At 39.3% G+C, this 72,089-nt stretch overlaps 2 protein-coding genes across 3 annotated transcripts; one reads left to right on the forward strand and one right to left on the reverse strand.

The window, feature by feature from the left end:
• Positions 1-25,371: 25,371 nt before the first annotated feature.
• dhx8 (DEAH (Asp-Glu-Ala-His) box polypeptide 8) lies at positions 25,372-34,073 on the forward strand. The gene is made up of 23 exons (XM_052570963.1): positions 25,372-25,544; positions 25,920-26,005; positions 26,113-26,185; positions 26,313-26,404; positions 26,494-26,600; positions 26,789-27,124; positions 27,231-27,375; positions 27,681-27,884; positions 27,972-28,059; positions 28,192-28,289; positions 28,406-28,553; positions 29,165-29,346; positions 29,431-29,625; positions 29,733-29,918; positions 30,567-30,777; positions 30,866-31,047; positions 31,127-31,267; positions 31,354-31,509; positions 31,607-31,744; positions 31,849-31,977; positions 32,111-32,307; positions 32,651-32,830; positions 32,921-34,073. The coding sequence occupies exons 1-23, from the start codon at positions 25,436-25,438 to the stop codon at positions 33,138-33,140; spliced, it is 3,603 nt and encodes a 1,200-aa protein (XP_052426923.1). The 5' UTR covers positions 25,372-25,435; the 3' UTR covers positions 33,141-34,073.
• A 1,105-nt stretch (positions 34,074-35,178) lies between these two features.
• On the reverse strand, positions 35,179-56,532 carry etv4 (ETS variant transcription factor 4). Of its 2 annotated transcripts, none has more exons than XM_052571565.1 (12): positions 56,298-56,532; positions 55,658-55,748; positions 55,418-55,465; positions 50,720-50,773; positions 42,529-42,658; positions 41,507-41,707; positions 40,991-41,277; positions 38,444-38,512; positions 37,831-37,878; positions 37,296-37,468; positions 36,278-36,379; positions 35,179-35,626 (listed from the first exon to the last, which is right to left on the reverse strand). In XM_052571565.1, exons 1-12 carry the CDS (start codon positions 56,352-56,354, stop codon positions 35,399-35,401), a joined length of 1,488 nt encoding a protein of 495 aa, XP_052427525.1. In that variant the 5' UTR covers positions 56,355-56,532; the 3' UTR covers positions 35,179-35,398. The 2 variants fall into 2 exon arrangements, with proteins under 2 accessions (XP_052427525.1, XP_052427526.1); XM_052571566.1 differs by lacking the exon at positions 56,298-56,532 and adding an exon at positions 56,097-56,251.
• Between the last annotated feature and the right edge of the window lie 15,557 nt (positions 56,533-72,089).

Below are 72,089 nucleotides of genomic sequence, written 5' to 3' on the forward strand. Positions count from 1 at the left end.
GCCTTTGCCCCACCATGGAGGAACAATGTTCATAAATGATGCACCGTAAGGAGATCAAACTCAGCTTTGACACGAGATGTGACGTTCAGGGTTCATTGATGGAGTGTAAGGTCACATGCTTACATCCTCCCAACACCATCCTACAGAGCCACCTACTGTAACAACAGAAATATAGAGAAACAGGATGGCCCCAGCCTATTTTACCTATTTTCCAGCCTTAAGGAAAGGGAGGGTTAGCTCTCTAGGAGTTTTCACATACAATAAAAGATGTTAGACTACCATGACAAATGGCAAAAGGTTAGACCCCGGTGTGTATTCTGTTGTGCTTGGTATTGATATTTCACACTTAAAACCTGTAAGGCCAGGTGCGCCAGACATGTGTGGGTTTGCTCTTGCTGTCATCGTGTGAGACAAGAAAGCAGTCACAGAAGCGCTGGGGAAAAGGGCAGGAAGAGAGCAAATGCTATCCTGAGCTATGACCTTTAGCCAAAGAAACAAATCCCCACAAAGCCAAGCCTAAGGCTTGCGTCTACAGAAAACTATTTACTAATTATTCCAAAATGTAAAATGTGGTGTGGTGGGTAGCCATTGTCCCAAGCCTCTGCCTCGCAGTGTGTGCATCAGCATGCATAGGTTAAAAATCTGACAACTTGACCTTTCGTAGAGATTACTTCAGTGAACTCATTAACATGACTGTGCTCCAGTGCACAAAGCATTCTGTGTAAACCAATGAACGTGTCATGTACGAGAAAAAAAAAAATGTCTACATATAGTGCAGGGGCACTGAAATCAGAAAAAAAAGGTCAACTATTTAATCAGCCAGTGTTGCTCCAAATTAATCGATTATATTATGACAGATTAAAAAAAGACCTTCATTTCAGTGCTTGGCATATTTGTAGACACAAGTTTACAAGAAACTAAAGCTAAGATTAAAAAAATAGACATATGATTTTTAAAATGCTGTTTTTTCAATGTGGAATTTTTTATTAAAATTTATTAAAGGGGGGGGGGGGGTGAAATGCTCGTTTTCACTCAATATCCTGTTAATCTTGAGTACCTATAGAGTAGTACTGCATCCTTCATAACTCCAAAAAGTCTTTAGTTTTATTATATTCATAAGAGAAAGATGGTCTGTACCGATTTTTCCCGGAAAAACACGACCGTCTGGAGGCGTGATGTGTGGGCGGAGCTAAAGAATCAGGAGTGCCAGTAGGCTTTAGCGTTGAGAGCATGTGGAAGCTGTGACATTATCGTGAGGGTAAAACCATCATCCAAAACAAACCATGGCTTACAGTCAGATTCAGTCATTTATTTATGATCCACAATCAGATCCCGAGGCTGAAACTGAACGAGAGCAGCAGCAGCAACGACTCGCTCCAAGCGGGGCTCGAACCCGGGTCTCCGGCATGTGAGGGGACGCACTAACAAGGAGGCAGAGATATTTTAAGCAGTTTTACTCACCGCCTGCGGTTCCAACACACGATCGTGACCCTTTTTCGTTGGGATTACATCATCCTTAAGAAATAAACGATACGCAAATCCGTCGTCAAACTGGGCTTTGTTTGTAAAACAAGCATCTTCGAAATGCAGGGAACAAACAAAACACTTGCAAAACTCCGTTGATGCTCTGTAAAAATAAACTCCATCCACTGGTCCCTTAATGCTGTTTCTCTTTTGGTAATCTGTGCAGGGTTGTCTTGCCCTGGCAACCAAAAACACACTTCTTTTGTGACTTTTCGCGACGCTCTCGCTCTGATCACTGAATCGCTCTGATCAGTGAAATGTCTCTGCTCAGCCTCGCTATATGGGAGCGCGCGCTCTTCTGGCAGACGTGCCCTAGGACCCATATAAGGAAATTCCGCTCCATCTAACGTCACACAGAGCCATACTCGAAAAAAACTTTCCGAAACTTGTGACAAACCGGAAGGAGCATTTTGGGAACAAAAATTCTCCTTCAAACATACAACTTAATTTTTGAAACTTTGTCCATGTTTAGCATGGGAATACAACTCTTTAACAGTGTAAAAAACTCAGTATGCATGAAATAGCATTTCACCCCCCCTTTAAAATCAAAAACATAAATTTCCACCACAATGAACACATTTGTCACTAATGAAGTTCCCTTTCGATACTTCACTCATACTGCGTATGGGGAAAAGCTCCTTTTTTCCTCGATACTGAAGCCTTTTTTCAATAACGCAGTGCAACTGCACTGCCATTGGTTTAATCTGTAAACTTTTTTAAACCAATGACAGCGCTGCGTAGCTGCGCGAGCCTGTGGCGATGCAGCGCGCCAAAGCCCGCCAGAATGGGCGGGGCGAATGGCTATATAAGCAGGCAATCGCCAGAGGAAATCAGATCTTACTCCTTCAGCGACGACTTCACTTCGTTGGATCTCTGCTGAACGCCTTCGCCTGGAACGAGCTCTCGCCGTCGAAGAGGCACCGCAGCGGACCAGCTGAGACCGCCGACCGCCTGCAGCGCCGGCGTACTCGCAGACAGCCGCTCTCAGCGCCGATCTCGGGCCGCCCGCTTCCCGCTTCCGGCCGCTTCTCAGCGATCTCCTGCCGCCATCCGGCGATCCTAAAAGAGCTTTTTCCAGCGGTTTTCACCGCTCTAAAAGAGCGTTTCTAACGCCGTTTTAACGGCGACGGCCATGCCGCGCCACAGCTGTGGCACATGCAGAGCCCCTCTGCATGAGGACGACGGCCATGGTGAGTGTGTTTTCTGCCTGGGTAAACCCCATGCTGAGGCTGCACTCACTGAGACTTCATGCTGCTTTTGTGAAAGCATGAGTCTCGCCTCTCTGCGCTCGCGGATTGCTTTCTTTAATGAAAGTAATCCCGCCCCTCGCGCCCTCCCGTCTTTTTCCTCCCGCGAGCCGGCCAGGAAAAGACGGCGGGGAAGAGGGGCCCAGCGCCCGGATTTGGGTGAGCTCACGCCGGCTCAGCGCCCGCGTGCCTCACCCTCTCCAATGAGAGAGCCGTCCCCTGTCCTCTTCTCACGCCCAGAGCAGCGTCCCTCGGCTGAAGCGAGCGACCTCGTCTCTTTTGGCGGATCGGAGGACGAGCCGCTTGACGACTCCATGTCACTCGCGGCTTCTGAAACGGAGGACTGGGCCGGCGATTCTGACCCCGCCCACCTGCCGTCACTGGAGCCCATCGACGCCAGAGCTGGGATGGATGCCGAGCTTCTCCGCATCCTCTCCAAGGCCGTTGAGGAACTCCATTTGGAGTGGGCCCCCCCTGAAGAGCCGACACGCAGCAGGCTGGACGAGTGGTACCTGCCAGGACGCCGCCAGGCCCCCCGCCAGCGACCTGCCCCATTCTTCCCTGAGGTTCATGACGAGCTGACAAAGTCGTGGCGCGCCCCCTACTCGGCCCGCCTACGCACTTCCTCTGCAGCTCTCAGCTCAGTAGATGGCTCTCAGGAGAAGGGCTATGAGCAATTGCCGCCCCTGGATGAGGCCGTGGCTGCTCACCTCTGTCCCCCCGCGGCTGTGGGGTGGAAAAATAAGAGAGCCCTTCCTTCCAAGCCATGCAGGACGACCTCTGCCATGGCTGGCAGGGCCTACACTTCTGCGGGCCAAGCCGCTTCATCTCTGCACACCATGGCCATATTGCAGGTGTTCCAGGCAAAGCTTCTCCGTTCCCTGGATGAGTCTAGCTGTAGTGAACCTGCTTTCCGTGACCTCCGCAGCGCCACTGATTTGGCTCTGCGCGCCACGAAAGCCACGGCCCAGGCCATCGGACGATCCATGGCCAACCTGGTTGTGCTGGAGCGCCACCTCTGGCTCAACCTAACAGAGATTAAGGAGAGCGACAAAGTGGCCTTTCTCGATGCCCCAGTCTCTCCATGCGGCCTCTTCGGACCAGCGGTAGAAGGGTTTACAGAACGCTTCACTGCAGCACAGAAGTCGTCCCAAGCCATGCGACACTTCCTGCCCAAGCGCTCCACCTCTGCCCCGAGTCGCCCCAGGACTGCGCCGACTCAGCACCAGAGCAAACCTGCCCCTTCTACCCCCCAGGCGGCACCCCCTAAGGAGCAGCACCCAGCTCGCCCCACTAGGCGCGCTAAACCGCCTAGACGTCAGGGCCCCCGGCAAAGGATTGTGCTGGACCCGACGCCCTCTAAATCCTCCTGATCGTTGGGGAAGAAAGAGGAAGGGGCAAAGTCCCGCTGCGGCCGGACCACCCCAGAAGCTCTCTCGCCTGTCTGCTGTGCGACCTGGGCCCACTGTTGTTGCGTCCACGCAAAGCGCCGTTGTTATGGCGAACACAATAAATATTTCACATTTTCAAAAAGAGAGCACTTTTCCTCTTCCACACTCGTCGGTGTTCAGGCCCCTGATCAGCGGTCTGCCATCCGACACTATCCAGCCCCTTGTCACGCGGGCCGAGGCCTGGCAGGCCATCCCCGGAGTGTCCAAGTGGGTGTTGGGGATAATAAAACACGGATACTCACTGCAGTTCGCCCGAAGACCCCCGCGTTTTCGCGGAGTGATTCCCACCTCGGTAGAGCCGGACGATGCTCAGGTCCTCCGCACCGAAGTGATGACGCTGTTAAGGAAGGGAGCCATAGAGATAGTTCCTCCCTCAGACAGCGGGTCGGGGTTCTACAGCCGTTATTTCCTTGTCCCCAAGAAAGATGGCGGTCTCAGACCCATCTTAGACCTCAGACATCTGAACCTTTCTCTCATGAAACGGAAGTTCAAGATGTTGACACTGAAGCAGATCCTCACGCAGATTTGCCCCGAGGACTGGTTCTTCTCGCTGGACCTGAAAGATGCTTACTTTCACATCCAGATAGCCCCCCATCACAGACGATTCTTGAGGTTCGCGTTCGAGGGTGTGGCTTACCAATATACAGTCCTTCCCTTTGGGCTGTCTCTAGCTCCCCGCACTTTCACGAAGTGCATGAACGAGGCGCTCTCCCCTCTGAGACAGATGGGAATTCGCATTCTGAACTATCTCGACGACTGGCTCATTCTAGCCCAGTCACGAACCGAGCTAGACCACAACAGATCCATGCTCCTGAGCCACTTACAGTGCCTAGGACTCAGGGTCAATTTCGCCAAGAGCTCACTGCTCCCCAGCCAACGTATTACGTTCCTGGGAGCAGTTTTCGACTCCGTCAATATGAGGGCGGTCATATCACCAGAGCGCGCTCTTGTACTTCAGCAGCTCGCGGCCTCTGTCAAGAACAAAGCCTGTTTCCCTCTGAAGTTCTTTCAGAGGATGCTAGGGCTGATGGCTTCCGCCTCCCCAGTTTTACAGCTCGGCCTCCTACGAATGCGGCCCTTGCAGTACTGGCTGAAACTCCGGGTCCCACCTCATGCTTGGCGGCACGGCCGCTTTCGCATCAGGGTCAACCAGGCCTGTCTAGCAGCCCTGGAGCCTTGGATGAACCCTGTTTGGTTCAGTCGTGGAGTACCCCTACAGGCGGTTTCCAGAAGGACGGTACTCTCAACAGATGCGTCCAACCTGGGTTGGGGTGCTCTGTGCGAGGGCAGACCAGCCTTCGGCTCGTGGTCGCACGAAGAAAGCCATCTTCATATCAACTGCCTCGAGATGCTGGCAGTGGAACGAGCCCTTCAATCCTTTCAGGCAATCTTGGAAGGGCGCCACATCCTAGTCCAGTCGGACAGCATGACAGTGGTGTCCTACATAAATCACCAAGGCGGCCTTTCGTCCAGCCGCCTCTGCGCACTGGCAAAGCGCCTCTTGGAATGGGCATTACCCAGGTTGCGATCGCTCAAGGCGACACACATACCTGGCAAGACGAATCTGGGAGCAGACATGCTTTCACGGAGCAATGTCCCCTCGGACGAGTGGATGCTCCATCCCCAGACAGTTCTCAAAATCTGGGAGATTTTCGGGAAGGCAGAGGTCGACCTCTTCGCCTCAGAAAGCAACTCTCATTGCCCAACTTATTTTTCAAAGGAAACAGATGCACTGGCCCACAACTGGCCCAGCCTCCTTCTTTATGCTTTCCCCCCGATTGCTCTGATCCCTCAGGTCATCAGACGAGTCAGGGAAGACAGACACAGAGTCCTCCTAGTGGCCCCACTCTGGAGGACCCAAGTTTGGTCCTCGGAGCTTTTCAGGCTTTCCATGAAAGCCCCATGGCCGATCCCCCTGAGGCGGGACCTCCTCTCTCAGGCGAACAGGACAATCTGGCATCCACAGCCAGAACTCTGGGCTCTGCATGTATGGTCCCTCGATGGGAGCCTCTGAGCCTCCCCGGGGACGTACTACACACCATTGCTCAGGCAAGAGCCCCGTCTACAAGACGCCTCTATGCCCAAAAATGGTCAGTCTTTGTTGACTGGTGCTTAGCACAAAACAAAGACCCTGTTGAGTGTGATGTATCTCCGATACTGTCATTTCTCCAGGAGCGTCTAGAAAAGGGTCTCACCCCTTCCACACTCAAAGTGTACGTAGCAGCCATTGCAGCATTTCATGCTCCTATTGCTGGCCAATCAGTGGGTCGACACAGCCTCATTGTGCATTTCCTGAGAGGTGCTAGGCGGTTGAAGCCCCCACGCCCTCTTACCGTTCCCACTTGGGACCTTCACACGGTCCTTGGAGCACTCAAAGGACCTCCCTTTGAACCGCTGCGGTCAGCTGACCTTCGGCCCCTAACGCTCAAAACCGCTCTGCTACTTGCTCTAGCATCGGTCAAGCGTGTTGGCGATTTGCAGGCCCTCTCGGTGAGCCCTGCATGCCTTGAGTTTGGGCCCAATGACTCTAAGGTCATTTTAAAACCCAGGCATGGCTACGTACCTAAAGTGCTCTCGACGCCATTCAGAGCACAGGTAATTTCCCTCTCAGCTCTGCCTCCGTTGTCAGGTGAGCGGGAGCTGGATTTACTCTGCCCAGTGAGGGCTTTGAGAATTTACATTGAGCGGTCTCAGCCGTTCAGGCAATCTGACCAGCTTTTTGTCTGCTTTGGTGACCGCACCAAAGGGTCTTCGGTCTCAAAGCAACGCCTCTCGCGTTGGATAGTTGAAGCTATCGCTCTATGTTACTCCTCTATGGGCCTTGAGTGCCCCACAGGAGTTAGAGCCCACTCTACTAGAGGGATGGCCTCTTCATGGGCCTGGTCTAGTGGTGTCTCTATCAAGGACATCTGTGAGGCGGCCGGCTGGTCCTCGCCGTCCACTTTTGTCAGGTTCTATAACTTGGATATCCCGACCTTGCATGCTCGGGTTCTTTCGGTTTGATACGACAGCCTCTAGCAGACTCTGTCATCATACCACCTCCAGGGAGCTAGCTCCCTCTCAGCAGTGTAGCGTCAAGGGTTCGATGGCTCCGGCCCTCTCACTTATCCTCTGGACCCCAGGGTGTTCAAGTTAAGTCTTGTCGTTCCCTACCGTGGCACGGCGCGGTTGAATTCGTTCCCCATACGCAGTATGAGTGAAGTATCGAAAGGGAACGTACTCGGTTACGAACGTAACCTCGGTTCCCTGAGATACGGAACGAGTACTGCGTTATATGCCGTGCCACGAGGCTGCGGGTTCAGTGTCGTCGCTTCAGTCGTATGACCTGATTTCCTCTGGCGATTGCCTGCTTATATAGCCATTCGCCCCGCCCATTCTGGCGGGCTTTGGCGCGCTGCATCGCCACAGGCTCGCGCAGCTACGCAGCGCTGTCATTGGTTTAAAAAAGTTTACAGATTAAACCAATGGCAGTGCAGTTGCACTGCGTTATTGAAAAAAGGCTTCAGTATCGAGGAAAAAAGGAGCTTTTCCCCATACGCAGTACTCGTTCCGTATCTCAGGGAACCGAGGTTACGTTCGTAACCGAGTACGTTACCAATGAGAAAACATAAAAAAATATTAAATAAATAAATAATTATGTTTGAAAAAAAAAATACATTAAAAGTCACATGTGGGCAGAAAATTACAAAGTAGTGAAAATATTCATGATTTCACTAAATAAACTAGTAAGACTGTTTAATTTGTGTTCTAATGTGTTGTTTCTGAATGAATAAAAGGGTTTATTAAATTTCACATGAATGTTTTTTAAACACTTTTAATTGTTATTTAATTTATATTGTATATAAATATTACATTTTTATATGTCCTTGTTTTGCAGCCATACATTTTATTTTATTTTTTAATTAATTTTAGTTAGTTTTAGTTAATTTAGTAAATCAAGTTAAACTAATTAAAATGAGAACTGTTTCTGTTCAGGTTATTTTCTTTCAAATAACTTTTTTATGGTTTTAGTTTCAGCTAATAACCCTGCCTCATATTGTATTTCATAGTTGAAATAGAATGACTGAAAGACCCAATTAGAGTGACCTTAATAGTCCTTACAATGCTCTTCCATAGAAAGTAAAGTACACTTACTTTATGGGGCAGAAATGGGGAGTTGACACAGGAAATCAAACTTCCAGTGTCCACAGCATCAGGCTGGCCACAGATAACAATCTACAAGAAAAATAAGAGACTGTTACAAAGAACACAGAACAACAAACTTGTGAGCAAAAAAAAAGCTGGACAAATGTGAAAAGAATGAAACAGAAGAAGAAAGGGTCAGGACTGCATGTATAGTTCTGTAATGAGGTGGGCAGGTGTGATGTGGAGCGGGCTGCCCTTAGCAGGACCTCCAGCTTGTTATTCCTCCTACTCTGATGACTTCTCTGCCGCTAGTGAGCTCTGATGGCCATGACACATGTTCACAGCTCATCCAATTGTCCTGGAGCGGAAGGAAACTTTGGAAAAATGGCCTGACAGGGAAAACTTTTATCCAGCAGCATCATTCTAGTTGATATGTGACAGATCCAAACGCTAACGGTCCTCATTGTGAGGACTGATGAGCTGGCTATCAATCCTACTGTATGTACCTTTACACCAGAAGCAGCCAGGATAACTGATTTCCCAAAAAAGGTGACTTACAGGTAACTTTTCAAAGTTTGGACTCAGTAAGAATTTAACAAAACTTACTTTTCCACAATATATTATGCAGCACAGCTGTTTTCAACATTAATAGTGATAAGAAATGTTACTCAAGTAAAAAAATTATTAAAAAAAAGAAAAATACAAAAAAATGGTTTGCCATCACAGAAATAAAATACATCATAAAATATTCACAAAAAAAAAAAAAAACTATAACTTTGAACTATAGTGCATGTATACAGTATAGACACAGCTTGTCATATCGCCCCTACAATTATTCAACATCTGTTTATTACAGTATTAAACATGAATGGAAATATCAATGAATACAAAAAGCATCCAATGACCAGATGAATCCAAAATGTGATGCAAGGTACTTATTTACAGTTATATGACATAAGAACATTTGGCAAGTCTGAGACAATCATTCAGTGTGGCAAACACACTCAATCTACTCAGCCTTTCCTCAAGGTTGATGCAGTCAGAAGTGACAGTCTCCACTAGAGAGAAGTTCACTTCCAGGTTTCCAGAGCATGAAGTGAGGAGGTTCTTCAGTGGGACTTTATTACATCCAGTCATGGTTTGTCACCAGCATATGTTGTGTTTCACATGATGATTTGTTGTTTTCCCTGACAGATTTCTTAACCAGCAAGACTTTTGTTTTGACACCTCTATGATCAATAGGGCCTTTAACTGAATTTTCCAGAAGGCTTAGCGCGGCCCAAACATGTCTAGGGAAGTCCAGGATGGCTTTCCAGATGCTGAGATCATTAAACATGCGTGCACAATTGAGATCTTCCTGTCAGGCTATATTACTATGGTACAGTAGCAGCAAAACATTGGACTGGAAGGACATGCTGAGGGTGATGCGGTCAGCTGCATATAACACCGCAGGTGTGTCGGTCAACCTGCAGGACATCTACACCAGATGGAACAGGAAAATCATTGAGAAGTGAGTCTCTTGGTCCATCAGTGGTCCATCCTCATCTCAGTTCTTACCAGAGTCGGCCTAATTTTCATATAAAGCAAAAAAGCAATTTTCACTAATTATTTATTACAAATCTGGATAGTAAGAAATAAATTAATAAATAATTTGTAAACAATGTCTACAAACAATAAATACTACTAATAATGAGTTAATACATATTTATATAATAATAATAATAATAATAATAATAATAATTCAAATTCACAACAATATACTAAATATTTAAAACAATAAATTTATTAATTAGAACAATATTAAATAACTATGATTAATGGTGAAATAGAAAATAAATAATGAATTTTAAACAAATACAATTAATAAAAAAAATACTTAAATCATAAGAATTGAAAATATTCTTAGAAAATAAATCTTAGAAAGGGTTTATAAAACAATCAGGAGCATATAGTATAAAACTGTCAAGATTTGTCTAAGACTAGTCTCAGCCTCAGACATCACGCACATGGACCGTTGGCTAAACGTCTGATGCATATGGGACACAAAAGTGGAAACACTTCAGGAGTGTCGAAGTCGTCATCAGATTGGTTGAATTCTACAGGATTTCCGCAAGACGTGTGTCGCGTTCTTTAACGTTCCACCTGGAAACAAAGATACTGTGGCGCCAAACCCCCTCAAGAGAAAATAAAGCCGTTGTGTTTACAACAGTGACACGAGCGCTTACCAGGTTCAACTAAATGCTGGATTTTCAAAAGTATGTGAAATATTAAAAGTTTGCGGCATAGAATCTGTAAAATATGTTCAAGGGTTTTACACACCGGTCTGTTATTGTGGTGACATTTCCACTTATACACTTCCATCTGGCTATGTGAGACTTGGACCAAAGGGAGAACCTGGCTTTGAGAGACTTTAGATTGAAATCTCAAATCTCAACCTTAGGGACTTGAGAGGGAACTAATTATTTACTACATTTCTGGACAAAAATAAAAATAAATGAATAAATAATTTGTAAACAATATTTAATAATAAGAACAATTAGTAGTAGTATATTATGTTAATATTTTAATAATTATTTTAATAGTAATATATAATTAATAATAAATATACTCATATCAATATAAATAAATAAATAGGATAAAAACAAACAAACACATACTTAATTTACAGTATTAGTAAGTTTTACTTAAATCATAAATATTGAAAATATTTTAAATATAAATCTTAGAAAGATAGACTTCAGATTGGAATCTGACTCTACCTTAGGGACTTGTGAACATGTCTGTCCTATTGTAGTATTCACAGTCAAGGAGGTTTGAAAAAAATTACATTTTATTGCCATTGCATCAGTTGGACATGATGCGACAAGTGAAACCGGACATTAAAGCTTCATACGCAGTAGCTCTGGACCACAACGCAGTTATCTGTTTGAGGGTATAATGCTGGGCCATGACACTGCGGACCATATCTGACAGGGCAAATGGCACCTTGATCAGTCTATCAGAGATGGCAGTCAGTAATTGCTGCGAGCGCTGTGTTCAGTCCTGCTGGCCCTGTGAGGTGGGAGAGTTTCACCAAGTTCATTGTCGAGAGAGAGTTCGCACTGGTTTCGGCACTGTCCTGATCTGGAAAAAAAAAGAAAAATCACAATTATATTGTCAGTAAAATGACCAGTCCAGCATAGCAGCCATGTTTTCAGACAGTGATGTAAACAGTCTGGCTTCTGGAAAAAATGGCATCATAACATTGATGGTTCAAATATGAATTTAACAGAAGTCCATTTATCAGGTTAAGCTGAGCTATAAGTGCCTGATATCACAAGTGAAGTGGCTCTAGAGCTGTGAGTTGATTCACTTTATCTGCCTTTTGTTTGCATGTGTGCAAAGTGGGTGTTGGGAGTGGGTTCCCGTGCCTCGTGTCACAATGTAATGAGCTGATTGCATCTGGGAGCTGAGAGGGACGGAAGCGATGACTGCAGAATAGCAGCAATGCTGTCCCAACCAAATTAATGCAGATGATATCAGGCAGCTTCACACATGGCCATTTACTGCATGCAAGTCATGTCAGAATGATTGTATTTACAAGCTGATTGCACATGAACAGCATCACAAATCTGGATTCTGAATTATGGTGTAAGAAAATAAGTAGTGATCATGAATTGTAATAATGAGTGTTGGTGGTAAAATTGGTTTGTATAGCTTGTGTGTAGAGTTTCGTGATAAAGCTTGCCAGAAAATACGACTAATTTATCTGGTTTATTAGAATTCAGACTATTGCGACCAAACTATATTTCCCAGTGTTCTTTTTCTGCAAATCTAATGTGCATCCTTTGTGCTTTATGTTGTTGCATTTACTCTGTAGCTTCCAAAAAAAAACATACGTTAGAAAGTTTAGGGTCAACAAGATTTTTGTTTTGAAAGAAGTTCATAGTTTTATTCAGCGAGGATCAGAGCGGGGTAGATTACTTACAAATTGTAATCCATTACTTAAAATTTTGTTGTTTTACTGTGGTTTTTTTTTTCAAATAAATGCAGCCTTGATAAGCAGCGTTTAGGACCTTATTCAAAACATAAAATATCTTACAGAAACCAAACTTTTGAATGGGTAACGCAGCTTCTTAAAATGTCTCCTGTCTTTGTGTGGAAGTGAAAAAGCTAAATAAATTATGAGGTCAATACGGAAAACAGGCTTTATGAAATAGAAAATACCAAATGTAAATCTTTGAAGAACTAAAGCCCAAAATAAAGAAACCCAATAGCTTAATTTTCAAAAAAAACTAGTGACTACACTGCCTGCGTTTTTTATGAAATGGCAAAGCTGTCTCGTTTTGGTTTTGTCTAGTTTGGGCAAGGCGTAAAATGTAGAGTGGCAGATGCTTTAGGAGGTAATCTGTCTTCCACCGACAGAGAGAGGTGAGGGGACTCGGTTCTGACACGTGACGGCACCGCATAGAGCCAACTCTGCACGCTTGGCTCACTATATAATAGCCCAGTCACTCAGAAAAGATGAAAAATCTGACTTGTGTCTATTTTAATTTATCAGGTGCAACAACAAAAACATAACAGTTACTGTAGCTTTCTCTGCCCTTATCCATATCTCATTGGTGTCAGTGCCATTTTCACAGTGCCATCAGTCACGGACCAGGCACGCTGGTGTAACTATTCGCTCAGATCAGCTCGTACTTCCAATTCTTTTGGAAAAAATACAGAGCCAAGCCAATCGGGGCATTAAGCCCCGGCACTTATACACTTCAAAAGTATGTGTGCGGATCTTTTTCTTTTTTGTATTGTCGTGGGAGACAAAAAAAAAGAATGAAAAATCACTCTCTCATACCACTTCCACAGCAATGTCACACGGAAGGTGATGAATGGTGCACAGCGTGAAATAAAAGGGATGCGGTGGGACTTCAAGAAAATATCAATTGCTTTTACAAAGCAGGCTTTGATGTACTGAATCAGTCTTCTATATTGGTCAAGTTCTACCCAGAAACATGGAGATATCGGAATTCATCAGAAGACGGACCAGAAAAGAAATGGCGAGAAAAGGGCAGTGTGTTTTAGTGAGATAGAAAAGAGAAAAGGACATTACGGGATAATAAAAGACAGTGATGAGGTTACGTAAGGAACGAATGGAGTGGTTTCAGCAGGGTATGTCTGGCTGAAACAGTTCCCCAGGCGAGGGTCCATGAGAGTGCAGTGTGGTGGTGCTATCAGCAGTGGAGTGATGCAGAATGTAGACTGACAGCTACAAATCGTCATCATCCTTTCCGTGACTCATAACCACCCACACATTCCCAAAGCAAGAAGCCTACATCCACAGGCTTTCCACACCCTAAATACAGGGTAATATTACACATGATGTCACATTTCTGCTCCTCACCCTGTTTGAGAGCTTACAGCAGCGTCGGATCTGAGGGGTCGCTACTGAAGTAACCTCTGCCCTGCGAATCCCAGAAGAGCTGATCCTGCCTCAGCTGGAGTCCTTCGGCCCACTGCAGCCAGCGGACCCTTTGCGTAGCCTCAAACGGGTCTGGCTGCTGGACCTGTTTGAGGCTACGCAAAGGGTCCGCTGGCTGCAGTGGGCCGAAGGACTCCCACAAAGGCGTAGTTATCCAGGAAGTCTGCAATAGGAGATGCACTGGAGAAAACATTATAGAGATCATTAGTAGTGAAGGTCAAGATCTTCTGTTCTTACACAAATACAAATGACATTTCTTGTAAATGCAGGGTTGACCTGCGTAAAAATATCAACCAGGTTAACCTACGCTAGGTTGATCGACATAACTCTATTGACTACAACTGTGGCTTGCTGCCAATTTACCACAGGAAAAAAATGCATTTACAGTGATACAAGTATCAATGAAAGCCTTGTAAACAAGAAAGGAAGAGGGTTCACAGTAGAAGCTTTATAATCAAGTTCAAATAGATTAAAAATAGAAATTATCCCTTGGAAATTAGCAATTAACAATTTAAGGTTTTAGTTATTTATAATAACCCTACCCTAACATTTATGACTGTAAACTAGATGAAAGTAATTGCTTTTACCTTTTTAAAACATGTATTCTATCAAACCATGTGCTTAGAACAGAATTTTATTACAAATTACATATAAATCACAATAAGATCAATAAGATGCATAGATAGGGTGGATTTCCATTTCATAATAAATTAATCAATTACAGAACAAGCAGGGATTATTGACAGCATGCCACAAATGCAATCCATAAAGAGATACCTTTGACCTGAAATACTACATTACACCTACACAGACTCAGGATGTACAATGAAATTAAAAAGTTAAAAGATTCATCTCAGTGAGCTACAGTGATATTTCAATCATGACATTCTATGGTTGGATCTAAGCTTCAAGTCCTTTGAAAACCAAAGGAAGTATTTTTCCCCCTGAAGTTCTCCTAAATTTACTTATAAGAAAGTGGGGGCAGAGCAGTCTCTGTTTACTGAAAGTGAATCTTCTTCCTCACTGAAGCGCCATGTGAACACAAAACAATGAAAAAAAAAAAACATTACACACACTCACAGGGTAAAGTTACAGCATGAATTACATGCTATTTCACTCCATCACAATTGCTCATGTCCACAAGGTACTTTTTTCTTATTTCAGAGAGCTTTGTGTCGATTTGCTGCCAGAATTGGCTGTTGCAATCCATGACATGAAATCAGTGAGAAATGTAAGACGCAGTGGTTTTTTCTGTTGCACGACTTCTGTTATAAAATTATTATTTTTTTATTAATAAATAAATAAAAACTTCCTTACAATGAAAGTGAAAGTTCCACTTACTTTTTATGGAAAATGGGGAATTTGGAATTACATAATTGAAGAAAAAGAAAAAGAAAAAAATTATTTATGGGTGATCTGTCTCTTTAACCAGTAAGTGTGAGAAAAGGCAGAGTTTCAGAAGATTAAACAGTCAGTAAATATGACATGCTCTACCAAAATCAAAGTGGTTATGAGTTGTTTAGATGGACGCCACCTTAAGATGCAAAAGCTAAACTCTGTGCATTGACTAAAATGCATACAAAGACGTTTGGCATGATCTTTGTGTTATTAAAGCCATGTGAAATTCCTTCTGAGGTGATGTCACCATATAAGATTGCAAAAGTCTTTGAAGTTTAAAATAAATTTGATTCAGATCACATCAAGACACTTCGACCCTTGTCCTCAGACCCTTGAACAGAGGTAGCCAGCTGAGTGTGCGGAAGCAGATAGTGACAGGTCTGAAGATAGTACAGTGTCGAGAGCAGGACGGATGAGCAGGGTCTAAAGCTGGGAACCTAACCTCCATAGTTCTTAGTTCAAACAACTGACATTCCAAGAGATAAAAAATGTCATGAGGTGCCTGTGAGGAGAGCGCCGTCAACATCTGACCCCTGTCAGATCTAATGCACTATTCAAATGTCATGTACAATAAGTGCTAGGCGAATGTGGATGAAAACCTGGTGACTAGTTTCTAAACATTTGTGCTTCAAAGGTCTTTGATTGAGCCCAAGGAGGTCTATAATAGTTGGAGAAGTCTGTTGTGTCAGTGACAGTATCTCAAATGGAAATGTGAGCACAAAATAGTAAAATATTTATTATGATATAAATACGTGTGGTTTTTAGATGGATATGGCATCTAGCAGCAGTAGCTTAACGGTCCATGCTAACTAGACCTTTATTGGACCATGAGGTAAGTTTCTTCTCAGGTATTCTCGACCCACAGCTCGGTTTATGGGTTCGGAGAAAAATATGACTCCTCTGTTTGAGTTTCTTCTCAGTAAGACAACAAAACAAATCAGCCTGCCAGTCAGTTTTTAATGAACAGCTCTCCCTGGATTTTTCCATTCCCTCCTTGTTGGTTCTCTGTATTCTCACCTGGTGATACAGTCTCTTCAAAGTGCAGCAAAGCCACATCCTAACTTCCAAACAAACCTGTGGAGACCGAAGCTATAAAAAAGAGCCCAACCTCTATCTATCTCAGGAGCCATAAAGCTTTTGTTTCTAAAGTGATAGATCTACTCACAATGTAGTATGATTTTTATACAGCTGAACAAGATTTGGACCATTTGCCACATTCCTTGGAATAACAGCACAGCCACTGGATGGTTCATGAATAATTCACCTGGCACTGCATTTTAACCTGGCCCGGATACTATAGCATATTTCTTCTATTACAATAAAAGGCCCTTAATTCCGTTTGAGAGCTACAACAGTCAGGTAACCTGTCTCATTCTTATCAAACATTCATGCCAGATTTCTCTCTAAATGTTTGCACTGCATGGCACAGGGCTCTTTAAAGGATTAGTTCACCCCAAAATGAACATTCTGTCATCATTTACTCACCTTCATGTCGTTCCAAACCCACATGACTTTCTTTCTTCCGCAGAAGACAAAAGCAAAGGCTGTTTTTTTCCACGCACTTTTCCAAGCAATTACAAGGAACAGGGTCTAAAGCTTTCGAACTCTAAAAAGCACCATAAAAGTATTATAAAAGTGGTCCATATGACTCACGCACACTATATTCCAAGTCATACAATAGCTTTGAGTGAGAAACAATGGCAATATTAAGCCATTAAACTCACCTAGGATTATTGTCAGCATTATAGAAGCTGCTGATGTCTGATTTTATGAATGAAACCTTTTGTTTTGAATCGATTCATTTGGTTCACATAAACAGTTGATAAAACATTAAATATGAATACTGTAAATTTTAGACTATTTCTATTTTAATCTGTTATACAGGTACTTAAACGCTTCAACCCGATTCACTTGAACTGCACGGAAGTACAGTTTTTTTTTTAATTACTGTCAAAATCTGAAAGGGCTTGAAGGTGAGCAAATAATGAAATGTTCATTTTCTTAGAACTATCCCTGTGGATGGATGTGGAACATTAAAAATGAGGTACAAAGCAAGATAGCAGTTCCTCTTTTGAATGGATGAAATCAGGTGGCCAGAAACACAACCAATTCCCTAGTAATTGATCTTCTTGCTGGGATGCTTGGTAAATTATTCCCTGTGAGGGAAATCCTCCAAATTAAAAACAAACTGATGCAGATTTTTACAGCTCCCTTATGCAAACAAACCGGAGCAGAACCACAAGAGAAGAAACCTCTCATCCTACGCTAAATTCAAATTATAAAGGCCAATCAGATGATTACAGAGGGAGTGCTCCTGATTAAACATTATGTGATGTGACAACATGACAAAGCTATTTCTTCATTATCCCATTGCGGAACACTCAATGAAAAACGTCTGAAAACAGCCAGCTGAAATGTGGGTTAACTCATGAAAATGATCAGTGTGACCTGAGAAGCACACTCAGCATTGTGGGATGACTGATGTGCTGACACAATGAGAGGTACAAATGAGAGGTTACCCCAAGAATGAGGCTAGTGAATTTGTGTGTGTGTGTCTGTGGGCGAATTCATACGTGAAAAGCTTTGTATTGTGCTGATTCTCAGGCATTTCTACATTGGCAGGATTTGTGCCAAGGTAATTAAGACCTGGATGCAAGACAGAATGTGCGCTAGTTTTCTTGGCCTACTGTAAAGGCATATACACCCTCATCATAATCAGTGTTATTTTAGTAGCATTTATAAACTATTATAGAATTTATTAAGATGTGAATTCGTTTTCAGTTTTGATTTGAATGTAAGTTAGTTATGGGCTTGTCATTATTATTTGTGATCCTGGACCACAAAACCAGTCTTAATGATTTCAAAATTAAGATTGATACACTATCTGAAAACTAATAAATAAGCTTTCCACTGATGTATGGTTTATTAGGATCTGACAATATTTGGCAGAGATACAACTATTCGAAAATCTAGAATCTGAGAGTGCAAAAGAAAATCTAAATACTGAGAAAATCGCCTTTAAAGTTGTTCAAAGGAAGTTCTTAGCAATGCATATTACTAATCAAAAATTAAGTTTTGATATATTTATGGTAGGACATTTACCAAATATCTTCATGTAGCATTATCTTTACTTAATATTCTAATGATTTTTGGCATAAAAGAAAAATCTATAATTTTAACCCATACAATGCTTTATTTTATTTTATTTATTTTTTTTGCTATTGCAAAAAAAATACTCCAGCGACTTAAGCCTGGTTTTGTGGTCCAGGGTCACATATTTGTATTTCTATTTAAGTGTAATTTATTTTTATTTCAGTTTTATTTGTGCATATTTAGTACTTCAACTTAAACCTAATTTAGTTCAGTAAGAAGCCAAAACAGCATTTTCATATAAATTTAAGATTTGAATGGTTTTAGGTTTCATTAACAAAATCAATGAATATGTTAAAACATCCCCAATCACCCTTTCTATATTTGGCCAAATTAGTATCACACTTAAAATTGCCATTTTAAATAGTCTTTTCCCATCATAATGATGGGAAATTAGACTGAAGCTAACAAACTAGCTGTTTTTAATCTGTAACTGTTCTTATATCAGCCTTTCTGCTTTTGCAGGCTGAATACATATTTTGAAAACGCAGAAAATGTTCCTTCCACATGCTCCACCTCCATATTATTTCCACGATAACAGGAATGGAGAATCCTCTGGCCCTCTTCATCCCACAGGTGTTCTCGGAGAAAACAAGCTGCCCGCTCAACTCTTTCCACCAGGGCCTTGTCTCAGCACGGCTCCGACACGTGCAAACCTGGACAACATCAGCCCTGACCAACCGAAGAAATGGGAGTGGACGCTGATTACAAGCTTTGGAAAACCTAACCATGTTGAATTTAGAAAACAAGGTTCTTTGAATGTTGAAGCCATGTTCTGTCTGTGGTTTCTCTAGCAAAAGTACTTGGGCAAACAACCTGATTATGTAAAACTGTCAGGAAGAGTTCTGCCTCTCAGATAATGAAACTCCCTGCCAACAAGAGCTAAAAACATTTTGATAAAGGTCCAATAGGTGCCAACCAAGACAGCAGAGCTTTGAAATGATCTCAAGTAGAATGTGTTCGGAGGGCTGGGGAACACTAACAATAGTCCTGTCAGCCCTGACATGTCTCACGGCTTTGAGAGTGGGCCTATCAGGTTTGATTAATGCCAAGGGTTACTCTGCAGGTAGCAATATCCAGTCGCTATGAATTAAGAATGTAATGGAGCGTAGCTCTGGAAGGAACAGTTTTATTAAACAACGTCTCAGGCTTTCTTTAATTAAGATATCAGCTCATTAGTCACTATTCTTCAAGCGCTTTTGTCAGCCAGAGCTCCAAAGGGGCCTTGGCACCCTGCGAAGGTTTTGATATCCTTTCATTAAAGACAATGAGGGCACAGACCACAACCCAAAGGTCCCCTCTGTGGGCTTTTAAAGGCTTGGCTCCACATCTAAGCACCCCATGAAAGAACACTAACATTATAGTAATGCTATTAAAGCAAACCCAGTCAGAACAAAACAAACATTTATGGAGCTTGTCGAACACTGGACCTTGTTCGCCAAATGAAATCAATAAAATCGTAAGGATAGGAAGGGGGTACATATAGCTAAAGGGGACGCAACTATTGTGAATTCTCTTCATGCCTCAGCCTCTCATTGATTAATTGATGATTGTTTCCATTTCAAAATGCTCTATGAAAAGCAATTAACTCTAATTAGAGTCTTTTCCTGGCTCAGTGCTCTGGGATTTCCAGTAGTATATTACTGGCTGACACATGTACTTTTTTCCAATCAGGAAACTTACCATTCCAGGAAGCTGGCATTTTGGTTTCCAGGTGAGGAGGTGGGCGTGCTTTTCGCACCTCGGCCAGCTTGGCCCTGGCTTCGTACAGCAACTCGGACAGTCTGTCCACACTGATGCTAAAGTGAGCAGCGGTGGGCTCTACTGAATAACGCTCAATCAGCACATTCTGACCCTGCAGCTCTCCATGGGGGTCGTACAAAAATACCAAGTAACAAATCAGTAAATGCAAATGATACAGAAAGATCCCTGCCATTACAAATTAATTTGCATTATAAAAACCTGCTTTGTTCACAAATTAGGTGTTGTGTACGTTAAATGCTAACCACTGAATTTCATTCATTTTACTAGAACATACTTTTAAGTACCAACCTACTAGACAAGACTGCAGATTGGACAGAATTTGTGTTATGGTTTGTGAAACATTATTATTATTGGCTGGTTGTTCATTTGTCAATGTGCAGGTAAAGATATTTGCAAAGCTTTTCTTCTGTAATAATATTACAAATAGTATTTTAGTAGTTAAAACTCTAAATTTGCTAATAGTTTTTATAATTATCTGAGACATTAGTTTATTTTTGTATATATATATTTGTATTACAGCAAGCGGAAAACATAACATTTTGTTAAAAAATGCAAGAGGTAGCTACAAATAAAGATGATTTTATACTGTATGCATGATTAAACAATTAATCCAATGAATTATTTGATTAATAAACTTTAATTTTCTTTGTTGTAGCCAAAAATCTTTCTAACTGCTCTCATAAAAACCTCAAATTCCCAAACCTGAGTGGGGTCCACATTGCCTTGCTCTTTCACACCATAATGATGCATGTAGATATCCTCCTGTGTTGTGCCTCCTTCAGCACCTTCCACGATGTCAGGAAGCAGCTCTCTGATCTCTCCTGCTGTCCACACACAAAACGCTCCCTCTCTCTTCTCAGTGGATTCCACCATAGGAAAGAAATCTGCATCCTCAGCGCTACAGAAGCCGCCAGACTGCAGAGGGCAGCACAATGCTCATAATCAAATGTGGTTTATTTATTTTTTGCCACTTTGTACATTGCGGTTTCTTGAGGGGATCATTTCTTCTTGGCCACAAATTATCTTGTGAAAACATGTTACTTTACATGTCTTCAGCACAGAGTGAATCTCTGGTTGTTATTTAAATCATAACAAGGGGATGATTTATAGTACAGAGAGAATGTGAATGCTATATTTTGTTTGCTTTTTGTGGGGAACAACCAAAATCAGACAGACAGACAGATAGAGGAGGTGGGTTGGCCTTAAAAATGACTCTGACCTGGGCGATATTTCAGTGCTTTTGTGTTTTGGTGCTGATTCAGCATGACTGACGCCAAATCTGGGATCTAATGAGGGAGAGGAAGACTCACCTTGTCACTTAGGTCTCTAGAGACGTGAAGCAACACGTCATGAGCCACATCTGCAAATAGGTATTCCCCAGACACCAGAAGCCAACAGCCATAATAACACCACACCCAGCCAAGCCAATGCCATATATATAATTAGAAAATTTTAGTTGATTGTTATACAAATCTTAAAATCATCTTAAAAGAACAGTTCAAACAAAACTTAAAACGTGCTGAAAATTTACTTCCAAGACGAAGATGAGTTTGATGATGTTTCTTCATAAAAAACAGATTTTGAAAAAAAAATCACATAACATCACTAGCTCACCAATGGATCCTCTGTAGTGAATGGGTGCCGTATAAATTAGTGTTCAAACACCTGATAAAAGCACCACAATTATCCACAAGTACAAAGAAAGTCAATTCACTGTTGTCCTCGCACATCAAAATCCATCCACATATTTGTCTAGAACTGTTTTGGACTGTCTTCACTTGTAAAGTTTGGTCAGTGCACATTTCTCTCCTGATTCAGATACTTTTCACTGGAGAAAGCAGTATTAAGAATATAGGACTAGTACTTTAGCCAGAATCAATGGTTTGATGTTAAAAAAAACTTGATAAATGTGTTTGCTACAAAAAGCAAATACAAGTGGAGACATGTGGATTATTGTGAAGTTTTTATCAGCTTTTTGCACTGTCATTCTGACGGCACCCATTCACTGCAGAGGGTCAATTGACGAGCAAGTGATTTAATGCTATTTTTATTTTTTTATTTTTTTGATAAAGAAACAAACTCATCCACATCTTGGATGCCCGAGGGTGAGTAAAATTGTTTGGGTAAACTATTTCTTTAACTTGAGCATTTGAAAGCTAAAACAGAACATAACAATACAGTCCGTATTCTGTCTTCACACTCCAGAAATACAGAAAAGTGTTTCATTATTACTTTCTGGACATAAGCAGTTATCTAGAGAGATAAGAATCACAGAAAATATATCCTTTATTAAAACACAGATACATATTCCCACCTGGTAAGCAGCGATATAGGCCACAGCAAGCTGGCCTGGGTCATATAACATCATTTCAAAGTGAGGGACATGCCAGGAGGAGTCTGTGGAGTATCTGTGAAAGCCATGAAAGAAAGAAGATTATTGTGTTTGGTTATGTAATTAAAAGGGAACAATTGATATTTAACATCTGATATAGTCGACACAGGTTCTGAATACACAGTTTTTGCATGTCACCTGTGCCACATGGTCATGAATGCCCCCCAATGCCATCATTCAGAGAGTGTGAAGGGCCATTTGCAGTGCTTCTGCTCCCTCAGAGCTGGCACGATTTACTGCCCAAGATGACATCAGGAACATCAGGTTTATTGGAGAAAAGAAAAACAAAAGGCTCTTCTAATTATTATTGCAGACGCATATTTGACGGGTAATTAACTCACAAGGCAGGTGGTCAATAGGATATTGTTTACTCTCTTTGTGAGTCTTTTCTAATAACAAATGACTGACAGACTATAAAAGCTGTACAAGTTTTAGTGATAAATCTTTTCAGTTCAGCCCAGTGTTTTGTTTACCTGATGAAGGGAACTTCAGAGCCTCTCGAAAACCAGTACTCTCTCTCCACTAGACTCCAGGGTTTCTCTGTTTCTCTGCCACTAAAAGACACTGTATGAAGATACTCATCAGACATCAGAGCACCACAGTACATGGTTTTCAAATTTGGGATGCCATTGTCAATATAAAGGACACTATTTATTTTAACGTATAAAGACATTGTATAAAGACCCATATATGCTGTGAAATAATATTATACATATTCGAAAGTTTTTGAAGGAAATTTATGCTTGTGCTTAACAATTATTACTCACTAGGGGGCCTTAGTATACAGAAATTTAGGAAAGTAAAAACAGGAAAAGCAGTAATATTGTTAAAACTTCTTACAATAACGTTGTACAATAACTATGTATTCCATTTTAATATAATTTAAAAGTTTAAAAGCTGAAATTTCCTTCAGAAATCATTCTAATATGCTGATTTGCTCATGTGCTCAAGAAATGCTCATGTCCTTATTACTATGATTAATGTTCAAAACAGTTACTACACAAACCCTGAGTTTATTTTCCAGGATACTTTTATGAGTAAAAGGTTTAAATGAACATCATTTATCAGCCACAATGTAAAAGTCACTTTTGATCAAGTCATTGCATCCTTGCTGAATATTAATGATATTAATTATTAATTAAGCATTACTTTACTTTTTTTAACATTTTGAACAATACTTTTTCAAACAATTCATATAAAATATTATCTTTTTTTACTTTTAATTTTTTAACTATTAGTTTGATTACTGTTAGATTTATAAACCTAACAAAAAATAAAAATAAATAAACTACACAGTTAATAGAATAAAATCATTTTAATGATGTCCAATTTGTTAAATGCTAACATATTTTATCTTCATCAGTATTATATATATATAATATCCCACTGTAAGCATTAATAAACAGTAAAGACTGTAATATTTAGGCTTGTGCATTGAGCAACACTAATAAAACATGCATCCAACATGTATTTATTCAAGATACCTGAAAGACAAATGTGCTTGTCTTCACATCTTCGCTTTATCAAAGGCTTCATGTCCTCAAGGAAACCTGAAAAAAAAAAAATATGAAAAAATACTGTAAAATATAACAGACATGATCTAATCTTGGTTTGTATTGAAGTCAGCACAAAATATAGTATTAAATATTGAACTTTTGTATGTGAGAAAGTTACTACAAATATTTTTAAAGTACAATTTATTTGTAATTCAATTTAGTATAGTTCTATTTATATTATTCATTTTATTGTTTTGTTTTTTGAAGAGAAACTACACTAATACAGAGAAGTTACAATACAGGGGTAATTTAAAATAATAAAAAAATAATAATAATCACATGGTGCTTTTTGTTGACAATATCTCCAAAACTGAATAATCTAAACTGCCTTTGTGTTTACAGTAAGCCTAAAGATCTCAGAGCCCCTTACAATTCCACAGGGTCGTGTGCATGTTGTAATAAATAAGAGCTTAAGACTTCTCTTTACTCAGGCGATTGGTGTGCTTTGGGTTCTTTAATGTGTCCGGTTCATCACTACCAGATGCCATGCTGAAGAAACCCACTCCATAAGACCTAAAACAAACATAGGACATATAGGTGGTGAATTGAATTGATACTGAAAATGCTTTACCTGAACGCCACTGCGTATAGGGAACCTTAGAAACAGTTACAGTAAACCAGCTGCTATATAAAGTATGAGGACTGTCTTTTCGCAGAAGTGATCCGGTGAAAAGACTGGCCTGTGCGATGTGTTTGGTGGTGATGATGTAGACCATGCGAAGCTCAGTGTCAGCATTATAGAGCCGCACCGAGCTGATCGTGGTGCAGATTCACGCAGTCAGTGGAGTGGCCAGAAACTCACTTTTGCCACTAGATGTCGCACTAGATCTGTTATAAACACAGTCTAAGGTTATAAACAATAAAAACAAACCAAAACGTTGGTCTACCTTTAGAACTTTTACCTCCGGGGGGAACTTTTCCAGTCCAGATTTCTTTCTTTAGCATTCATCGATAATCTATGGGTTGTTAACGCAGCATATAACGTTAATATAAAATATTAACATTTTGCATAAGAAAAATCGATTACGAATTCATAACCAAACATCACGGTATTAACTATTTATTTTGAAATTAAATTTATTGTAATTCAAATTTAATTATATCATAATTGAATGTATGCTCTCCGTATATTCTGTTTTCTTAAAGCTATAGAAGAGAAAATAAATAAAGGGCAATTTTAAGAAAACCGTCGTTTGTAGTACGCGAGTTTTAATTTTGTATTTCAAACATGCAGTCTCCGGTTTTGGAAACTGGATTCGTCCCGTTTCAACCGTTAGAGGGCGCTTGTAATGTAACCCGGAACTAGAAATTATAGGACAAGAGGAAGCGCTGCCACTTTCTTCCGGTACACGAACAACAACATTCATAAAAAGATGGCAGAGATCGGGGAAGACGAGCTCAAAAAGCTTGAATATTTGTCTTTGGTGTCTAAAGTTTGTACCGAACTTGACAACCATTTAGGAATCAACGATAAGGATCTTGGTAAGTCTATAAATCTGACTTGACCGCGTGTCACGTTGTTGGTAACGTTAGCAGTTTCGTAAATAGCATGTTAGCCTGTTTCTTGGTTAACGTTAGTAATGTTATTTCCAGATGTAAAAGACAAAGTATTTATCTTTGGTGTGTAAAGTTTGTAACGAACTTGACAACCATTTAGGAATCAACGAAAAGGACCAGTTTATAAATCTGACTTGACCGCGTGTCACGTTGTTGGTAACGTTAGCCGTTTCGTAAATAGCTTGTTAGCCCGTTTCTTGTTTAGTTATGTTAATTATATGTGTAAAAGACAGAGGCATCGTTTGAATGTGGGTTTATGAAAGTCTGTAGTAACAGTCTGTTGGTTTATGTGTTTTTCAGCTGAGTTTGTTATCAGTCTTGCTGAGAAAAACCCAAGCATTGATGGATTTAAAACAGTGCTGGTTAAAAATGGAGCCGATTTCACAGTATGGATTTTTAAAATCTCTTCTGTCAAAAAATTGTTTTGTGAGTTTTGATTTTACATTTGGAGTTTTAGAAATGTCTAACCTATGGTGTCATTTCTGTCCTTTAGGATTCACTCGTCAGCAATTTGCTTCGTCTCATTCAAACCATGCGTCCTCCTGCAAAAGCATCTACCAGTAAAGGTAAGAGCATTGCTGCTCTTATAGAATAGCAGTCAGATTTTAATTAATATCTTCACGAAAAGCGTCTGCATTCTTTTTTTTTCTCATATTTCCTGATGGTACTTTTCTTGTGTTCTTTGTTGCACAGCCTCTCATGCTGTGGCTAAACCAAATAATGAAAAGGACAAGCTGAAAGAGCTGTTTCCAGCTCTGTGCAGAGCTGACAATCCTAAAACTAGGGTATTTCTGTATATACATGGTCTATATAAATAATTATAATGTGTATTTAATCAACTTTAATCATAAACTGTATCTGCTCTTGTATTTAGACTATGCTGGATGAGGAAGATGTGAAAGTTGCTGCTGATGCCATGAAAGAGTTGGAGATGTTTATGCCCAGTGTTAGTGGTACAGAACCTAGCAGCAGTAAACACAGGTGAGGAGCTTCTCTAACCTAAAATAGATGCCATTAAACCTGATGGTGCAGTGGATGCCCCGCTGCATCATGTTGTTGCATTTTAATGTGTATGTATCATGAATCTTACATTTCCCGCTGGTCGTATGCTTCTCCATGTAACCATTTATGTGACAAATAAAAATCTCAAATTTAATTTTTAATCTTAGATCTGAAACTAGCAGCAGCAGTAAGAAGAAGCGGAGGAGCAGAAGTCGCAGTCGAAGCAGAGACAGGGACCGAGACAGACGGAGACGCCATCGCTCACGCTCCCGTTCCAGATCTCGCTCTAATGAGAGAGACCGAAGGAAGCGCAGGAGCCGCTGGCACTCTCGCAGCAGGTCCAGGAGTCCTGCACGGGGAGACCGAGACAAAGGCTCAGACCGCTGGAAGGACAAACATGTGGACCGCCCCCCTCCAGAGGAGCCATCTGTGGGCGATATCTACAACGGCAAAGTCACCAGTATTATGCAGTTTGGCTGCTTTGTGCAGTTGGAAGGTCTCCGGTATGTTTTGGATGCAGTTAACATACTTTTAAGGCTAATGAAATTGATGCAAGTGTGTATGATTTGATAATAAACTTTTTTTTGTTTTTATCTTTCTTTCATGAAGGAAACGCTGGGAAGGCTTGGTCCATATTTCTGAGCTCAGGAGAGAAGGTCGGGTAGCAAATGTGGCTGATGTGGTCACTAAAGGTCAAAGGGTCAAAGTCAAGGTGTTGTCCTTCACTGGATCTAAAACAAGTCTCAGTATGAAGGTGAGTTGGATTTGTCTTAATGAAAGCCATGAGAGAGAACAGCCAAAACTGGCAATGGTCCGAAAGTCACCAATTTAGAGAACAGTTCAAATTTGCATATCTATATTGGTTCATGCTATTTACAGATTTGTTAAATTCATAAAAATGAATACAATTATAATCATTTTAAGTTTCTGCATATTTATATTTTTCCACAAAACATATCTCTCATGTGAAAGACCTTTTGTGCTCAGTTGTATTATATATTGACTGATCACTGCATTATATGTGGGCTGATTTTTGTTGGGTTGTCTTTCTTTTACAAGGACGTTGACCAGGATACTGGTGAAGATCTGAACCCTAACAGGAGGAGAAATATGGGTGGAGAAGGTCTGGAAGAGACGGCCATGAGGAATCCTGACAGACCTACAAACCTGAACCTGGGCCATGCTCCAGAGGTAGAGGATGACACATTGGAACGCAAAAGACTCACCAAGATCTCCGATCCGGAGAAGTGGGAAATCAAACAGGTGAATGGCCAACTTTTTAATATTTTTCTTTTTATAACATTTATTACTTATTTACATATCTTAACATCTTGATGTGTCTGTTCTTAGATGATTGCTGCCAATGTGCTGTCTAAGGAGGAATTCCCAGACTTTGATGAAGAGACAGGAATTTTGCCTAAAGTAGATGATGAGGAAGGTATGAATTGGATATATTTAAACTCAATATTTTTACCATACATATAAGTTAAATCCAGCTTTCCATCACAAAAATTAATTTTTTTTTGTTGGAACACCTCTTAAATTTAGTATTTTATTGTTTGTCTGTCAGATGAGGACTTGGAGATTGAGCTGGTGGAAGAGGAACCTCCATTCCTGAGGGGACACACCAAACAGAGCATGGACATGAGTCCTGTCAAGATTGTCAAGGTAGGTCAAACCATTTCTACTCTGACTATACAGCTGCCTGAACAACTTGGACATGTCAACAAATCTGGACATATTCTGTGATTTTTACACTAGCATACATTCTGTTTTTCTGGCAGAACCCCGATGGATCTCTCTCCCAAGCAGCCATGATGCAGAGTGCCCTGGCCAAAGAGCGAAGGGAGGTGAAACAGGCCCAACGGGAGGCTGAAATGGACTCGATCCCCACGGGCCTAAACAAACACTGGGTGGACCCACTGCCTGACAGTAAGACATTCAAACTTCATCCTAATGTATTTCTGCTTTGAAAAGTGCAATAGAATACCACTTCAAGTCACACTTCCTACTCTAATGCAGATGTAAGATGTCCTGTAAACTTTTTTTTAATAAATCAAACATTCAAAAATGATATTATGGTCAGAACTCTGAGGTATTAAACAGGGATCACACATCTGACTTTGAAGCAGAATGCTTTAGAACTCTAAACTTCCCTTGAATACAAGTAACATTTGAAGACTAAAATAAAAATCAGTCTGATTAAGTATATAATGAAGTAGCATCGTTTGAGTAAGCGGAAGTTTTGCAGTCCATGTCCTCCAGTTAAAAAAAACAAGCGGTTATGTAATATAAAAGACACTGATAATTCCAGATAAACTTCCTTCCTATTTGTCCATACTGGGGTTTAGGGAGTTCTCTGATAGGGAGATCTGATTTCTTGAGCTCTGCTGTAGAGGCAGATGGTGGCTGGTCTGCACATAACAAGCCTATATCTGATGCTTGTGTGCCCTCTGGCTTTGTATGAGCTCAAGTCTGTTATCATGTTTGTGCATCACTAATAAATGCTTTTTTCTTTCTTCACACGCTCACCATCCATACAGCCGACGGCAGGCAGATAGCTGCTAATATGAGGGGCATAGGTATGATGCCCAATGACATCCCAGAATGGAAGAAACACGCTTTTGGTGGCAACAAGGCCTCCTATGGAAAAAAGACTCAACTTTCTATCCTAGAGCAAAGAGAGAGTCTTCCCATCTACAAGTTGAAAGAGCAGCTCGTTCAGGTTTGACTTCAACTGATACATATTTTCATTCTGAGCTAGTTTTCAGTTTAGTTGTGTTCATAGATCCAACCATTGTCTTTACAGGCTGTCCATGACAACCAGATCCTAATTGTTATTGGTGAGACAGGCTCAGGAAAGACCACTCAGATCACTCAGTACCTGGCTGAGGCTGGATACACCACACGGGGGAAGATCGGGTGCACACAACCCAGAAGAGTGGCAGCCATGTCTGTGGCTAAAAGAGTGTCAGAGGAATACGGTTGCTGTTTAGGTCAAGAGGTAGATGCTTGCTTATATTAATTTCCACTACATTTGCACATTTTGCAGCAATGATCTAACATTTGACCATAACAGTTTAAAACGGATCTCATTCTGTGTCTGTGCAGGTTGGCTACACCATCCGTTTTGAGGACTGCACAAGTCCCGAGACTGTCATTAAGTACATGACGGATGGTATGTTGTTAAGAGAGTGTCTGATTGACCCTGATCTGGGCCAGTATGCCATCATTATGTTGGATGAGGCCCACGAGAGAACCATTCACACAGATGTGCTCTTTGGCCTGCTCAAGAAGGTACGTTTCAGAGGCTTTGTTTACACAGTCAATAAAGATTTATTTTATTTATGTATCCATTTATTTGTAACGAAATATTTTAATTTAGCATTGTTACAATGAATTTCTATTTAAAATAAATGCTGTGACGTTTCTCATAATCAAAGAATCCTTGAAAAAAAATGTATTGCATTTTTTACAAAAAGAAAATGTTACTTGGGCTCCAAATCATCGAATAAAAATTTCTGGAGTATCATGTGACACTGAAAACTGAAGTACCATCAACGGAATACATTACATATTAAAATGTATTTAAAAATTAAAAAAAAAAAAACTTAATCCTAGATTGTAGCAATATTTCACAATTAATTTAATTTAATTTATTTTTTATGTATATTGAATCATAAAAAGCAGCTGTGGTGGAATTAAATTATATATATATATATATATATCACACACTCACTATAAAGTAAATAATAAACAACTTAAATTTTGAAGAAAAAAAAAAGGGGGGCATGCAAGATCTCTTCTATTTGTACCTGTTTTAAACACTGTTGCTTTGTACTCTTGAAAAACGAAAAAAAAGTTTGAAAGTGACAAACTTAGGTGCTTAGATTTGTACACCTCTTTTTGGGCACATGTAACAGTCTTGTTTTTTGTATTATTTAGACTGTACAGAAGCGAACTGACATGAAGCTCATCGTGACATCTGCTACGCTGGACGCTGTGAAATTCTCGCAGTACTTTTATGAAGCACCCATTTTTACTATCCCTGGTCGTACATATCCAGTGGAGGTTTTGTACACTAAAGAACCTGAGACTGATTATTTGGATGCCAGTCTGATCACAGTCATGCAGATTCATCTCACTGAGCCTCCAGGTAACTTTTTGCACATAGTTGTTCACAGAAAAAGTTGTAAATGCCTGTGAAAATGAACTTCCTGTTATAAAAGTTATTTAATGTGCAGGTGACATCTTGGTGTTCCTGACGGGTCAGGAGGAGATCGACACTGCCTGTGAGATCCTGTACGAACGAATGAAATCCCTTGGTCCTGATGTCCCAGAGCTGATCATCCTCCCAGTCTACTCTGCCCTGCCCAGTGAAATGCAGACCAGGATCTTTGACCCAGCACCACCTGGAAGTCGAAAGGTACCATGCATTGCTTCTCTGAAAATATGCATCACTGGATCATATTCTGCTACATTTTTTTTCTTTTTCTTTTTTTTAGGTGGTTATTGCTACTAACATTGCAGAGACTTCTTTGACAATTGATGGGATCTACTATGTGGTGGATCCAGGTTTTGTCAAGCAGAAGGTTTATAACTCCAAAACTGGCATTGATCAGCTAGTAGTTACCCCCATTTCCCAGGTAACATCCATTCCTAATCATCCAAACTACATTCAGTATACATTAAGTTAACTTTGTCTTCTAAACCTCATTCTTGTGGTCCGTAGGCCCAGGCTAAGCAGCGAGCGGGCCGAGCAGGAAGAACAGGCCCTGGGAAGTGCTACAGACTCTACACAGAACGTGCCTACAGAGATGAGATGCTCACCACCAACGTACCTGAGATTCAGAGAACTAACTTGGCCAGTACTGTACTGTCTCTAAAGGTACAATTCAACTGTTCTAATGTTGAGTCATCTTGGAACAATATTAAAGTTCATGCATGTGCAGAAAAGCTGAGAATCTCTCTTGTCCTCCAATCAGGCAATGGGCATCAATGACCTGTTGTCATTTGATTTCATGGATGCTCCGCCCATGGAGACGCTCATCACAGCCATGGAGCAGCTGTACACTCTGGGAGCATTGGATGATGAAGGCTTGCTTACACGCCTCGGTCGTAGAGTAAGTTTGCATGCGTCTCTTTTCTTGCGCTTTTAAACTGATTTGGTTGTAGCTGCTCAGTTTTCAAAATGAAGTATTAAGTTTCTTGTCCCGGTTCTTATCAGATGGCCGAGTTTCCTCTGGAGCCTATGCTTTGTAAGATGTTGATCATGTCCGTCCATCTTGGCTGCAGCGAAGAGATGCTGACCATTGTGTCAATGCTTTCAGTACAGAATGTCTTCTACAGACCAAAGGTACTCCTTTAGCCCCCACATGTTCACAGATCCATGAATGGTCAAGGAACAGTTACATCACTGCATAGAGTTTTAGGTATCCCAGCAGACTGATCCTAAAGATAGTAATCAAGATTTCACTTTTGAATCTCAGGACAAACAAGCTCTGGCAGATCAGAAGAAGGCCAAGTTTCACCAGCCCGAGGGGGACCATCTGACCTTGTTGGCTGTCTACAACTCCTGGAAGAACAACAAGTTTTCCAACCCCTGGTGCTACGAAAATTTCATCCAGGCACGATCTCTCAGGCGTGCGCAGGATATCCGCAAACAGATGCTGGGCATCATGGACAGGTGAGGGGGTTGAGAATAACAGTAACTTACACCTTACACAACCTAAGCCTTAAGGCCTGTTCACACCTAGAGCAATAACTATAAAGATATCGAAGTATGAGCTGCGGTTATGTCATCGCTGCCTTGCTCAAGCTGAGTGGATTCTGATTAGCTAAATGCTTTTTTTTAATAGGAATAATTCTTCTGGAAGTGATTCCATTGATGTCATTCCTGTGTCGTTATTGTTATAGTTGAGGTGTAAACATCCTTATTATCATAGAATTAGAATGATTTTTATAACTTTATTGTTCTAGTTGTCAAAGTTGCACTGGCACTGCATAATTACACATTCTTCTCTCTTCAGACACAAGTTGGATGTGGTATCATGTGGTAAAGCCACAGTACGTGTACAGAAGGCCATCTGCAGTGGTTTCTTCCGAAACGCCGCCAAAAAGGACCCTCAAGAAGGTTACAGAACCCTTATAGACCAGCAGGTGGTCTACATCCACCCCTCCAGCGCATTGTTCAATCGCCAACCAGAATGGTATGTTTGCAAAAAGCACAACAGTTAACAACACAACTAGTATCCATGCTGCTTGTACTAAACCTAGTTTCACTGCGTTCTTCTCCTCAGGGTGGTGTATCATGAGCTTGTGCTGACCACCAAGGAGTACATGAGGGAGGTGACCACCATTGACCCGAGGTGGCTTGTAGAATTTTCTCCTGCTTTCTTCAAAGTCTCTGATCCCACACGCCTCAGCAAACAGAAGAAACAGCAGCGGTTGGAGCCCCTTTACAACCGCTACGAGGAACCAAATGCGTGGAGAATATCCAGAGCCTTCAGACGACGCTAGAACCTTCACACAAGGTTCCCATAGACTGCGAATGTCCCATACTGCTGCTGAACAAAATGTTGAGTTTGTGGTATGGGCAGAGTGGAGGATAACATGGACCGAAGCTAAAAATGTGTGTAAAAAAAAAAAACCAAGGTGCCCTATTTTTTTAAGATAAGATCCCCGCTACTCTGAACAGCATGTTTGAATTTAATGATGTTCCCTCAAAAAATGAAAACTAATCTTAATTTCTGCTTTCCTGTGTTTTTTTTTTTTTTTTTTTTTTTTTTTTTTTGGAAGCATTTCATTTATTTTAATTTTGGATATGGATGTTAGGCATTTATAATTAAAATTTTCCCTACCTTTGTATAAAAAGAAAATACAAAAACCTGAGAGATCAAAATTAGATAATTAAATTATCTGGGTTATTAAACCCTGTGTTGGATGCCAGATTCAGTTACTTTGACTTTTTTTGAACAAGCTACCCCCTTTAACAAAGCAAATCAGTTATTTGCATTTACATAGTGCAGCTCTTTTTGTCCAGATTCACCGGAACGGCCCATTTGTGTTGTAGAACGTGTGGACCGCACATCCGTCTGGTCACTGGATGTTGATTACTGTTCTAAAAGGGAAAGGGGTTTCATTCATTCAGTTGGTTCCGCCGTGGTGGTCTGGTCATCACAATTGAATAGGATGTCAAGTCACATTCACTATCACACACAGATCTCATCCTTATTTGGGGCCTCTCTTCTGTTTTAATGTTTAAATTACCAACTGCGAACAGGATCAGTACATTGGACCACAGTGGAGATTTTGTATTATAGCCCTTTCATTAGAGGAAGTGAAGGGGGAGGAAATCTTCTGTAGTTTTTGATATTGTTACAGATTATGTTCTGTCATATCTTGGAGTCATTGTGATGTCAAATTAAAATAAAATTTCTCATTTAAAAAGTTCCTCTTGAGTTTTTTTTTTTTTTTTTTCGTAAAAGTGTATATTGCAGTTGCACTATATATCTACATTTAAAAATACATTCTAAAATGAGGACTATTTTAAATAAAAATAAGAAAATGAAAACTGGCTATTTAATTAGGCAAACCATGCTTTTCTTTTACACATTTATTCCAAGCTTCTGTTATTTAAAGATGCTATGCGAGTAAATATTTGTGGCATGGTATAAGGGAGTTCAGAGCGCGGAAGATGGACTTGGAGCAGTTCCTGAGGACGTACGTTGCTAACTATTTCTCACCTGTCAATAATGGATTACACAGCCAAAGGAAAAAAAAAACTCAAAAATTAGGAGAGGGTGAACATCAGTTTGAGAATGTTAATACGGATTTTGTCGCTGAAAGGAGCTGAGAGCTTACTATGCTTCTTTTTGCCAGGTAAAAATTATTTTGAAAGTTGAGGACCTTTCTCACAGAACGCGTTTTTGCATTGATAAACGCGGGACTCGGGCAGTGGAACGGTTAAAACCCCCGCAAAACCTCAAGTGTAGTGTGTACTAAATGTTTTTTAAAACCCCTCTCTAAAAGACACGAGCACATTTTTAGAAAAATAGAAAAGCAGTACATTGTTACAAAACAAAAACAACAACTTGTTCTGTGTAAAAGGCCTCCGTCTCACTAGAGTTCTAGAACGAATAACGTAGTATACATTTCTTTTAACACGCTTCATTAAAGGTCATTACACCCCCACTTGAATGTGTGGTAAAGAAATGTTAAGAACTTAAGATTTATACCGGAGGTTGCTTTACATTACACAATTGTCTTTGAGTTTAGCTCATTTTGTGCAAAAAGAATGTTTATATATTTAGAACTGCTATTCATTCATTAATAGGTTTTCTCTAGTAAACTGCATCAGTTGTCAGCACCGAAGACCTCGCTGCAGTACACAAGATCCAGGGTTGAGGTTACATCCACATCCAGGGGGAGAAGACTGGTAGGTTTAGGGATATGTAAAGTGGGAGAAGTTGGATCTGTAATTTTGGATCCTATCTCGCCCTCTGGATCATTTTGTTTTTGTTGCAAACATAAGAAACAAGAGACTGTTCACATGGTATAGTAGTAATATTGGGTCTTTATTAAGCAATCTTTTGAACCACAGTACTGTGTCTAGATTAGATAGGCCTCAGAAGTGAGAGGAATGCAGAGTCCCTAATGAGATTAATTTAATCAAAAAAAAAACATAGCCTTATTTACAAGTGGATGGGGTGGGCATGTGCAATAGGTGCAGCGGCGAGTAAACTGGGGATGGGGGACATGGGAAAATGTTGGTGGCATTAGTACATGTAGCCTTTGGTGTAGGACTGAGGGCCCATGTTTGTGGCAGCTGGTTCGGGAGGATAAGACGCCCCCTCATCAAGGTGAGACAGCGGCACAGTGTCTTCCTCGTTGACATAGCGTTCGAATTCTGCCTTCAGACTTGGCCGCTGATTGTCGGGAAAAGCCAGGGATATCAGAGCCTCCGGCTCACACACAAATTTGTAAACATAACGCTCACCAGCCACCTGAAAGAAAAAAAAGAGAGTTAAATATTGATTATTTTTAGAATAAAAAATTATAACCCTCATGTTCTGTTTGTGTCCCCAAACTCATTTTTAACATCTCAAAAAACATGCTTAACGTTGTATTAGGTTGATACATCATGACTTGTGAGGTCATCCATGAATAATGTATTTGTTTGCAGTTAACTCGACACCCTAGAAATAAAAATGAAAATTAAATGCATATATCGTAATTAAAAATAAATAATTTTGTATAATAAATATGTTGAGTTATTTAAATTAATTTATATAAGTTTAAAAAAAAGCAAATATTTTTCATGTGATACACATACTGTACATACTTAAGTAGTACACACCTTGACAATTTTGTGTTATCGTATTTAATATGTATTTTGTTTTAAGTGTTTTTGCTGGTGTCAAACTGAAACCAGACAGAAGCAAATATACAAAAAAAATGCATTTTGGAATTAGGCTATTTATTATTATTATTATTATTATTATTATTATTAATTTTAATTTTAGACAGATTATTCTGGAGTCTCTATTTGGAGTCTCTGGGACCACAAATATAGAGTAATGTCAATCTCAACCAAACGTGAGTGTTGAAGTGAAGAAAAAATTGCATAGGAGACAATAAAATAAGTGATGAAATACCTTTTGCATAATTCCCTTCTCATAATAGTAGCGCAAAGAACGACTCAGTTTGTCATAATTCATGGCTGGACGGTTCTTCTGCATCCCCCAGAGTCTTGCCACCTAGAGTGTCACAATAGCACATAATACAAACCATAAGAGCAGGAAATGACTGTATTGCAGTGACTTGATTTGAACACAAGAGGCCCTTTGTGACTGTACAACAACTGAACTTTGAAAAGGAAGGGCGAGTCCCCACAAAATAATGCAGTTCCCTTTTATACAACCAAATTACCACTAAACGCTGACCAAAACACCACACTGCGCACAGCTCAAACTGCTAGTTGTCAAACCTAGAGGAAATACTTTTTTATCCTAAACTTCAAGGATCGACATGAGGGCCCTTGAGAAAAAAAAAAAAAAAAAACTGTTGTTCCATCTTGGGCCAGTAAACTTGTGGGCCTGCTGACATTTAAGGAACAGATTGTTTGGTGTTCGACAGAGCTGTACGCTTTAATTGTGATAGTAAAACTTTGGCTGTAATGAATGATTCATGCATACAGTTGAGCAGAACTGATGGATGCATCTCTGCATGATAGTTTGCTGAGTCATGCCATTTAGCTGTCTACTGACCACAGACAATAGGAGGTTAACGCTCTTGTCTCAACCGCTGCGGTATGCTTAGACTCCGGGCAAAATGGAAGGTTGTAATATTTGGTAATGGAGCCATTCTCCATTTTATTTCCCTATGCTGTTAAGTGGGGTAAATAATGCATGGCAGCTAATGGAAAACTGGCATCGTGTGGATGAGTTCTTAGACCCTGGGGAACTGTGAGCTGATTGCAAGCAAATCTCTGAAACCCATTGTTTATTCTCTCTATAGTTTGTGAAAGCTGAATAAACACTGCATCGAATTGATCCGAACCTCCCAATAATCATACTGACATCTTAGTTCTTTGGATGATCCATTGCTATTAATGTTTTCTGAATATAAAAACCTATTTTGCCTTCTAAAAACTCTTAAAAGCTCAATTTTTACCTCCTCTGGCTCGATGAGTTTGAACTCCATGCCACGGCCAGTCCATGCGATGAAGTGCGCATTGCCGGGGTCGTCGAGGAGGGCCACCAAAAACTGCCAGAGCTGCAGTGAGCCACGGCGCTGATAGGGGGCACCCTCACGAAACACACCGCCCCCTTCCTGCTTCACCTCACCTGAGCTCGGGGAAAGAGATTGTCCATTAATTCACCTATAAATAGCAATTATATTTCAAAACCTGAGAGAGTGGGGAGACCACACCGAAAATTCTAAATGTATTTTGTAATCATATTCGAGAATCTAATAATCAGGTTTAACACAAACTTGTGTAGATTTCTATTCGAGATTTAAATACATTTTTCAATTCAGTTTTCCATTCTGATCGTTATATTATAGTGAACACATTTTCACTAATGATCCTCAGACTTTTGGGCCCCACAGTATTAATATTGTTTCTCATTTTTGTCTGTTGTAGCACCTGAACAGGCTATTTGTATTTGAAATTAATACCTGTCCTACCTGGACAAGTGAGACTTACCTTCAAATTTCTCAGGAACAACTCGGGAATCATTTTCAAACATGTAACCTAGTAAGACAGGACAAGGGAATTATTAGTTGAAAGTGGACACCAAGACAATCCACTTGAGTTATACTGTGCTAATGTATTAATAGTAGTCATTAATAATAACTAGCATTTTCCTGTTTGACTTTTCAAATTGAGATGTATGAATACAGTAACTCTTTTTCCATTGATATCCATGAATTCTTATTATGGGAAACAAGGATTCTTGATGATTATCATTATGCGATTATGTACACTTATGTCAAATTGAACCAAATTTTCTGTATCTAATGGCTTATTACAGAGATCAGCTAACAACTGAAAATGCCCAAAATGGTGCGGCAAATGCAGTTAACGGAGAGAAGGATTATTTTTCTCCACTCCAGGAAAAATACCGGTCTTTTCCAGTAGTAATATTTACCCTGGAATTCTTTAGGCAAGGGAGAAACAAATGTCCATGCCAACAGAAACACAGACCCTCTGGCCTGGTTAGCCGGTGACCGCACAGTACTGGCCAATACTGACGTGCTGTGAGTGTGTGAAACTATACTAGAGCTGCATGTTCTAGATGGAGAAACCATGTCCTTACCTTCACTGTTGTGCTGTGGGTTGGGGTAGCCCTCGTTGTGATGATACATGGAGGGGCAACCAGGCACATCTGCAGAGAAAACACAAACGAATGTCCCTCAGTGATGGATGCGTGCAAATGATCTGATAATCTTTACTTATGCTTCCCGTTGGTGAAAAGTCCACTGCTTTGTTCCAAAACCCATAGTGATTTTCCTACATAGGAAGCATTTTAGGTCTCCGGAGCAAAAGCTAAATGTTAGCATTCCGGTTTTGCACCCTTCTAGCAGGGAGGCAGCATTGCATATATTCTTCACACACAGTCTAATGCAACATTAATGTTGCTCACTATTCATAATTATTTCCTTATGAAGTTATGTTGTGGTTAGGATATGCTGCCTATGTAGGTAGTAAGCAGTGAGGCAGCTCACTGGGTTTGAGAGCAGAGCTAATCATGGTTGGTCCTCTTTAGGCACTATTTCTGTACGGTGTGAGGCTGGTGCATCTGCAGATTTGATAACCTCTGCCACTGAGTGCTGCAAGGACGAAAGGTCTATTTGTCATAAAGTCATTTGTCATAATATCACCTGTCTCAAGCTTTATTTTTAGGCAGTAAAGAGCAGTGGATCTTAAACAGTCACACAGAACTGCAGGAAGCCAGAATCAGCTTTATAACGGTCGTACCACTCCTTCTCTCTCTCTCTCTCTCTCTCTCTCTCTCTCCATCTCTCGTTTTATACTGTATAAATGAGAAATAGTTTGTTTGGGAAGTGGAGTCATGATTCATGGCTGGAGAATGCAGTGGCAGAGGCCGTGATAAGGGGTCACAGGGGAGAAAGAGCTCTGAGGGACTAAAGCACTTTTCTCATACGTAGAGCTCATTAATGAAACTGTTGACAGAGCTGCTGGATTGGAATTTTCTCAGTTCCATTTTCAACTGAAACAGTCACAGGATCCCTTATAAAACATTAATTGCAAGGTAGGGCTGCACGATTGGGGAAATATGTAATTGTTTTTATATATATATAATGATGAAGATGATTATTATGAATTGTTAGTAAGATTAAACATAATACGAAGTATTACTATTGTAATATTGTACAAAAAAACAAAACCATTTGAATATGGCCCAAACTCACAGCACACGCAATTATTATTTATTTATTTTGTTAAATGTGCGCTGCTCTAGGATGCTGAAAACACTGGATCATTAACTGCTCACGTGTAATTAAACACAGTGTCATGCATATATTTATTTACTTAAACCACAGGCTTTGTGATTTAATAATCAAACTATGCCATTCGTTTTATTAGTTTTGTAGCAGCCCTACAGCATGTTGTACAAAAGTGTCGGGTACGGGTTCTTATCGTTGTGTTAGCTTGTATTTCTCTCTGTTTTGTTCTGTAGCAGAGCGGCAGCCACCGGCCTGGGCAGGGATGAATCTACTGATAACATGCTGTACTCCATGGCAGATAGGGCACTCTATCCTCACACAAACAGCCTTTTGTTCCAGACTATCTCATCCGAAGTTACCACATTTCTGCACGTATGAATCTGAGCTAAGTAGCATCAGTTGTTATTTTTAAGTTTTGGTCATTTAAGTGCTTTTCTCATTTTTAATAGTTTTCTTTTTATCTTTGTTCTAGTCATTTTTGTACTTCAACTTAGTTAAACATTTCTAATTTTTAAGTCTATTTAAGTCATAATATTACATTTATGTTTATGTGCTTTATTTCAATTATGGAAATGTTAATTATTCATTTTAACAGTCTTAGTTTACAATAACAACACTGGACATGCAGTACCAACTAGAAGGAAACGAAAGAACCCTGAAAAGGTTGTGCTTCCTTTTTTTCCATTTGAAAGAATCGGATGAAATGGTAAAACTTTGTTTTTTACTAATCTATGTGCACTGTTTGTTAGATCACTGTTGTTTGTAGTCTTTCACAGAACACTGATAAGTTGGACCTGAGCAGGGTGTTTTGTTTCGACCCTGTGTCAGATGCAAAAGCCGAGTGGGAGGAGGTGAGTTCGCCTGTGTTGTGAGTATATGGCCTGAGCCCCCCCGGCTACAACACAACCCCCCCCCCCCACCTCCCACCCCGCTCGACGAAGCCAGCGCAAGGGCTCAGGTTACTGAGGCTACGCTCATTTTTCCATTATGAGTTCATCTGCCTGCAGAAAAAGGAAGCCGCTGCTGCAACCCTACACCCGCGAGTGCTCCGCTGGGGATTCTAGTCTTTCCAGTGCCCTCCATTTTCTCAATGAAATTCCTATGCCTCCCTCCTTCTCAAAGAACACAGGCAGAAGAAGGAGGGGTGAAGGAGCAGGAGCGGGCAGAAGTACAAAAAACACTTCTGAGACCTTTGTAAAGTGTCAGTGGATGTGGAAGCGGACAAGAACAAACAGCATCTCTTTAAAAAAAATACTTTCTGGTTTTGTCGAGCAATTTACTGTTTACATTAGTGGCCTAATGTGGTTTGATTTTTGCAGGAAAAGAGAGGAGATGAGACAACACTTCAAAGCAAATCAATTCATTTTGTGTCATCAGTCTTTTGACTCACGTACCAGGTTCGTAAGTGTAGTCAGTGGGTTCCTGTTTGACCATCATATGGGCAGGGGGAAACCTCTGATGCTGTGGCCCGGCCATGTGGGCGGCTCGGTCGTACAGAGGGTCCATGTACTCCTGCTTAAAGTTCTGCTGAGGAGGATAAGGCAAGCAGGGGTCAGAGTGTTGCCGAAGATAACCACCACCTCCGCCCCCGGTGGCATGGGCAGGATGCATGCGCTGCAGGGCCTGGCCTTGGGAAGCGAATGGTGGGCACATCTCTGCAGAGCCGGAAGGGAACCTGGAACTGGGAGGAAAAATGAGACCTTGATTAAGAGAGATAGGATCTTAAAAATGCTGTTGCAATGCAAGTATGCTTTATCTGTAGGCTATGGCATGCACATTTAAATATCCATACGGATTCGCTTGTATTTAAAATGGCTGGTTGTAGTTTTTCAACCGATAACTGTACCAATATATCATGCATCTCTACTTGAAAGTTTACAAACCTACACATTGCTTATCATTATTGTTACCTGGGGTTCATGGGGTAACTGTGGCTGAGGCAGGCGTGGGATTGGCTGACGGTGGGTGTATTCATATACCCTGACTCCTGCCGAGTTCCCACTGTTGGTTTTGGGGAGTAATGCTGCATAGGAGACATGGGTGTCCCTGGACAAGAGCTCTTAGAACCTCCTGCTGATGCTCCCACGGCCGCTCTCTTCTGCTCGTAGGCACTACAGGGCATACAGACACTTTCAATGTCAACGATGCATTTCTTTCCTCTTATATATGCATGAAATCTTGTATGGATGTCTCTTCGATTATAAACACTTTTATGTCTCAGGAGTAGATTTTGTTTCTGTCTGTTTAAATGAAGGTCACATTAAAACCAGAAAAGTATGTGCATAGACTTTTGTTTTACATTTGACCCAAACATGCATTCTTACTCTTTATTATATACTATTATAATATTATATACATTTATTTACACAAATTCTGACCCTCAAATAATAATGTTTGAAAATGTTAGTTGCATTGAATTAAATAAACAGTTTTTTTTATGTTGTTTGTACCACAGAATGCAATTAAACCCATTGCATCATTTGAGATGTTTTCAAAACGACTTTTACGGGACATAAATACACTTCTGTGATATATGAGGTATATTTTAGAGATTAAAGCATCATTGCACTTATTATAATCACTGCCCTGCATAATTTAGCTCAAGATAAAAATCTCCTACGACTAATTTTCTAGTAACTCTGAAGACCTTGATTAGCTTGATCAGGTGTCCTTGATTGTGGCTATGATATACTTCAAGTGTAATTGAAGAACGAATCAGTCTAACGTCATTTCAAACAAAATCAGGCCAAAACTCTGCAGTCAAGGGACCTCCCAGGGCCTGATTTGAAGAAACCTGCATTATAGTGTGAAATGTGTATTTTAAGAATCTAATTTCTGTGTCCACAGGGCTAAAGTTGAAACCTGCTCACACCATGAAAGTGTCTTAATCTGATGAGAGGCATCAAGGAACAGCATCCGGCTTTCGACTGACCTGGCGTAAAGGCACTGCTCTCCATTGGGGTAGCTGAAGCTTTGCTTGTGACTGCAAGACTGGCTGGGGTCTGAGCCGGGACTCTGAGGCTCTTCCTTAATCTTCACAGGCGGGCTGTGGAATGCTACAGCTGTGGTACACAGAGAAACAGGTTTATTAATGAACCACTTTCAATGCAATAAACATGCAATAAACATGCAATATAAAATACAACAACAGTATAGAGATACACATTTATTCCAAATAATTTAATGGGCTTGGTTTGTCCTTAGCTATAGTGAGGGCAGTAGATCATGCAAACGTGATCATTTAACTCAACCACAGTTAACACCGTAAAACTTAAAACAATTACAGACATAAACATCCACTAGCATCACATTTTTTACTTCCATTAATCAACATTTAAAAGTGGACTTTACCATTTTAGATTAATTATTATTGTCCATTAGATTCATAATTCAAATTTCCAGATTTTTTGCTTCAACACTTTTAAAAGCACAGACCTGCTAAAAACATTCAATGGTTGTGATTAAATGAGTAAGCCTTTTATCAGAACACATCAGCAGCTGGTCATTTACATAAGGTGTGTGTGTGTGTATTCTTCAGTATCTCCAGCCCAGCTTTTAAAGATTTTGGCATTTAGCTGAGGGAGTAGCAGAGGAGTCGCCCAGCATGCGTGGGGTCTGGGTCTGAACTACAGTGCTGTTTATTATTGAAGGAGAGCAGCCGGGCTCAAAGACGGCACGGTACAGGATGTTTTACTGGGCCGCTCAGGGTAAACAGCAGCAGCTGTGCTCTTCCAGCTGAGCAGCAGCTCTGTGTTTATGGCTGTTTATGTGTTGATTGTCGTGGGCGCAAACCTGACAGAACAGGCAACGCTGAAACCCAGGCTCAGGTAACTGCATATTTCATTCACAATAGCAAGGGGAAAAAATGGGGGGGCTTCAGCACAAGCCCCGCCCCCTCAAAGCCAATACTCAAATCGAAAGAGAAAGAGTTGAAATATGAACCGAAAGAGTGATTCTTAAGCATTCTCCTCTTTAACGAGTCTACATAAAATGTATAGATTTGACATTTTAAGTCTCAAATCAGTGCTATGCTTTAATAATGGACTGTTCATTTGATCAATAAGGCTGCAAGGCCTTCTACAAATACATTACGAATATAGAACCACTAAAACCACTCTATTAAAGCAATGAATCATTTTACTCTAAATACTCTAAAATGTGATGGAGGACCAAACGAGGGCTTCAGGAGGACACTTCGGGAACATGTAACATTATCAAGACACAGCCGTCTGTCATCAAATCTCCTCGAGTTTACAGACCGATGGCACTCGTGTAAACAGTGATGTGACAAAGGAAGATCTTGTACTTTATTTGGTGCAATTTGCCCAAAGCTCTCAGTTTCTGCTTTCTCTCTTTAAGATTCGTGTGAAAGTTACATCACTGTTCTCTAAAGCAACTCATATTTCTTAGGTTTTGTTTCTGGGAAAAAGTGGGGGATAGGGGTTGAGATCCTTAATGTGTAATGTAACATCTGTGTTTAGATATTCTTGGCTCTTGAAGTAGGTAGTCAGTGATTAGGAAAGAGAGTTTGCCAGAGGCCTTATTATAACGCTTAATACCAAAGAGGAATTCATCATTTTTTACATTTAATTTAGATTTCACTGGAAGGACTCCACGCCTACTTTATTATCTTCAAAGAGTGTAGATCAGAGGAAGGGTAAAAAAAAGAAAAAAAGAAAGAAAGGGTGGCCTGTGGCCAATGTAAGAGAGGTTGGAACACGTATATGTTTTTTTTTTTTTTTTACTTAAACATTTGGTTTTATGTGATTCATGTATGAATTTAGAATTTACAGCTATCAGCAGGCATTTTTTTGTTACAAATAATAGTGAAATTATTACTTTCTTTGTGCTCTCTTTTGTTTTATACCATTATGAAGACAGCATAAAGTTTATTAGACATTTAAACCTGGAAAAAATTACAAATAAAAAGACCGGTCTTTGACCTAAAATGAGTTTGACACCTCTAGTGATTGTAATCTGCCATGTAAGGCTATATATAAACCTGCCAAAATATACTGTAGATTTAAATAGTGCTGTCCTTACATACAAGTGCATTTACCGTTCACACCTCCATTCAAGCTACATCTTAAGTGTGGAAAACCAGGAGCATTGTCCCTTAATGACAAGAGTGTCTCCATTCAGGATGTGCTTTTAGAGACAGGCTGGGCTAGAGGTGGGAGCTGGACTTTACATATGTAAATAGCACGATTCAGTGGAGATGATAAGGGGTGAAAGGTGATGGTCATGGTTGAGTGCTTTAGGAAGTAGGGGATCATTACAGAGGGCCATTCAAGTCAACTCCCCCAAACAAATCTCAGGACCCCGATAGCCTGTGTGCTAAACAAAAAAAAGATCCACCAGCTGTGACAGATGGAGGTATGGTGGCCTTTGCAGAGAGCTCTGGGGGATCGTCCTAAGAAAGTGTGTCAAAGTACAAGTAATCACTAATCAATTTAGTTTGAATAAAAGTACCATTTACGAAACTGTGAGCCAGATTTCAGTCACTGTTAAGGCAGGACAGCTTTGTTAAAGCTTAACTCCACTGATCATCTGGACAGTATTGTATATTCATGTCAGGCTCACATCCTGGAAACTTTCATCTTATGACAGTTACGGTTGAGGCCAACTGTATCAACTCAGAAGGTACAGTGAGACAAATCCAAATCCAAAAAAAACACAAATCCTGAACAGAACAAGTCTTTATGCAAAGACCGTTTGATAAAAACACTGAACAAAGTTGTGTTAGTCTGGTGTGATGGGAAGTGTTTGATATTTGAGCTGCTGTCGTGATAAAATCAGATTTTTGATTATGATAACAATCTACTTGAGAGTGAGTGAAGAGATGCCACCTGGCGTCCCACTGGCCATTTAAGACCAACAGTGACAAATCAATAAGAACAACCAGGATGCCAATTATGTCTGAATGGCTTAAAGGTTGAAATGGAAGTATTGATTTTGGGCAGCCCACTTAACACGGCTCTCAAAGCTTGTTTCTTTTTAAGTACAGCCTGTCATAGGACGTACATCGGGTGTTTAATTGAAATAAAAGTGACATGATTGCAAAACAAAAAGTCACAAAGTTTAATGTGTCCTTGCTGAATGAAAGTATTACTGATTCCAAACATTTGGTATTGTGTATAATGGCTTGGTGAGCATTACAGAGATCATTGTTTTTGAGCGGTTTCTTTCATGGCTTTTTGTGGATTTTTATTTATTTATTTAAGTAGAAAAGAAGCTAAGAGGTTTTCTTTCCTGGTTTGAGAAGCTTTTGTTAATCCATCATCATTGAAATGATCAGTGGAAAGTCTGGGGAGAGATGTGGATGACAGAAAGGACTGTTCTTTCAGCCAGAGGTTTTGCTGAATCAATGCTATCATCTCAGCACAGTTCAGGAACACATGGCGGACATGTGGTGTCCATGTCAACACGAACAGAATGAAAGAGAGAGCAAGCGAGGGTACGCAAACAAAAAATGAAGTTCTGGCCTCTCTCCGATGGTGAATGGCCAGGGGTTTTCCATAAAAATAGTACTCTGCTCGCTTGGGTTTGACTGTTACTTCTGAGTCTCAGTAACTTCCCCTTTGAGTTTCAGCTATTGGTAGCTCTAGATTTGTTTGCAAACTTGAATAACAAGATAAGTAGAAACGATCAGACAGAGTCTTGTGTATCTAAGCTAAATTTTGTGCTCTTTTTTTTAAACACACTTTTGGGTGCTTAAAATGTTTAGTATTTTTATGTACTAAATGTTCTGTTGTAATTGGGTGTAGGTTGGGGCGTTGGGTCTAGGTCTGAATTTCCATATGACCAGTTTCTGTTAACAACATGGTATCAGTTCCCATTTATGATTGGATTATTTTTTCCGTTGAAACCGCATGACGTTCTTTGCCAATAAAAGAAATGCACCATCCATCTTTTAAAAATGAATCATTAAGCTATTTTAACCATTACCAAAAAATTCACTTTGGTAAAACTGTACGAAAGTGAAAATGCGAAAGGTGGATGACGCAATACAATGATGTTATCCATCGCAACATGATAGTGTTTTATGTGAGCTTTCATGTCTAAAGAGTAATCAAACTCTCAACCTCACATTCGTCAGCCCTCAATATATTGCAGTCCACTCTTAATGTTTAATACATATATTGATTTCTCTGATCATTGCAGAAATTATATAATGAACCCTACTGCAAAGAGAATGCAAAGAGAGATTGGAGATAACACCTGCTCATTGAATTTCTGTCAAGCCGGTGAGAAATACATCTGGGCTGATATCTTAATTATACAGAGAGAGATAGAGAAACACTCAAGCTTTTTTCTTCTGCTGCCTAATCTAGTTCTGAGATCACCCTGGATCAATACATCCATCATTGCTTTTTCAATACGAGACGTGGCCCGTTGCATTTCAGCAGAACTGACGTGAGATTATGCTGAAACAATGGACTGAGCTAAGTGATTTAGACAAGCGATGACTTGCACTATTTAGCTTGAAGAGACTATGTGTCTCCAAACGCTGTCTATCGCAGTGCACTGGAAGTCTCTGATGTGTGTGGACGTGTATGTTATGTTACATGTGTTCTATGTTATCATTAGCCCCCGCCTCAGTTTCTTTTCTATCAGCAGGAGAAAGGAAGAAAAGGGGGAGAAAAGGCAATTTCCTGGGTAGGTTTAGAGTATTTGCCCCACTGCTTCTGTCCTCACCGATGCAGTAAAATACACACTGCTGTCCATTCAGTGCCTCAGCGGCCATACCTAAAGAGTATATTCTAGCTTCTTCCAAAAGCATAGCAGAGCACAAGCTTCCAAATTCATGTTTTAAAGAGTCTGAGATGCTGTTTACTGTCACTTACAGTCCGGCATTTATCCACCTACAAAAACATTCTAAACCTCTGCCGGTTACGACAAATGCTCCTCTTGTAAAGGTTAAAACTTCAAACTTTCAAAAGAAACAAAGTTTAAACTTTCCAACGAGACTGTATTTGTTAACATTACTTTTCCCAATAAATGTGATAGTAATAAAATGTGGGTTTTTTATGATTCCTTATGAATAGATAGTTCAAAAGAACCATTTTCATTTAATGAAAAAAGATTCTATGTAAAAAAAATAAAAATAAAATAATAATAATCAATGCATCCTTGCTGAATAAAAGTAATATCTTTTTTTATCTTACTGACTCCAACTTTTGAATAGTTCTGTATATTTAAAAATTAACGCAAACTAAGAAAAATGTTGCAAAAAAACTTAATTGAAATAGTTTGTTATAAAATAATTATATACTGTAATTTAGTAGAAAGAAAGCGCGATCAAAAGAGGGCTAAGAACTGAAAGAGAAGATTAAAAAGAGTGAAAGAAAAAATGTATAAAAAACAAAAGAGAAAGTAAAAGCAACAAAGAAATTAAGATGGACAAAGAAAGTGAAAGAGGTTGAAAAAAAAACGGTAAGGAGGTAGAGAAAAACATCTCAGTAAAGACTGCGTTGAGCGGAGCTCTCAGTCAGTTCAAATCATGAATGGAGATTCCGTTTTCTCTTAATGTGCTGCCTCAGCCAGTCCCTCACAACCAGCCCATTCATAAAAAATGTGGGGCTTAAATGTGTGCGTGTGTCGGTGTGTGTGTACGCGTGTGGCTCATTTCACTGCAAAAAGTTAGTGAAAGAGGAAAGCCTGGCCCCCTCTATGGGGAAGAATGACTGGTCTCTGTACATTTTTGGCACTCTTGAGGATGTTTTTGCAGACTTTGTTGCATAGCAGCTGTATTTTGGAAAGTTGAGAGCTGTAGAGCTGCATATTTTGTTTGAGGAGGGGCGAGGGGGTGAACACAACAGCACGATCCAATGATATATCAGACATGTCGAGAGAGCTAACGGAAGTGCAAACAAACTTAAGACTATAAATTCCGAAATCCCTTTGCACATCTCTTGTGTTTTTATCTCTCCTGCTCTTTTTTTTTCTCTCACTCTCTCTGTAGACTTCTCTTTTCTGGAACTGGATTTATAGCCACGACTTCCTATATAATTACAACAAGGCACAAAACAAAACAATGGCTCCCACAACACAGCATTTGCAGGATTAACTCACATCTTGGAACACTCAGCATTGAGACAGAAAGAACGGGAGAGAAAAGACAGCCTAAATTATCACATTTTGGTACAAAACAGGATGGGGGTGGGGTTAAAAGCTCCATTCAGAAAAAGGAACCATGAGGGTGGAGTCAGTTCTGCTCTTGGGCATTTTCATGAATGGGAGAAAGAATCCTGTTCTTTGAGTGACATTACAAACAAGACTAAATCTCCATGTTCTAATCAATACTGTAAAGAGATTCCAAAAGATATTTAAATTTATTGGTTACTGTTCAACCAATAATAAATACCAGTAATAAGTACAGTTTCAAATTCTTACAATTTATGAGGTTTTGTGATCGCTTGTTCTGATTCATTACCTTTGGCTATTCATTTTCTACAGCGCTGTCTAGTTTAAAGTCTAGAGGACTCATTTAAAGCAAGTTAATGATTCCCTAACTAGCCAAACTAGTCATCTTCACATTTATATCCAAAGTTCTGAATGAGTTTATGTACCAAGGAGACCAAATTGCTGAGTTCCATTGCTAATAATGACACACAGGTCACAGAATTACGCCAAATGGAGACTCTCAATGTGGAAAAACGAGAGGGATGGGGATAGATTTGCCAGATGTGCAGGTGTTGCACAACAACATGTCCAGCACCTCCCCCATTTCTTTAATCTGGCATTCCACTCCATCCCGGAGTCTTACGCTCACGGTCGTGCCCAGACGGGAAACAACTTGACTGGCAAAACAACCGAGCACTTGACTCCATTGATCTTGTTTTCCCTCATGTGTTTACAGACAAAAGGCCAAGAGACGGTTATGAAACGTAACATGCTGGCACGATTTAGCAAAACATCTGACTCACCTGAATGTCTTGATAATCTTAGTGAGTTTAAACCAATAGAAAGGAGGCTGTGTTTGGATCTTAGTTGGTGGCATAAACTGACCCAACACCATAAGGACCACGAACATGGGAGAATATGTTTATGCTTACATTCGCCCTGCCAACTCAAGGCTTTTTCTCAATGAGCGACCTCAATTCGTGAGTTATTACTCCATTACGTCTAAATGAAAGGTGGGGTGTTGCTGTCAGTCAAAGCTTTGCTGCACTTTACTAATGTGACAGGCCTGTCAGCTTGAACTCCCATCTCCTCTGTGAGTATTAGGAAAGGCTGTCAATGGCAAAGAGCACTTGTGATTGGTTATGTCCTGATGGGGTTAAGTAGACATGACCCTTTCCTGCTCCAGAGTTCATCTCCACTTCCTCCCCCTCATTGTTGCACAACAGACAAGAACAATATGTTATGGGGAGCATCTGTCACTGGAGGTCAGATCTAGAATGGCGCTGTTTGCACACATAAGTGTTCTACACTCCGTCTTTTAGCAAGCCACGGCCCGGTTCGTGTTACTGAAAAAAAAACAAGATCTATGACTCATTCTGTGAACTTTACAACCCTTGAAAAAATTGTCACCATAACAGACTCGCCAACGTGGTAAAGACCCAACCCATATGTTGTGAATGGCTGAAACAAAAGGTTCAAAAGGAACTGTTTACAGAGTGCGCGCCACAAAGCCCGGCACGCTATTGACAGGAGACACAACAAAACAAGGAAAGCAGTTGAAAAGGCGGCATTTGCGTTGTGCGGTACAGGAATTTGCTTTCCCATTTACACCTCTGTCAGACACAAAAAGGAAATCTTTGTGCTTGACTGCTGAATGAACTTTTACCGGCTTCCTCAGCTGCTCAATTGAGTCTTTCAAGCACATGCAAATGGAAGCTGCTCTTAAGTATGAACATCCAAATACGTCAGTGTAAGAGTAGTAGGTCATGTATATGCCTTTCTGTTACGCACAGCCTGAGAACAGGACTGTTCGTCTGAAAACCTCCACGCCTCAGCCTCCAGCGGGTTGTCAATCAGTCACTTTTTGGACAAATAATTGTACAAACCTACTTCCTCTTCTTTATCTTTTTGTTTTTGTCATCTCTCTCACCCTCTCAGGTTTCATGTTCATTAATGTTAATGCATAAGACGTAAATCAAAAGGAACGATGTACTTACAGTTCTCTGAGTGGAAGTCAGGAACAAACTGCTCATCGCTGTCAGGAACTTGAGCTGCAGAGACCACAAACATTTTCAAACAAGCATTCTAAAAACATGTACTAATGTATTTATTGACGGATGTATAAAAACTAGGAGTAAACGAATTATTCTTTTATGAAGTTCACCTGACCAGGCAGATATTATTCATGTTTGAACACAGAGCAGAAAAGGAATTTTCTGAAATATGAATAGATTCTAGAAGCGCTGTTTCTGTTTGGGATCCATTTGTAGAAAATTAAAAATGAATTAAAAGAAATATCACAAGGTAAAAAAAAAAAAAAAAATACTATATAATGAATTTACACTATATTAAACTATAATTTAGTATATTACGGCAAATATTTCTGAAATAAAGAAAAACATTCAAAGACATTTACATTTGTATGGAGTCCCTTAAATAGTAAATACAACCTGATGTTATTTTTTGGGTCTCTCTCTGACCCCAAAATACCATGAGGGTTAAAATACATTTTTGGATTTACGATTTCCTGTTTCCTTCTTTCTGCCCCTGCTGACTCAGAAATCCGACTCAAAATATGTTTTCAAACCAAGTCATTTTTCTTGAGCACACAGAGTCTAAATGGACACTGTGATTTGATGAAGGGATGGGCTGTCCATTAGCTTAGCCTGTGTCTCCCTTCATCATCCCAATGAAACCTGAGTTACTGCCTCTGGACAGCTCGTGACCTTCACCTCCACTTTTCCATGTGCCAGCACTCTTCCATGGCCAGAGGATCAATATCACTACTGTGTGTGTGTGTGCAGATATCTTGATTACTGCTGAATTCCATCAGATGAACGGTAGATGGGCTATTATTACTCTTGAATCAAAATTTGCTCTCTCCTTCTTTTTGTATTTGTATTTTGGCTTTTTTTTCACTTGTATCTTTGACTTTGCGTCAACTTTAATTGATTAGATACGTATTTAATTTTGTTGTTGTTTTTGTTTTGTTTTTTGTTTTTGAAAGATCACCAGTGCTGGTTCTGAAATGTTCAAGGGCATATCGGAGTGACCAAATTTAGATGTAAATGGGTGATTTCTGCCATGTCATAACATAAATCCTGCAACCTAATTCTAAACGATACAAATGTTGCATAGAAAATTCACTCAAAATCTGAGGGAGCACGTGCACATCCGGCAACTCCACACATCTGTATCATATACAGGCCTTATTTAAACATAATAAGGGGTGATCTATGTCCGTCCACAAGTGATGACCTCCCCCTACCCATCACCAACACTCTAGCTGGATCCTGCTGATGGATTTACAGTCTTTCGAGCTGATGTAGACAATTCCCTCGCTTATCCATCGTAAGCATGTATTACAGAATAAAAAACGATTCAGACGAGAGCAAATGTAGGAGCGTAGCATTAATACTAAATGTCTCTTCCTACGCACACAGAACAAAAAAACTGGACGACATTCTCAGACAGTGTTGGTCAGCTCTGCTTGGTGAAGTGTTCTGGAATTCATCGCCTCCTTTGAAGTCTTTGAACGCTGGCTTTTAAGGTCATGCAATAAGTGTTTGAGAAGAGAAAGGGAGTAGGAGAAAGAATAGAGAAAATAGAAAGTAGACGAAGAGTGCAGTTTAATGAGCCTTAGACAAAGAAAAAAAGTTCGCTTTGATCTTTTTTTAATATCATACTATTGGCATGCATACAATTGTATGAAAAATGTTTCTGACATTACGTAAACTAATTTCTTTACGTTTTAATGGTTAAATTAAATGTGGATGGATTCTGTTGAGACTCTTTTTCTTTAAAGGTCATGCTGGGTGAAATCTACACAAACACAAGCAATGGATATGTCTTACATACCGATTGCATAATAATGTACAGTAACAATCAATAATATCCCATAAAGGGTATTAATAATAATATATGGATTTGCTGACTTTACTTTTTGTGGATTTGTAAATTTGCAGACTGGTTCAATAATGAAATATGATTCCAAGAACTGCACTCAGTACAGTTGGACAAAAGCCTTGATAAGTCATTGTTATTATGCATATGACTAAAAAATAATAAATATAAGTAGCCACACTGAGTTGTCCTTAAATAAAGCAGCTAGGATATTCAAATTGATGACAGCGACTTTGAATTTCCTGCCATAGTTATATTGCCTTTTCTTCTTCGACTGATTATTTTCTGGACTTAGTAAGACTTGTTCTCAGATTTATTACACACCAACATCTCAAAGCACCATAAAATATTGTCTCTCAAAGCCTGGATTAAATACAAATGTGATGTACAGTGGTGTCCCTTAGCTAAAATAATAATAATAATTATGGATTCAAGCTAAAAATTTTGATTTTCGATTTTTTTTTATCGCTCAATAAAAGGCACAAGCAAAAGAAACTTGGGTTCTTCCCCTTTATCCCTGTTCTTTTTTTATTCCTGACATGCAATAGCTGTTAGTCATGCAGGCTCATATATGGCAGTGACACTGGTAACATACTTCTTTTTTTCTTGGGCACATTCTCTTCTTTTTTAGCCAGTAGTCCATAAACACAGAAACCAGAACATTAGGAGAATTAAATCCATCTCTTTAACAATAATCTGGCACTTCCTGTGTGACGGAAACTGTACTGATGCCCCTTTGAGCATGCTCAAAGAAATTACATTAATTTCATAGATGCTGCTCTTATCCTGTTGCTATACTGTAATTATATTACAGTCATTTAAGTTTTTTTTTCTTTTCTGCCTCGAGGAGGATTAGTAAGGATTAGTCAAAGCTAAAGCCAATATTTGGCCCACCAGATAAAGCAATAAATCATTCAGACGTGTTTCAACTTTTTTTTAAAAGGAGCACATGCGATTTTAGACAGATAAAAAAAATATATATCCGTTTAATGTGAGTCCCTCAAGCTTTTTAGAGTTTCCAGGGCTGATTAAAGCCAACTCGATTTCTTTCAGTCTAGTTAGAATGTGTGTGTGTGTGTGTGTGTGTGTGTATGCGAACGCATTCATAGTCACATCAGACCGTGTGTCTGTGAATGTCTGTGGGAGTATGTCTGTGTGTGTGTGTGTGTATGTGTGTGTGTGTGTTTCAAGTCAGTGAGCTTCCAGGAACATGTTGTCAAGGGCTTTGAAATGCAAGTCAGCACAAGACCAAAGTTTGTCTGTGCAAGCATGGAGACATGTTTCCTTTTTCTTTGAGTGAACCTGAATGACTTTTTTTTTTTTAGCTCGGCAGATCCTGGGAGGAGCCAGGAGGTCTGTCTTAAAATGTAAAGAATACTCACATGACTGGACAAGCTTTTCTATTAACAACTTTTGGCCTGCTTCTATGTTTTATCTTATCCTTTAAAGTGCAGAATTCCCTCCAGCAGTGTCTGTTTTGACAATATGGGGAATTACTCATCATAACCGCCTGATTATAAGCCATTGCTTCCGAAAAGAACAAAGGAAAGTTCACGGCCTGGAAACTAGGGCTGGTTTTAAAGATCAAGTGTGTGTGAGCAATAAAGTTATTTCTTGCTTTGTTTGTTCTCTCAATACACTAAAATCCCTGGTCCAACTTCATAGCTAAAGTGTCTGCACTACTTCACCTGTGTACTTGTCGTGGAGTCAGGGATGGTTCTCTATTGTTTCTGGTTTATGGTCATTGCCTTCCCTGTCTCCTGACTGATGTGTGAAGTTCACAGTTTGACGCTGCATGATTATAGCTGATAGTTCTGCTCTGAAGATTATGCAATTTAATGAGAACTCTTATTTTGACCATGCCCTTTGAAATCCTTAAAATATCCCATTAACAACATTGATGGATTCCTTTAAATGGATGTAATATTTAAATAAATAAATAAATCATTTTAGTAATGTTTATAATATTGTTGTGTTATAATATGTGTATTTAAGACTCTTCGGTGATATATGAAGATAATGCATCTCGTTTTTGCCATATGTCATCTTTACTGCATGCAATTACAACCAGACACAATTTTTGATTAAGCATAAGATAAAATTATGCATTAACATTCTGGACAAAATCAGTGTTTATCATTTAATTTTTAAAATCCAATTTACATCACCTCAGCTTTTAACTTAAAATACACATAAGGGTTCGCAATGGGACAGATGTATAATTCATTCAAAACAGCGGGGTTCCAGCCACCCGGTCTCATTGAGAGCAGCTTTTGTGTTCTCCACACTCTGACATGTACACAGTAAATTGTTTCTGGCAGGGTTCATTCCAACTATTTGCCTCCTGACTGTCCAGCTTTGATGCTGTTTGTTTGCTTTGCCTGGGTGTACAGGCTTTAAGAGCCTTTGTCAGGACTTTCCGAATAAAATGTAACCAGCAGCGTTGTGCAATCAAGGCATTTTTGTACAAAAGCAACACGTATACGACAGTGATTGCCATGATGTACAGTAAAAAATCATTTTAAATTCAGGACTGAAATACCGTATTGAACTATCACACCTATTACATTTCTAAAATGAAAACATGAGTTATTTCTAACAGCTGTCTTGCCTTATTAAGCAAATAAGCCACCTCAGTCTAAATCTTTTTGTTGTTTTGTTTTGTAAATCTCACCAAGCAGTGTGAACTTGCTATAGCATGTCCTCCTGTGACATTTCCTCGCTCACTGCCACTAGAGGGACATATTTATTGCAATATAGACACACAATACATGCTTAGAACAGGCGCATACCTTCGGTGAGCCATGTCTCCTGAAGTTGGCTTAAATCCTGAAAGAGATCTGAAAAGGAACGTAAATCATTATCGCACTGATCTATTTTTCCCATACAAGCTTCAAATATTTATTTCCTTTTTTGTTCATCTGTTTACTAGAAAAAAAATGTTCTGACATGCAATAGCTTCACAATACAGAGATGAAAATACACGGTGAAGATAGACAAAATGAATTTTTTTAACATTTTTGCTTCTTTACCTTCGGATTCCTGAGGGGGTAATTCGGTGTCCATGTATTTCCTTTTTGTTGCCATCAACAGTCTATTTAGGGGCCCATTTCCTTGCGACCTCTACAAAACAGAAACTAAATTATGTAAGTACAAAATGCATACTCAAAGTAAAATTATAGTGTAACTTCAGAACCACAAGGATGGATATTTATCTTAAAACTCACTATAAAGAACCTAAACCTTAATCTTAAAATAAATATTAAAAGTGATAATTGTCACAGTGCACTATGACAAGGTAGAAAAAATACAGGATCCTGTCAAGAATAAATAGGATTTTGCAATATGCTTTATAGTGCTATTACAATAGCAAATACTGCATTCAAGTATTCTCAAAAGGGAAGTATTGATTTCCTTTTATGTAAGAATTCAGATTTGAGAAAAGCGTTTGCTGAAAGGATTCAACTTTACCTTTTGAGCGCAACATGGAGAAAACGAATATTTAGTAGACCAGTTGCGACCGTTTTAACTTGGTTTTAGCCCAAACTGAAAAGAGTTTCCAACGCAGCAGCGCTTGCTTAAAACAAATCACATGCAACGACGACAGAGAAACAGCACAACATATCCGCGTGAAGCCCAGTGAAGCTTTGAAGTGAATAAAGCCATACTCACATTAGCTAAAGTATAAGGCACTTGCTGGTCCAGATATCCATCCATCTTATAATCCATGCCTTAACCGTTTGTGGTCATTTAGGCTGTGTTTTAATGAGATCCACGCAGACTGAGAGGGGAAGGAAGACGAACAGAGGCAGCAGCAGCAGCAGTTTGTGAATGGATCGCGTGAAGGCTGCATACGTAATGAGCTCCATTCACAAAAAAACACCAGCGTGCGTATAAACACACACTCTGGTCTCCTCTAAATCACAGACTGGACAGCTCGAGACCTGTTCTTTGCTTCATTTGAGGCAAGACGCTATTGTCTAAAGAGTTTGTAAAGGATTCTGTGGGGTGAAGACATTTTATACGATGAATCTGAATTAACTTGTGTATATGCCACGTCCGAGCCTATTTAGAGCCTAGTTAGAGCCTATTCTTCACCATTGGCCTAAAGTGATCGAAATTAAAACTGTATTGTTTTATTTCGTTTAAGTTTCAGTGATTATATATAGTGTAATTACTTATTTGTTTTAATAAATTTAGCTTATTATAATAATTTGTCATTTCTAACTCTATTTTCAGCGCACAATCACTGCAGAATGTACATTTTCAGGCAGCTTTTTAATACTTTTTATTATTGTTGTTATTATTTTATACCTAAAAATTCAACTGGAAAATGTGTATGTTTGGCATATACAGTAGATGTGTGGCCAAAAGAGCGAAAGAAAATCGCTTTTCTTAAATCATACTGCTGACTTTAACTTGCTTTTCTTGCTGTCGGATGTTCGCTTTGTAGGAAGGACTTTGATTGGTGCATTTTCTCTTTCAAGAGCTCAAATTTCTTCTCTTTGTCCTTCCTAATGAATGAAACCTCTCTGCGCATTCCAGCCAATCAGATTCAAGGTTTGACAAGCGAAGGCGGAGCTTACGTTATTTCAGCCAATCGCGGCTTGAGAATCCCAAGGGCTTTCCCTAGTACGTTTCCAGTTGTTTTTCATTCACAAAAAAGGGGAAAGTCGAGGAAGGAAAAATGCCATTCATAAAAACTTGCCCCAGCAGGATTGTTTTTATGGTTGTTTTCAGGGTTTGCTCTATTAACAACAGATACAGCTTGCGAAAACATCACGTGGTAGCTGCCGGGCTCAACAGCAGTGGATGGATGCAATCTCAGAATTGTATAAATGAGAGTACACTGGCAGCGAAATGAACAAACACCGACACATACTTTCCATTATAAACTAGAAAAACCTGTGCACAACAATGACGTTCTCTAGTGCACTAAACTGCGCGTAAACAGCGAATTACTTACAGTACTATATTAATGTTTGGCCATTTCATGCGGTGTGCGCGGACATTTTGGAACAGCAGCACAGTAACGTTATGTGCCCCTTCACAAAAAGATTGGCTAGTATTTCTGTATAATACTGTACTGTCCAAAAATGTACAAACGTGGTATTAGCCGTCATTGTAATCAGTCAAACTACTCGTTCAAGTGATACACTTTTTATGGCTGGTGTAGCCTACTGTGTGTGTATGTGTGTGCTTAATGTATTTGGGTTGGTTAAGGTTTGCTTAAGGACACTGCTGGTTTTAATTTCAGAATTAATATATATATATATTTTAAAATAAAATTTTCATATAGACTATCAGTATTGTATATCTAACACAGTTTTTTTCTCAAATCAACTGGCAAAAAAATGTGGTTTCTGACTGATTTAGCACTTACAGCTGCCTTTGTCTTTTTCTTGCTGTGTGTAAGGCAGCTCTCTGAACCTGAACTGCTGGTCACAGAACCTAGACTGTGTGTGTTTTCAGTTAGTGCCAATCATCCATGTGATGTGAGAGATGAAGTAGAAATATAAGGAGCCAAGGACGGTTGATCTCCAGCACACACACACAAACACTCCACCCCATCAAAGAACAAGCCCTCCATTCTTTCTCAGCTCCTTGTCAGGACAATGTTTACTCATATATGTATGCCTTTGATTAAAAAGAGATTTCCCAAAGGTAACTTGTAACTTAAGTCTAGTAGTCAAAACACTGCTTTGGAATGATATTCTTCGAAATAAATATATGTGCATGAACAGCCTTATCGGGGTTTTCCTTTTGCTCTTGTGGTGGCTAAAATGTAACACTCATTTAGATATTTTAATTATTTTATTTTGTATAATAATAATTATTATTTTATTATTGTTGTTGTTTTATGTATTATTTTATTTTAAGATATTTCAAGAGGTTTAAAATATTAAATATAAAAATAAGTAAATAAAATATTTAAAAAATTACATAGGTATTAAATAATTAAAATGTAATAACATGAAGCCATAGCTTACACTCAGTCAGTCTGTACTTTGACCCCCTGTTGGGTTTTCCATTATCCCCCTTGCCAGGGCTGAGCCATGTGTTCAAACCATGAAACGTATGCTCACATTTTTCATGCCAAATAATTATCTTTTCTCTTTACCACTGTCTCATTTACCACACTAAAATGTGTGTATGTACATACATATTTAAGCATGCATGAGACAAAAATCCCACATTCCATTAAACAATAATATGGCTATTGGTGTCCAGTGGGGCTTGTAGCATTTAGAGTAAACAGGAAGTTAAGTGTGTGCATAGGCAGGCGCTTGGTAAGGTGCTGACCCTGGGATGTTTACAGTGCACTGAGGGTGTGAGGAAGGGCAGCTCGCCGGCCTGGGCCATGTCAACTGGAAGAAGATTCCCAGTACAAACAGCACCGTGTGAAACTCGGGAACGGGGCGTGCAGGCAAGGGCGGGGGACAAAGTTTTTCTTCGATCCTCTACTAAATAGTATGACTAAAAATAATCCCTACAGACGTGCTGGCCGCTGACTTATCTGACATCCTTTTTATGCCACGTTGCCAAATTTGGAGCCGGACTGCTTTGTATCCTGTACAGCAGAAACCATGGCGCCTGTGTGAACGTCCTCTGATTTCCTTCAAGCCATTTTAGTTGATTTTGAACCCTGCATGTCTATATCTTTGTTTTTGGGTTGAACACATCATTGATTATGCTTGAAACAATTATTGAGGCTGTAAAAGCTGTTCACCTTGGCCACATTTGGGTTTGTAGACACTGTAGATGCTTGAAACCTTTGTTTATTGTGGCTGTAAAAATGTAGAAGCACCTCATCCATGAGAATAGCAGATATGAATGCTAGCATGGAGGAGAAAGGAGAGGATCAGGCTGTCTGTTGCTCTGCTGTCTGTTGTAAATCATAAAGTGGTGTGATGGCAGACGCCCGTGCCAGATTTACACTCTCTAGCAATGGGTCATTGTGTCATACTGTCTTTGCCTGCTGCTCTACCAGCTCACATTAAATTATTTCTTTATAGCCACAGCCGAATTGTTAACACTGTGGGCAACTACAAAATAAGACGCAGACAAGGATTTGTATTTGTGTTTGTATTTGTACACAAAAAAAATAAAATAAATAATAATAATAATTTTGTGGAATGTACAAAAAAGCTGGCTGACAGACATTTACCTTAAAAAAAAAGTAGAAACATTTTAAGTTTTACAGATTTATCTTAAATTCAAATAAAAAAAAAAATGCTTAAAAACAAGCGGTACAGAGAAAGCCAAAGCAAAGATCATGACAGGTATTCTTTTTTTCCATAAATATTAAACATGCTTACACACAATATTAAAGCCTACTTTTCTACCTACTGACTTTTTTTCCTGTTTTGAATTTACCTCACAATTCGTGAGAATTCTGTGAAAAATTGCGGGAATTGCAGCATAAGAACTCAGAATTGCGTGATTTCAATTCTGATTTGACATATTGCAGTTTATACCTCACAATTCTGACTTTTCTTCTCACATTGGCAAGAAAAAAATGAAATGGTACCTTTTTACCTTTTTTATTTTTAATTATTCTTTGGCAGAAACAAGCCTCCATACACAACACTAAATAATCTAATAAATAATTAAGCAGCAACAGATGTAACACAAGACCCTAATATACTAACATAACAGATAAGAAAAAAACGAAGTAACATTTATTTAAAAATTATCAAAAAGGAGAACTCTTAGAATGTCATTTTACTTAAGGTTTCTTTCCACTTTCAAAACTGTACATTTAGAAGTTACATCTATTAAATTAGATCTATTATAATTTTTTACCGTACAAAGCACCAGTTAACTGATTTTTGTAGTAGCACATTTGCAGTCTTTTACTCTTAAACTTTACGGCAATCGTTTTTTACAATGCATGTGTTTGTCTTTGTTTCTGAATGTTTGAGTATCATTGTGCCCTTCTACACTGAGTGGATGTATTTTTAAGTGTGCCTCTGTCTACGTTTTTGAAGGTCTGGTAGACATTTATGTGCACTGAGATACCGGTCCTCAGCTATTATTAATTGTTTGGCCGTTGCCAGGATGCCTGCCTATGTCAGACTAGGCAGGAAATGCTTCGGCTGGCATCTGAGCAGGCATACGCAGCTCGATCCAAGCATGGCCCAAGCACCTGCAGCCTCAGTCTCCATCCTCAGACAGAGGCCTGCTTGTTTGTCAACAGGCCCTGTCCCTGTTAAAGTCAGGGTCTCTCCGTAAGCTCGGTGCCATAAAGGATCAATCAGACTGGCACAATAGGCCTGTCCTCCAGCGAGATCTTTCTGATGCCCACACAGCTGCACCAGCCCAGCTGAATGTATACATCAGACACAATGACCTTTCCCTCCTATTCCCTCTGACAGCTTTTCTCTGGCTGCCAGTAGCACATCGGGAGTCCGTTGAGAAGACCTTTTTTTTTGGGTGTGTGTTCTAAATCTGGTGGGATCGGGGCGGCGTGGAGACACAGAGGAGTGTTGTTAGCGTCTCTGACAATGTGGCTTTTGTTTACATGCTCAATTGTTGGTTCAGCCAACTAGCTGACATTTCCATTTATATCCCATTTTCCAGGCCATTTCCATGCTAATTTAAGGACAAAACAAAATCACATGTACATCAGCGATCATAGTGATCCACTTGTGTTTGGGCCACAGAAATAGCCGTTGGGGTAGTAGTGATATCAAAGTCTTAAAAATGACCATGCTGAAGCAACAGTTTCTGTGTTAAAAATGTTAAATATGTCAGATTATCAAGTATGTTTGTTATTTTGTCAAAGTCTCAAGGCAGTGGTTTTCAATCTTTCTGACTCTAAAGCATGCCAACAGTTTGAACAACAATATTCAAAGGCCCCATGACTTTTACAGTTGGACTCTTAAAAATAAAAGCTCTTTATTGATGTCAATGAAGAATCTATAACATCTATGGAAACTTTTCATTGCACAAAATGTTCTTTATTGTGGAAAAAGGTTCTTTGTGGGGCCCAAAATGGTCTTATTGTGAAAAGTTCATTTTGGAATCTTTTTTAATGACTGTTTGTTTTTTTACTGAATAAGGATTATTGCCCGCAATTTCTATTAAATAAAATATCAGTGCGCATGACATAAAAAAAAGCATATCCATTTTTAAAAAGCCCTTGTAAATGTTTAAAAATCAAAATGGCTTTCCCAGATCCATAAATTATACACTTAAATTTAGACTACTTCATATAACCAGGCTTTCCAAAAAAGTAGGAGCCCTGGCTCTTCAAAATGAGAAGGGGGTGAATTAAAATACTAAATGTATTATTTGTTTTGGCTTATTTTAAACCATTTTCAAGTCATCTTGAAGCCCGCTTAGAGGTTTACTGAAGCCCTCTGGTTGAGAACCACTGCTTTTAAGCAATTCGGTGGCCATATTGGTAATGACTCCATGAAATGTGTTTATTTAGCTCAAATAGTGCAAAAGAACACATTTTTCTGGCTAGTTCAGCTAATGAAAATGAAAAGCACAAACAAACAGGTTACCGGCTCTTTCAACCATTAATTAGTGTGAAGATTTCTCACATTCTGCCTTTTGGAGTCACAAAGTTAAGATGTGATTCGGGTATGAAGGAATAAATGATGGTCTGAGCTTTACATGTGGTCTGTGAATAAGATTTTAAGTGCACAAAACTGTGGGCCGCTGGAGTTAGGGTTCTGTTTGTAATCACTGTATAGCAATTTTCATCCGTATTCTTTGAATTTTCTAAAGGGATTACTGTAAAGTCAGTTTGATTTTGAGTTGTAATTAGTCTGCCTTTGTACAAACAGAGCAATATAAACAATGTCTCCAGATTTTCCTCGAAATGAACACAAGCCCATTTGGGAGAGCAAACAAAAATGTTCAAGTGTTTAGTTTAGGCTTATCCGGTTTTGTGTTGCCTGATAACATTCAGCTTGACCACATGTATAACTTGACACCGTCTTACAGCTGAGAAAATATGTGTTTCAGTGGGTTTCATTCGGTTTATAATTTATATCTCATTGCATATATCTCCTAATCCAATTGGCATTGACTTTCTTCAAACAATCACAACAAAAGGACATGCATGTGAGGAATGGTGTGAACATTTTACTATGTTAAACGCAGGCTTGCCTTGAGCTCTGGGTCATTAAAAGCAGCTGGGGTCTGCATGTCTGGCATGTGGGACCTGTGCTCTAGTACAGTGGCATTTGTTTATGGGAAGCATTCAAAGCTAAAAATGCCTCCATATTTCTTGCAGTCCTCTGTAATGAAATGTGTCCACGTGAAGAGATGGCTCACACTCACTGCAGAAACAGGTGACAGGACAGTGTTTGACAGGAAAGAGTGCTAGATTTTAGAATTAAATCAACCAAGAAATGAACTTAGAATTAATGCAACTACAGTCTAAAAAATGCTTGATTAAATACAACCCAGCACTGGGTGAAATATGGACAAACCCAGCAACTAGGTTTTTTTGACCAAGTGGTTGGATTAAATGTTTAATGGGTAGTTTTATTTAACTCAACTATAGTTTAAAAATGGCTATATGGCTGGTTTAAAATGAACCCAAAATAAGCTGTAAATTAAAAATCAGATACATAAGTAGTAGAGGCATCAGCATTAATGAAAAACATTTAACCCAACTGGGTTTGTCCATATTTCACCCAGCTCTGGGTTGTTTTTAACCAAGCATTTTTTTACTGCTCATTTTATCAAGAATTTGATCACTTCTCTTTATAATTCATATAATAAGCCTCTAGATCAAAAAGCCTCTGGGAAAATGATATTTTGATTATTTTTTTTCTATTAAAACACTAAAGAGCTACAAAAATATCACAGTACTTTAAACATGACTATAATTATGAATTGTAAAATTGTCAATCACATGCAATAACAAAACTATCTTTATTAGTAGAAGTAGTACTATTAGTGGTAGTATAGTTGCCTAGAATTTAATAATTAATTATAAATAATTACTGTTGTTATTATTATCGATATTTATTAGTAGTAGTATTACCAGCACAATCAATGTTTGTCATTTCAGATTAAATACATTATATAATTCTAATATTAATAATTAAATAATAGCAATAATCATAATAATACTTAATTCAACTAAATAATTTCCTAAAAAACATTTGTGCCATTTTATATTGCAGAAAGTTCCAAAAGCATGAGGCCATCATGCCAAAAATCTAAGGTTGATCTTGTGGTTATTTATCTTCATTAGAAAATAATTTTATATTTCACTGATTTATACTGATTATTATTATTATACTTATCATTAAATCATATTATATAGTTCTAACATTTACAAATCAACAACATCATTTTCCTTTAACATTTTCTTATCAACATTTTGGTATTAGAAAAAGGATGACTTTTTTTTTTGAAGGTGGTCCTTTAGTCCTGTTGTTCCCTAACAGAAACAAAAACGGTCTATTGCTTCACTTAAGCGTAATGCTAAATGAAATAAGCATCGGCCTCTGTGCCAGGAGTGCAGCAGGTAGTCTGTGACTGATCTCAGACTGCTGTCTAATGTCAGTAAATGAAGTCAGGGGTATTTGAAGGCATGAGCTCATTTTTCCATTCATGCTGCACAGAGGGCCAGTGTAAAAGACACCTCCACTCAGAGTGAGTGAGAGAAGCTCATCTACTTCAATTTAGATCATTAGATGAGTGCATACCATCATGTTTTCTCACCTTCCCGAAACCTCACTCTACAGATATCACAGCTGCCACTGAAAGATGGACGCACACACTAACATACACCCATTTTTTATTCATATACAAGTCCATCCACTTCCCCATGTAATTTCACTATAATCTGATTGTAATTGAGGGATGCGTATCAAATAGTGTTGTATACAACATCAAAACGGTCTCCATCACCCTCCCTTCAACTCCACCTTATCCATCAAGCCATGACATCAGCCCTTGTCTCGGTTACACATCCTCCCAAGTGTCCTGATGGCTGAGATAACGCAGGAAAGTCACTGATTAGCTGGGAATCTCATTACATGGCGTAAAAAGCAGCGACTACTTCTCTCTGTGTACATTTTCGAAGAATGGTATCAGATGCTAAACCTTGCCCTGCAGAGCAAGGAACCAAATTCATCTTTGGTTAAATGAGGAACAAAGTGCATGCCATCCGACTCTGATCTCTCTGATGTTCAGAAGGTGATGATTCAGTTGAGTTATAGCAGTGAACATATGATGTCTGCTGTATTTAGCCATTGCATATTAAACACAGCACCTGCTACATTCAACTGCTCTGTCCTATATGAGCTGCAAATTACTGATGGCCTTTTATTTAAGATGCTTCAAAAATAAAATAAAATAAAATAAAATATAAAGTTTGAATCTCTCTCTCTCTCTCTCTCTCTCTCTCTCTATATATATATATATATATATATATATATTATTTAAAGTAGTTTAAAAGTGTAGTTTAAAACACATGCCAGGTCTTGTGCTCATGGTTCTCAGGTCTTGTGTTCATGCTGGTTTAGTATGGCTTTGAGAAACATTTATACAGTAAAAATAAAAAAGTTTAAACATTTTGCATGGTTGTAACCAGGGGCGCCGGACTGGGGGTAAAACCAGTACTGATTACCAGGGCCCCAAAGGAAGAGAGGGCCCTTGAAAAGTCTGGAATATATATTTTCATATATATATATATATTAGGACTGCCTATGCATAGAGCCCAGGATCTTGTGCAGCGCCCCTGGGTGTAACCATCAAGTAAAAAGTAATTAAATTTATATATATATATATATATATATATATATATATATATATGTATAAATTTGTCAGGCTTTTTTTTTTAAACAAAAGAGCTGTATTTTTGTGCAGCATAACAAGTATGAGAACATAAACTGCAAAAAAATAAAACATAACATACAATTCACAAAATAACACAAATTATAAGTTTCATTATTAAATCATTACATTTAAGGAAGTTTTACAACGTGACATTTATAATCTGTAACCTTGTCATAGAAATTTAAAAACAAATTAAAAAAATAACATTAAATAAATAATAGTAATCATTAATAAATGCATTTTAAGAGGCCTTTCGGCCTTGATTAATCCATTATCTTTTATTGTTGTTTATTTTATTATTTGTTATTTTTATTTATTTTATTTATTTTCATTTGACATTTTTGTATTGATTTGTTTCTGCAAGTTGGTTGCACAGACAAATGACTTCCAAGTATTAATAAGCACCGAGGTACTTTTGTTATTCTTTTTTTTTTTTTTTGTATATATAATATAAGATTAATATTACAACAACTTAAGGTTTCCTGTACAAGCCTTTTATTCTTTCTCCTTCATCATGATTTACTTTCTTGACCGTGCAAGACAATAATATTAAAAACTAATTTGAATCTAGAAATGAAAAACATGCTAATCATAGAGGAAATGTATCATTTTGAATGATTAATAGATCTAGACAACATTAAAAGGAATGTCATGCCTTTGACCCTCCAGCCGAAGATGTTTGTAGTGTGAATGGGTGGGTCTGACCGGCTGTGTGTATATTTAGCTATTCAATTATACTTGCTATTGCATAATCACCGTAGATTCAAAACAAGTCACGTCGCTGCTTGTTATTTAAGCCCTTTGGAGAACCTGTTTGTGTAGAGCATCACAGTCCGTGGGAGAATATCTGTGGCAGGATTCATTTCACCTTCAGGTATAGCTACATTGACCCTGCTTCTCGGGACACTCAGATACCACATTCTGTTGTATCTTCACAAACAGGCTTGCCAAATCTTTTGGTCTCATTTTATTTATTGTGTGTTTTTTTTTTTTTATATTACAGTGTCATAGGACAAAATACCAAGGTTAATCTCAGCTTTGATACCCCTGCATGCGCTGAACAGAATAGCTGGGCACATCGTCTTTCATTGAGGCTATCATGTCTCATTCAACCGAGGGCAATCTGGGAGTTAGGAGCATCTCCTGTTACCCATAACTGAGCATCCTGCCACTGCCATGGTGAAAGTCAATACAGCCTCTGTAATGCTCAAAGGTGGCAAAATAGGCTTGTGTCATTGAGCAAACATTGGACAGTTATGTACCCACGTCATCATCATTCCAGGCCCAAGCGTTCTCACTCTTACAGTTATATTTCTTTGGGTGTCAGTTGGAACAGATGGGGTCATTCAGCAAAAGTGTTCGATAAGGTTTATGGCTCTATCTCTCAGCAACAGAATCAAATGAAATAAACCCAGAGGCCTATCTGTTGAGGTAAACATGAGCTCAGCTCTGTGGGTTTTCGGTAAAGCACCTGACTTCCGTTATATACAGTTGAGCTGAGTATATTTATAAAACAGAGAGAAACACGTCAGTTTCTGTGCATTTGGGGAGGCAGGAATAAAGCTCACTTTATACATCCATTATGGTTCATCTCATTAGACTAGTTCAACCCAAAGTGAGTGTTTTAATTGCATTGTATCGATGTGTTGTTTTTTATACAGAAGCAATACTACACTATTAGACTGAGTCGGTTTGCACTGAGATCACTGTAATCTCACACCATTAATGTAAGTGCACTGACCTTTGGGTTTCCGAACACCATAGTTGTGGTAAGAGGCGCCACCATGTGGGCTTTGTGAGAACGTTCTGTCTTGGATTAAATTGGCCAAAAATGGGAAACCCATTTTTTTTTAATATATATACGTATTATACTAAACTACTAAGCATCAGACATGGCTTTTATGTTCACCTTACTAGCGTGCGGCATATATTATCGCATTAATGGAATAATTCACCCAAAAATAAAAAATTTCTGAAACAGTCCTCATCCTCGAGCTGTACAAGATGTAGATAATAGTTTGTTTCTTCATCAGAACAGATCTGGAGAAGTGTAGCATCCATCACGTGCTCACCAAGCGAAAATAGCCCAAAATAGTTCCATTCAAATAAATTGATGGATTTTGATGTAAGAGTGCAACAAGAAACTATTTCACTACGTTATTATGGATTAGGGATTGTGAACTAACTACTGTTTTGGACAGAAGCACAGGCAATTTTTTTCAGTTCATAAGATGATAACTGATGGACTGGAGTCATGTACATAGATTGTGGATTATTTTGCGGTTTTTATCAGATTTTTTTATTCTTATTCTGACAGTAGAGGATCCATTGTTAACTGTTAAGCATGTGACATAATGCTATATTTCTCAAAATCTGTTCCAATGAAGAAACAAACACACACACACACACACACACACATATCTTCTTTAGTACTTTTGCTGGTGTATGCTTACATTCTCCAGTAGATGGCAGGACAACATGAGATGGCAGTATACTCAAGAAATGTATATCCTTGTGTTTTAATTTAAATAGTTCTATATAAAACTTGAATGTATCAGGTGGCTAGAAATATGCTATGGTCAAAATCACTTGAAGTTTATTAATGATGACTTATATTTAGACAGTGTAAGAATATCATAGGATGAAAGTACCGAGCTAAAGTTTAAAGAGTTTAGATTAACTGATATAGGCTACTGTAATTTCTCTCTACATTCTTGCATGTGCTGTTTTGATGTTAATATGTTATTGCCATGTCTAACAGGTGTGAAATTGATATTGAGCATATAGCCTAAAAATGTATTGTAAAATAAAAGTTGATTAAAGAAAGGAGAAAAATGTGTCTCTTTTTCATCAAATTAATTTTCAAATCATTAATGAATTAAAAATATATATATTTTAAGTTGATTACATATTTTGGATAGCCTTATAAAATATCTAAAAGTAAAAGTTAATAGAAAATTAACATGACCTTAAAAAAATGTAATTGTGTGATTAGCTAGTTGTTTAAACAATATATTAGGGAAAGAATGTACTACATAGCACACCACATATGGAGCTCCTTGTCATAATCTGAATATTTACATTTACTTTTAGCCATTTAGCAGACGCTTTAATCCAAAACGACTTACAAATGATGACAATAGAAGCAATCAAAACCAACAAAAGAGCATTAATTAGTGAATATAATCCAATTATCATTTATACATTATTTTTTCTAGAACATCAATGTTGAAAGTATATTTGTGTGTTTGAGTGCAATAAGAAGAAAGCATGTGAGAGAAAAAGAGTATTTGCACTGACATCCTTACATAATATAGCTCAACTAATTTGTACCTGTGATTGGGAACAATCCATGGAAAACCAGTGATGTCTTGTTCTTTCCAGAACTTTCAAAACCAATTAGACTTTAACCTCTGATCGTACACAGAAACATACATCCACGTATACCTTTACTGCATAATAATCCTGTATAAACATTCAAACCAATCTTACCTAAACAGGGAAACTCGATATCTTTAACACATTCACCAGGTTGTAAACATTTAAACCCATCTGTCAGGACTGTAGATCAGTCATTTGACTTTGAAAACATTTCATTTCTCCCAGCATGCACCTACCCTTATCATCTCCTCCTCTTGCTTTCATTTTCTCCCTCTCCATCTCTTTCACTTGCCCTCTTTTCTTTTCCCCCTTCCTCATCCTGTCTCCCCCCATCTTTGGTGAAATATGGACAGGAAGATGACCACATGGGCCGAGAGAGAATCCTGCAAGGTTGCCAGGTAATAATGACAGCCTTTTTGAAACAGGTCAGGATTTCAGCAGCATTTTATTTTCTGTTGATGAGGAGAAGAGAAGACAGGGGAACATCTGGAAGTGTAGAATAACACCCGTTTGGCTGGGTGTCTGCAGTGGATGACAGATTCTGTATTTTTTCCTCCGCCTGTTTGCCGATGCGTCTGTGGAACATTCCTGTATTCAAATAAGACTTCAAAATGAGTTCTTTCTGCAAAAGCCATTTTGCAAGCACCTCCAAACATGTTGAAGAAAAAGCTGGTATGATCAAACAAATCCCCTGAAATAAATAAAACAAGTGAAATATGTGGAGCTGAACATCTCGTTCTTGAAATTTGTCAGAGGAATGAGCCTTTCCCACTGAATATCTCTGAAGAAGAGATTCATTATTCTGTCAGGGCTGGTGTTTTTCTGTCTTGTTTGTTCTCACAGTTGCAGATGTGGTCTGTTAGTTTTGGTTTACCTCAGATTTGAATGTTTGCTCTGCCATCCATACAAACTTTAAGTGTATTAACTTTTATTTTTAAGGTACAGGTTGTAGGACCTGCCACTAGAGGGTGCACTATCAAAACAATAAAAATTGCGTGTTTTGATGACGCTAAGAAGGAGCATAGAATGATGGGATTTGTTGTTTTCTACCCAACTGCTGACGGCCATCAATCGGACGGAAAGATAAATATGGATTTAACGCGAGTACAACAATTTGCGCGAGTAGATTACAAAGTCAATGCAAAGGCGCGATCAGACTATGGATCAGACGCGTCCTCACACGGGTCTAGAGACGCGATGCCCTGCATTTGGCGTGTATGCCCCATAATACTAATCTTGTTGATCGTTATAATAGCATACGTTTTCTGTTACGCATCAAAACAACTCACCTGTCGGGTAAAACACAAGTGAAAGTTTGTCGCAAAGCTACTTCCGCATTTGTCCACGACACTGTTGTCATGTGGTTTATACGTCAGTAAAGGCGGTACCAAAGGGTAACTGACATCATTGACAGGCGACTGCACTGCCCCGTGTCACTGTCTAGAATGGGAATTTTCTCATGATTTACAAGTAGTTGAAAACATTAGAGATATTGTTAGCAATCAGCTGGACAAAATATATAACACTAGCCTAGTGGTTTTTGGATATTTTACTGCAAATATCTTATAAATTGTACCTTTAAAAGGATAAGTAGCTAGGTGAAAACTACAAACCCGATTCCAAAAAAGTTGGGACACTGTACAAATTGTGAGTAAAAAGATTAATGGAATAATTTACAAATATCATAAACTTATTTTTTATTCACAATAGAATATAGTTAACATATCAAATGTTGAAAGTGAGACATTTTGAAATTTCATGTCAAATATTGGCTCATTTTGGATTTCATGAGAGCTACACATTCCAAAAATGTTGGGACAGGTAGCAATAAGAGGCCGGAAAAGTTAAATGTACATATAAGGAACAGCTGGAGGACCAATTTGCAACTTATTAGTTCAATTGGCAACATGATTGGGTACAAAAAGAGCCTCTCAGACTGGCAGTGTATCTCAGAAGTCAAGATGGGCAGAGGATCATCAATTCCCCCAATGCTGCGGCAAAAAATAGTGGAGCAATATCAGAAAGGAGTTTCTCAGTTATCATCATCTACAATGCATAATATCATCCAAAGATTCAGAGAATTTGGAACAATCTCTGTGCGTAAAGATCAAGGCTGGAAAACCATACTGGATGCCCGTGATCTTCGGCACTGCATCACATACAGGAATGCTACTATAATGGAAATCACAACATGGGCTCAGGAATACTTCCAGAAAACATTGTCGGTGAACACAACCCGCTGTGCCATTCGCTGTTGCCGGCTAAAACTCCATAGGTCAAAAAAGAAGACATATCTAAACATGATCCAGAAGCGCAGGCGCTTTCTCTGGGCCAAGGCTCATTTAAATGGACTGTGGTAAAGTGGAAAACTGTTCTGTGGTCAGATTAATCAAAATTAGAATTTCTTTTTGGAAAACAGCGACACCATGTCTTCCAGAATAAAGAGGACAAGAACAACTCAAGTTGTTATCAGTGCTCAGTTCAGAAGCCTGCATCACTGATGGTATGGGGTTGCATGAGTGCATTTGGCATGGGCAGCTTACACATCTGGAAAGGCACCATCAATGCTGAAAGGTATATCCAAGTTCTAGAACAACATATGCTCCCATCCAGACGTCGTCTCTTTCAGTGGAGACCTTGCATTTTCCAACATGACAATGCCAGACCACACATTGCATCAATTACAACATCATGGCTGCGTAAAAGAAGGATCCAGGTACTGAAATGGCCAGCCTGCAGTCCAGATCTTTTACCCATAGAAAACATTTGGCGCATCATAAAGAGGAAGATGTGACAAAGAAGAGCTAAGACAGTTGAGCGACTAGAAGTCTGTATTAGACAAGAATGGGACAACATTTTATTCCTATATAATGGAGTGACACATTTATGGTTGTATGTACACTACCATTAAATACTTTGAGTAAGAATATTTTTTTAAAGAAATTAATACTTTATTATTAATTGTATTAAATTAATCAAAATATACAGTACTTTTCCTATTTCAAATATATGCTTACTGGAAACTGGAGCAGTGACTCCTGAAAATTAAGCTTTGCCATCACATGAATAATTACATTGTAAATATATATTAAAGTAGAAAACAGGTATTTAAAATTGTGATATTGTTTCACAATTTTACCGTTTTTATTGTATTTTTTTAATCAAATAAATAAGCCTTGGAAGAGACTTAAAAAAACAAATTAAATAAAATCATTCCAACCCCAAACTTTTGAACATTAGTGTATATTTAATTTGTTTCATTACAAT

This window comes from Carassius gibelio, chromosome B12 (assembly GCF_023724105.1).
Source record: "Carassius gibelio isolate Cgi1373 ecotype wild population from Czech Republic chromosome B12, carGib1.2-hapl.c, whole genome shotgun sequence".
NCBI classification, from domain to species: Eukaryota; Metazoa; Chordata; class Actinopteri; order Cypriniformes; family Cyprinidae; genus Carassius; species Carassius gibelio.

Coding starts and splice junctions, on each gene's coding strand:
- dhx8 (XM_052570963.1), top strand. CDS start 25,436: ATGGCAGAGATCGGGGAAGACGAGCTCAAAAAGCTTGAATATTTGTCT. Junction 28,554..29,164: donor GGTGGACCCACTGCCTGACA/GTAAGACATTCA, acceptor CCATCCATACAG/CCGACGGCAGGCAGATAGCT. Junction 31,510..31,606: donor GTACTGTACTGTCTCTAAAG/GTACAATTCAAC, acceptor TCCTCCAATCAG/GCAATGGGCATCAATGACCT.
- etv4 (XM_052571565.1), bottom strand. CDS start 56,354: ATGGATTATAAGATGGATGGATATCTGGACCAGCAAGTGCCTTATACT. Junction 42,659..50,719: donor TGACTTCCACTCAGAGAACT/GTAAGTACATCG, acceptor TGTGTACCACAG/CTGTAGCATTCCACAGCCCG. Junction 37,879..38,443: donor CCCACAGCACAACAGTGAAG/GTAAGGACATGG, acceptor CTGTCTTACTAG/GTTACATGTTTGAAAATGAT.